Genomic DNA, 72,089 nt, shown 5'->3' on the forward strand with positions numbered 1-72,089 from the left:
TGACCCAGAGTCAACAGATAAATATCTAAGCATCCAAAGAGACAAATACAGAGTTTTTCAGTCTACCTGTAAATCAACTCTATCTACTACATGTAACCACTAGTGACATGTGGCTAATGGCTACAATACTGGGCAACACAGATCTAATTATTTACAATATAATGGTCATGTGAATATAAATCACTCCAGATAAAAATACAGTGAGTAAGCCTGTAGAACCCAAAATGTTTTACTGTCATTAAAACTTGGATATGAAGAAGAATGAGCAAATATCAATTCCTAATCGTCCCAGTTTAATTTGTTTTGTGTGTATATCATATTCTGTCATATAAGTGTTCTTATCTAAAACTAATAAATTTTTATTTTTTAATTTTGGAGATTTCACCTGTATAGCTTCATTTTTTCTTTTTCATATTTGGAACGGGTCATAAATTTGGTTACTCCTATTTGTTTAAAGATGTTCTTATTTCACAACATTAACAATTTCTCCGAGCACAGATTCAAAGATAAAAATCTATTCTCTCTCTATAGTCTATGTCTGACTTTGGTTCAGGATTTTTATTTATAAATAATTTGTAATCATCCTTTTGCACCTTATATAGAGCAGAAAAAGCAAAAGGATAAACAGTCCAAATACTAATAATCTGTACTGTCAAATGAGGTGTTTCTTTAAAGAATTTAATTTTACCAAACATTCTGGTACAAATGTATTCATAATCATGTTTAAGTTTGTGAACTCTTGTACTTCCTTCTACTATTGAAATTTGAATTTAATTAAAGGTATCAACAAATGGATTCAATATAAAAATTAATTTATTGTTAAATAACAATTTTCTACTCTGAGCAATTAGTTTTTATTGGATATATATCTTACAGAGGCTTCAAAAAATCTTCCAATCCATTTAATCATAAATATCATCATCAAAGGTTTCGTTGAGATCAGTCAAATCAGTCTTACCAATTATAGTAGTGTTAGACAAACTGCAGTTACATTCTCGATATATGTGTATTATTAAAAAAATAAGTCAGGTACAATTAACTATAATATAACAGCCTTCCTAACAAAAACAACTTTTGCTCATATACCAAATAATGGCATAGATTCAGTTGTAAATCTAGAGGGAAAAAGTCTCAGTTAATTCCAGATTCCAACTCTATGTGGACATAACTGTATGCCTTTTTTCAGTTTTTTTAGGATCATTCTGTATGGGTAGTAGTCAATCTCAAAATTCAGTTTAGGCATGCCTAAAAGCTTTGCATAGGCACTGCTGGTGGACAATGGAGCTATGTTTAACTAAAATTGACCCCCAAACTGACACTAGTTTCGGTTTGTCAGTTATTCTTTACACTAATGATTCATACACACACACACACACACACACACACACACACAGCCTATAGGTACTAAGGAACATAATACCATGACAAGTCAGGCATCCAGCAGATTTTCTATCATATCTGGCTATCTTTAACAAAAAAATCATCGCAAGGATAACAGTTACACAGAGAACTATGGGGCACCATCATTCAGCAAAATTCTTTGTGTACATCTAGGAGACAGTACTCATATATTGTCTCTTTTTTGTAATACATATAAATGGTAATATGGAAATCAAATACAAAGCAACATTAGAATTATTTTAGGTGTTTATCACATAATGTGTTTCATGTCATTGACGCACATTTGATAGATGACTTCAGATTGAATGCTTCTTTTTTTCAGGTTTTTATTTAAATTCCATTTAGTAAATGTACAGTGTAATATTAATTTCAGGTGTACAATTTAATGATTCAACACTTACATATAGTACTCAACACCGTAATTGTCCTCCTTAATACCCATCACCTATGTAACCCATCCCCCCTGCCCACCTACCCTCTGGAAACCATCAGTTTGTTCAAAATAGTTAAGAGTCTGTTTCTTGGTTTTCCCTTTTTTCTCTCCCTATGGTCCTTTGTTTTGTTACTTAAATTCCACATGAGTGAAATCATATGGTATTTGTCTCTCTGACTGACTTATTTTACTTAGCACAATACTCTCTAGCTCCATCTAGGTCATTGAAAATGGCAAGATTTCATTTTTTTGTTGTTGTTGTTCTTTTTTGGTGCCGGAGTTATATGTATATGGAATTTATCCATTTCTTCTCCTATCCATTCACTGTTCAGTAGCATGCTATTTAACCTCCATGTATTTGTGGTCTTTCCAAATTTTTTCTTGTGGTTGACTTCAACTTTCATAGTGTTGTGGTCAGAAAAGGTGCATGGTATGATCTCAGTCTTTTTGTACTTGTTGAGGCTTGATTTGTGACCTAGTATGTGATCTAGTCTGGACAATGTTTCATGTGTACAAGGAAAGAACGTATATTCTACTGCTTTAGAATGAAATATTCTGAATATATCTGTTAAGTCCATCTGGTCAAGTATGTCATTCAAAGCCATGGTTTCCTTGTTGATTTTCTGCTTAGATGATCTGCCCATTGATATAAGTTGGGTGCGAAAGTCCCCTATTATTATTGTATTATTATTATTGAGTTCCTTTATGTTTGTATTAATTGTTTTATATTTTTGGGTGCTCCCACGTTGAGAGCATAAATAATTACAACTGTTAGATTTCCTTGTTGAAGATCCCTTTATTATAATATAGTGCCCTTCTTCATCTCTTGTTGTAGTCTTTGGTTTAAAATCTAGTTTGATAAAAATATTTCTACTCTAGTTTTTTTTTTTTTTTTTTATGTCCATTTGCATCATAAAGTGTTCTCTATCTCCTTACTTTCAAACTGCAGGTGTCTTTACGTTTAAAGTAAGTCTCTTGCAGGCAGCATATAGATGGGTCTTGTGTTTTTATCCATTCTGACACCTTATGTTTTTTGACTGGAGTGTTTAGTCCATTTACATTCAGAGTAATTATCGATAAAAGTGTATTTAGTGCCATTTTATTACTTGTCATTGTTTCTGGAGATTTTCTATTCCCTTCTACTCTCTGTCACTTTTGGTCTTTCCTTTCCACTCACAGAGTCCCCTTTAATATTTCTTGTAGGGCTGGTTTAGTGGTCATGGACTCTTTTAATTTTTGTCTGTGAAACTCCATCTCTCCTTTTATTCTGAATGGTACCCTTACTGGATAAAGTATTTCTGGCTGCAGAATTTTCCCATTCAGCATGTTAAAAATATCATGCCACTGCCTTCTAGCTTGCCAAGTGTCTGTTGAGAGAGCTGCAGGTAGCCATATGGGTCTTCCCTTATAAGTTAGGGAGTTTTTTGCCTTGCTGATTTTAAGATTTTTCCTTTATCACTATACTTTTCAAATTTATTTATAGTATTTTGGTGTGGGACTCCGTTTTTTTTAAATTTTATGGTAGTTCTCTGTGCCTCCTGGACCTGGATGTCTCTTTCCTTTCCCAATAACGATGTTTCAGCTATTATTTCCTCAAATAAATTTTCTGCCCCCTTTTCTCTCTCTTCTTCTGGGACTCCTATAACACAAATGTTACTATGTTTGATGGAGTTAGTGAGTGCCCTAAGTCTATTCTTGTGTTCCATAATTCTTCTCTCTTTTGTTCAGCTTCATTATTTTCCATTATTTTATCTTCTGTATTACATAATCACCACCTACTTCTTCCATCGTTGTGTTTATTGCATCCAGTCAGTTATTGTATTTTTCCTTTCTGACCAATTGTTTTTTTTTTAACTTTTATCTCTGTAGTAAGGGCCTCCCTGAAGTCTTCCATTCTTTTCTCAAGCCCAGTATCCTTATGATTGTTGCTTTATATTCTCCATCAGGCATGTTACTTCTATCTGTTTTGATTAGATCTCTATGGCCTTATCTTGGTCTTCTATTTAGGATGAATTCCTCTGGGTTGGCATTTTGTTTAAGTCCCTATCTTCTTCTGTGTGTTAGAAAAGCCTGTTATGTTTCCTGCTCCTGAGCATAATGGCTTTATGAAGAAGAGGTCATGTAGTGTGGGCCTCTGGGCAACCCTGTGCACTAGGGTCCAGGGCCTGGTGCTTCAGGGAGTGTCTTTGGTGTGTGTTGTGTTGTTGTGTTTTGGTTACTCTATCCCTCAGGCCAGTCATTTGCAGAGGCTCTCCTTTCCAGTGGGCAGTGTTTGGTCCTTGGCCAGAATGTGGCAAGTTTCAACTAGGTGTGCTCTAGTCTGCTGGTTAAATGAAACCTGATACTACTTCTACTAGAACTGATGCCCTGCAGAACTCTTTGACCTGGAAACCCTATGTGGGCAGGAGTTTCTGCTGGTCTCCTGGGGAAGGGGCATGCCACCCTGGGACTAAGGCAAACTTGACCAAGAAGGGTAGTACCGGCAAAGCACAGGGGTGTGGGACCTGCTGTAATCAGGTTGGGCAGCCAATGTTGGGACTCTGCTGTTTACTGAAGGTGGGTCTGTGTTTATGCTGAGGGGCAAGGAAGGAAAATGGCACCAGCCATCAACTTTGTCCCTTTCAAGGCATCTCCTAAATGCTAACTCTCAGGGACGTGATCCAAAAAAGAGTGAACATTCTCCCTGTGTGCCTCAGGAGTTCTTCAGATACTGTTTCCAGGCTCTGTGCTGTTTCTACCTTCTCTCCAGGAATAGGGCAGCACCCTTGGGGTTCCATCCCAGCCAAGCCTGCTGACCTTTAAAACGCCAGTCTTCAACCCCCACTTGTTGCAAACTCATGAAAATCAGCCGGTTTTCTTGGCCAATGGCTTTGGGGAAGTGTTCTCCTTGTGCATTCCCCTGTGTGCTCCTCTCTCTCCCACCTTTCTTTGCAAACATGGCTTCCTTCCTTCTGCAGCACCTGCAATCTGTTTCTCCCCCAAACCCTGTCTCCACAGTTATTGAATGTAGCCTCTTCTCTCCCTCTAGTTGTGCAGTTTGTTTTGTCAGTCCTCAGGTCAATTTCTTGAGCATTCAGAAAGATTTGATAGTTATCCAGTGTGCTCCAAGGAGCCCAGAATCCTCCTATTACGTTGTCATCTTAGCACCTCTATCAGACTGAATGCTTCTTAAATCCATTGGCCCATCCAAGATCCTTAGCTTCAAGCAATGAGGAAGTTTCTGCAGCAAACAGTTTCACCCATTATCATCTCTAAATAGAGCTGAGAGATAATATTATTCTATTAAGCTAAAAGATAATATTACCCTATTTAGAGCCTATTTCAAGGCATGGACATAATATGAGATTTTTCTCTTTTGCATTATTCATTTATTTGTTCCCTTTTCATTAGAAATCACTTATCCTTTCCATTCACCATTAGTTTTCATGTAGACCTCTCTTATTTTGAGGGTAGGACCATCAAGTTCAGCTAGAGACTGACCTATAGATAGACCTGGCAATAATATTCTTTCCCCTTCATCCATTTGCAGTCATGTAGAGTACTGTTGGATAGATATGAGCTTATAGGATGCCATATTGCTTCTCACTTACTCTCTTGGCCAGGGTGTGAGGGCAGTTTCATGGGCTTCTATTTGGCCACCATCCATAATAGCTATTAGTTCCTAACTTAAATCTAATATGTGTTTTGGCAACCATTAGGTACACTTATTCCACACACACACTGAGGGATAGAAAACTGATAATAGAGTAGTTCTACAGATCCACTGCACACATAGACATGGTCTTCAGATGGAATTGTATAATAGCCCACTGCAATGGAAAGGGGAGTGTGCACGATACCATTTTAAGTCCCTTGGTATTAACGTAAGCTCAGACACTGTGTTCAGTAGCTCTTGTTGGGTCTGCATACAGGCATATCTTGGAGATATAGCTAGGTCAGAGCACTGCAAAAAAGTGAGTAAAATAAATTTTTTGGTTTCCCAGTTTATATAGAAGTTATGTTTACATAAAACTGTAGTCTATTAGGTGTGCAACAGCATCCTATTTAGGAAATGTGCATACCTTAATTAAAAACACTTTATTGCTAAAAATTGCTAACCATCATCTGAACTTTCAGTGAATCATCACTTTTTTGCTGGTGAAAGGTCTTGCCTCAATGTTAATGGCTGCTAACTGATCATGACAGTGGTTGCTGCAGGTTAGGATGGCTATGGCAACTTTTTAAAATAAGACAACAATAAAGTTTGCTGCATTGATTGATTCTTCCTTTCATGAATGATTTCTTTGTAGCATGTAATGCTTTTTGATAGCATTTTAGCCACAACAGAATTTCTTTTAAAATTGGAGTCAATCCTCTACTGTTTTATCAACTAAATTTATGTAATATTCTAAATCCTTTGTTACCATTTCAACAATCTTCACAATATCCTCACCAGGAACAGATTCCATCTTAAGAAACCACTCTGTTTGCTCATCAATAATCAATTCCTCATCCATTAAAGTTTTATCATGAGATTATAACAATTCAATCACATCTTCAGACACCACTTCTAGTTTCCTTGCTATTTCCACACCTGCAGTTTCTTCCTGCATTGAAGTCTTGAATCTCAATCCTTCAAAATCATCCATAAGGGTTTGGATCAACTTTTTTCAAACTTTTGTAAATGTGGATATTTTGACCTCTTCCCATGAATCAAAGATGCTCCTTAATGGCACATCTAGAATGATAAATCCTTTCCAGAAGGTTTTCAGTTGACGTTGCCCAGATTCATCACAGGAATCACTGTCTATGGCAGCCTAGAGCCTTACAAAATGTATTTTTTAAATTATAAGACTTGAAAGTTGAAATTACTCCTTGAAAGTTGGCCTCCAGAATGGATATCGTGTTAGCAGGCATGAAAAAACATTACTTTCAATGCACATCCCCATCAGAGCTCTTAGGTGACCCGGCATATTGTTAAGGAACAGTAATATTTCAAAAGGAATCTTTTTTTCTGAGCTGGAGGTCTCAATGGTGGGCTTAAAATAATGAGTAAAACAGTGTAAACAGATGGCTGTCATCAGGCTTTGTTGCTCCACTTATAGAGCACAAGCAGAGTAGATTCAGCATAATTCTTAAGGGCCTCAGGATTTTCAGGCTGATAAATAAACACTGGCTTCAGTTAAAGTCAACAGCAACATTAACCCCTGACAAAATAGTCAGTTTGTCCTTTGAAGCTTTGAAGCCAGGCATTGACCTCTCCTCTCTAGCTTCTACGAAAGTCCCAGATAGCTTCTTATTCCAGTAGGACGCCGTTTTGCCTACACTGAAAATTTGTTTAGTGCAATCACTTTCATTAATTATCTTAGCTAGATCTTCTGGATAACTTGCTGCAGCCTCTATATCAGCACTTGCTGATTCAACTTGCACTTCTACATTATGAACTTGGCTTCTTTTCTTTTTCTTTTTTTTTTTTTTTTAAAGATTTTATTTATTTATTCGACAGAGATAGAGACAGCCAGCGAGAGAGGGAACACAAGCATGGGGAGTGGGAGAGGAAGAGGCAGGCTCATAGCGGAGGAGCCTGATGTGGGGCTCGATCCCAGAATGCTGGGATCACGCCCTGAGCCCAAGGCAGACGCTTAAGCGCTGTGCCACCCAGGCGCCCCTTGGCTTCTTTTCTTTAACCTTATGAACTAACTTCTATTAGCTTCAGGCTTTTCTCCTGCAGCTTCCTCACCTCTCTCTGCCTTCACAGAATTGAAGAGTCAGGACCTTATTCTGGATTAGACTTTGGTTTCAGGCAAATGATCTTCCTGATTTTCTATCCAGACCAGTAAAACTTCTTCCATATCAGCAATAAGGCTGTTTTGCTTTCTTATCATCTATATGTTCAATGGAGTAGCACTTTTAATTTCCATCAAAAACTTTTCCTTTGTATTCACAGCCTTTTTGGTGCAAGAAACTTAGTTTTTGGCCTATCTCAACTTTCCAGATGGGTGTGGCTAATGATATCCCAAAGCAATTTCAATAGTAGCATCAAAGATTGCTGATCACAAATCACCATAACAAATGTAATAATAATAAAAATGTTTTCAATATTGTGAGAATTTAGTAAATATATTACAGAGACAAGAAGTAAGCAAATGCTGTTGGAAAAAATGGTGCCAATAGACTTGGCTCCGTGTAGGTTTATCACAAAACTTAATTTGTAAAAAACAGAGTATCTGCAAAACCCAATAAAGCGAAGTTCAATAAAATGAGGTATTCTTGTATATAGGAAAGCAAATGACTTTTGTATACTAACTTTGTATCCTGTATTACACTAAGCTTGCTATAATCACTTACTAGTTTCAGAAGTTTTGTTTATTATTATTGTTATTTTTGGTTGATTCTTTTGATTTCCTACAATAGACATTCATGTCATCTGTGAACAAACACATTATTATGACTTCCTTTCCAATCTGTGCCTTTTATTTCCTTTTTTTTTTTTTGGCCTCATTTCATTAGCAAGAACTTCTAGTAGAGCATTGAAAAGGAGTAGTTGGTGGAGACACCCTTGCCTTGTACCTGACCTTAGAAAGAAAGCTTCTCAAGTTTTTCAGCATTAAGTATGATGTTAGGTTTTTTGTAGATAGTCTTAACCAAGTTGAGAGAATTCTGCTGTATTTCCAGTTTACTTAAAGTTTTTAGCATGAACAGGTGCAGGATTTTTTCAAATTATTTTTCTACATCTATTGATAAGATCATATGGCTTTTCTTTTTTAGTCTGTTGATGTGATGGAGTATATCAATTGATGTTGTAGTGTTGGATTAGCTTTGCATATTGGGTAAATCTCAGTTGTGGTATATAATTCTTTTTGTACTCTTTTGGATTAAATTTGCTAACATTCTATTGAGGATTTTTACATTTATATCCATGATAGATTTGGTCTGCAGTTTTCTGGACGATCTTATACTTCTTTTTTTTAATATCATATTTTAAAATATAATTGGACTCATAATTTTCAATTGTTATAGCTTTACTTTCCAAAATGTATCTCTTCTCAAATTACTAAGGATAAGAATCATAGAAGTTATCATTATACAACAATTATGTATAATTATTTCTGTTTCTTTGAAGAACCCTCACTGACTAAATCATTCAGTTGCTACCAATGAATGTGTCATTGTTTCCAACTGACTTTAAAATACAATATCTCATTCTAAAGTACTGAATTCTAATACTACTTCTAGTACCAGTTGTTCTTAGATAGGGTTTTCCCCAAACTGGACATTGAAACAAGGACTTAAATACAAATAATTTTATGTGGAAGATGACCTCCAGAAACAGAAATGAAGGTCTGTGGAAATTGAGGCAGGGATGTAGTAAAATTTAAGGCAATAAACGTGTTAGTGTGTTGGCTATTTCTGGGGACAACTGTAACTCCAACCTGTTGGTGGTCCTCTGAGGAAGCATGTTGAAAATATGTAAGAATTATTCCCCCCTTAGATGAGGAAGCTAAATATTTATCCATCAATCTCCACCCATCACTGTTTCAGATTTGCTTCCCTCAATATTTAATTCTTGGCACGCTAGGTTGTGCTGCTTGTACTGAAAATGCCCCTGTAGTTCTAGATAAAGATCCTGGGAAAATAACTTAAATACACAGGTACTTGTGATAAAAATCTATAGATGTAAGTAGTATATCATCACTTTCAGTGAACCCACAGGTGGGCCAAAACATGAGGTTAGCATCAACAGTGTTTGCTACCACATGAATGAAAAATTGCATAGTTGCACTAAAAAAATAAACTAGAAACAAAAATTTCATCACTTGTGGGATGTGTTATATTCATACAATGAAACACTCTTCCATGAAACTGATCAAATGAAATTTGAACAAATTATTGTCAATCAAGTCACATGAATGAATCTCTAAAGCATAATGTTGAATGAAAGAATCTAGATACAAAAGAATGTTAACAGCACAATTTCACTTGCAATCAGACACTATATTAACATTTCACCCATAAACATAATAATAATTATTCATATTTATTATGGAATATTGAACCATTTTACTGGAGTCTATATTTCTCTTGCCATTTCATTACTTCAGAAGTATCCACAATTCATTTTGGATGATACTGATGCACATTTATATAATTACATATTTATCTATTTGCCAAAAGTATTCAAAGCCAAGAAAATCATTTCCCTCCACAAAATCCCATGCCATCATTTGACAAGAGAAAGCAAAATCTAAATCTATGGCTAAAATAAATTGCTTAAATTCTAAGAAAAATTCAGACTATGATAAAATGTGGAAAATGCAGTGTGATGTAGATGACATAAAGAATAAGTGAAGGGGGTGCCTGGGTGGCTCAGTCAGTTTAGCGTCTGCCTTCAGCTTAGGTCATGATCTCAGGATCCTGGGACTGAGTCCCGCATCAGGAGCCCTGCTCAGCCGGGGGAGCTTGCTTCTCCCTCTGCCTGTCGCTCGCCCTGCTTGTGCACTCACTTTCTCTCTCTCTCTGACAAATAAAAAAATAAAATCTTAAAAAAAAAAAAAATAAGGGCCAACTAGCACATAAAATTGCTTTTCTTTTAAGTGTGATAAATAAGTACATGTTGTGAGCAGACACTCTGCATTCTATTTTGATTTAATGAAAACGTAGATGGTACATTAAATTATCTGTCCCATTTTTTGAAATAATATAATAAATGATGCCAAAATATTAAGTACTTTCTTTGCAATAGACATTATATAAATTCTTAAAAATTTTTCAACAAAATTTACCTTTATAAAATATAAATATGTTTTTGTGAGTATTATTATGTTCAGGGAATGGGATCATTGAGAAACTCAGTTGACTAATCCAAGTTCACCCAGTTATAAGGTGCACACTTCAGATTCAGAATCAGATTATTTGCAATCCAAAGTTATGCTATGGTAAATGAACGCAGTTAATTATGACCTGATGTGAGTGTGTTTGTGTGTGCTGGATATGGGGCACTTTATGCAAGATCTCCAATTATATGATTATTATTTTTAATATTATGGATCCTGTTTCTCATTACTGAATGTAAATGGAAAATTAATTCCAAGGACTCTCAACACTAGTATTTTCTGATAATCTCCCAAATACACTTCATTATGACAGGTTATAGCAACTGTATTTTCGCTTAAAAGAAAAAGTAATAAATAAAAAACTTTAGAGGGAGTGCCTGGCATGATGATTTACATGAAACAGCACTCAAAAATAATGGAAAATGTGTGCACATCTTTACTTCAGAGAACATCTCTCAATGCTGCTTTTTAAGTATATATAAAAGATGAATCTCAAAGTTTCATCCTTTGAGCCAACCATGGTGTCATGAATTCCTCTACTGCTTTTTGGCTTATTCTAGTATCTCCTCCAACCTAATCTTGGGACAAGCATACAGAATCTAATAATGGGTGGACATAGTTTTTGCAGAAGACAGAATTATGAAAAATGGTGCATATGGCACTCAAATAATAGCTTGACAAATTAAGTGTAACTCATAAGGAAAATAAATACAAACATAGGAAAGAGTAGTATGGTTTATTATGTCTTACAAAAAATATAGGTCCTGTACTATGCAAAAAATGAATTTTATTTCCTTCTGAGGCACTTGCTTCTCTACTTTTAACACACACACACACACACACACACACACACAAACTTGCTTTTGCATATAAATTGTTTTCCAGAATCAAATGAATTTTTGGTAGGTCATCATTTACAAGCAGCTAAGTATTGATGATAGGGATGATAATTTTTGCATTCTGTAGCTGTGACTAAATGCAGCCCCGGATTTCAAAATTTTTAATAATGCTTTTATCGCTCTTATTTACATGGCTAAGTGCTTTTGAAGTTGTTTCGCATTTATCAGGTGTCAGAACACACTGAAAGAATAATGAGGAACAAGTTAGAAAAGTGCATTAAACACCGCTGACTACTGTCATCATCTTATCAATGCTAAATAACAAAAAACTATTGCTAACCATGTAAGTAATAAACGTCAAAGAAAATTGTTTTAAAAGCTAAAATAATGAGTTTTAAAATGATAGCATAATGAAAAGAAATGACAGTAATCAAGTAGTAGATAAACACAAATGAAAATAAAAATAAAAGTAACAATGTAACAGAGACATATTTGGTTTACTCAGCCAATTCAGAAAAAAAATATTAGTTATTAATGTTTTGCAATAGTTAAATCAATAGGTTTCATCAAAAATACTATTTAACATAATTATATCAATTAATAAATCCAGTTATTAGGGATAGGGCTCTTCTGATATTAAACTTTTAAATTTATCTCAAAATTATTTTCTCCATAAGATCAGGAAGTTTGAGTATCTTTTAAAAAATTTGGAAATGTATTAATTTGCATATGATAATTTACTTCCTAATTGTTTGATCAATCATATTCTAGATGTTTCTCTGAAAGTATTTTTTAGATTAGATCAACATTTAAATCAGTAAACTTTGAGGAAAGCAATTACCCTCCATATTGCAGGTGGGCCTCCCCAAACAGTTGAAAGCCTTAACAGGAAAATATTGGCCTCCCTGGAAGAAGAGCGAATTCTTCCAGCAGCCCACCTTTGGACTCAAACTGCAGCTCTTCTATGGGTCTCCAGCCTTGGAGAAAATATATATAAAAAATATATACACACACACACACACATACATATATATTTATATATATGTGTATATATGTATATATATTTATATATGTATATATGTGTATATATATAATGTAAAAGTGGCTTTGGAACTGGACAGGTGATGGAGGCCAGAAGAGTTCTGAGGTGCATGTTAGAAAAAGCTTAGATTTCCTTGAAGAGACTGTTAGTAGAAATATGGAAGTTCAAGGTGCTTCTGGAGGAAAGGTGATCTTATTTTAAAGTGGCAAAGAACTTGTATTCTTGTGTTTTGTGGGTGGAAGTTCCACATCTATTAACTTGGATTTTTAGCTGAGAAAACTTATATGCGAAGTGTCGAAGGCACTGCCTACTTTTTTCCTTGATGCTTACAGTAAAATATGAGAGGAGAAAGAGGAATTGAATAGGGAATTGTTGAATCATTATATTGTATACCTGAAACTAATATGGCACTATATGTTAATTATACTTGAATTTTTAAAAATCTAAAAAAATAAATAATACAATTTAAAAATAAAAAATAAAAGACCGGAAAACTAAATAAATAAATAAAAATAGGAATTGTTAAGCAAAAAGGAACCAAAGTTGAAGATTCAGAAAATTCTCAGCCTATCCATATTGCAAAAAAATAGAAAGCATGTTCTGCAAAGAACACCAAGAGCATGGCTAGACTAACACTTGCTATAAAAGTGATGAATCATCCCCCCTAAATTGGTGCCTGATACTCCCCCATTTTTGAAGCAAAGAATATGCTACATGAAGGTGGCAGAATATGCTACTCCAAAATATGCCCCTTGGCATAGGGCTTAATTTGAGCTCATTATTTTGAAATGCTGCAGACATAGGAGAAACTCTAAAAACAGAGTAGAAGTTACCCTTGCCAAGAGAAATTTACATTAGAAAGGGGACCTGCATCAGGAAGAGAGCTAGTATCAGGTATCACTTTTTCACCTGAGAGACTTAACTGCACTGGAGGGCAACTTTTGTTTCTCAAACATTTCCTCTTCTCACCTTCCTGTGAATTGTCCTCCCCCAGTTGAATCCCCAGGCCCTTATCCCTTTCCTTAGCTCAGAATGGTATATAAACCTCAGTTGTCTGGCCACTTTAAGGTCCCAGACCCTTATTCCTTTTCTAAGTACGCTACAACTATCTGACCACCTTTTAAGTCTAGTATCTTTTTAGGACTCTCGTGCATAGGAATGTATTACATAATTACATTTTTTCTCCTTTTTAATCTGTCATTTATTACAAGGTCGAGTCTCAGCCAAGAACCTAGAAGAATAGAGGGAAAATTATTTTTCTTACCCTACAATTAAATCATAATTCTTTCACAAATAACTCAATGTCCTCTTTGATAGACAATCCTTTGGACTTCTGTTACTGCATTTATCACTGATATGTAATACATAATATATCTTTGTGTTTGTGTTATACATTTTCATATACCTCTCTCCCTCCCTTCCTCTTCTACCTTGTATAAAGATTATAAATCCTTAAGAGACAGAAAGCCTACCTACATCCTTGTAGATTTAGTGCCAATCTATCTATTGGAATTTATCTTTTACATCCTCTCATTTCATAAAACATTACTTTTAACTCCTCAGCATTCAATTAAGATCATAGCAAATTCTTTATCCTTTAAAGCCTATAAAGTTGACCTATAAACAATTAACTTCACATAAAATTTCTCAAAGTTCTAACCCACAAACAGAAGCATGAGGAGATCAGGGAGTCCTTCACAGATGACAACTTATTTGATCTAAGTCTTGAAAGATGAATAGTTGAGGAAGAAAAGGGATTCAACCAAAGTGAAATTCAGGTATGGGTGAAAATGATTATGCCATGTTCGTACAACTTGCCATACTTTAGTATGAATGGAACTGAGTGGACATGAGTTTGGTGAGGGTAAGTATGAGAAGTGATGAAGAGAAAAGGTAGGCAAGTGTGATATTAATAGTCTTTTACATTTTGCTAATATGTTTAGACTTTAGCCCCAAGAAAATGAAAAAAATACCAATATATTTTAAGAAAAGGATTGATATTATACAATTTGCATAATGACTTGATCTCAGTAGGCTCTCAATAAACAAAGAAGATAAGCAGTGAATTAGTTAATTTTCTGTTTGAATTTGAAATAACTTTCTCTTTAAAAATGTATATCTATTTTCTGAAAAAGGAAACTTTATGAAAAGACCTTGAATAGTTCCTTTCAGACATACACAGAAATATTAGCCAAAGAGATTTGGTGAAGATAATTTGATATTGATTCAACATAAATAGCTTGCTTTATTCCCACTCTTGAAAGATTCTGTGATAACAATGCCTCTCATTTATTGAGACATTTCTCTTCACAGGTATTTGGTGTTACAAGTCCTAGTTGAAATATTAGAAAAGTTACAACATTGCTCTCACAGAATAAACTTTTATAAGTAAAGATAAGTTTGTAGACCTAGGATATTTAGTTAGTTATGTATATATGTATGTGTTTATTTACTAACTATTAAGATTTCTATGTCAAATTCCTAGCAGATGCTCCAAAAAGCCAACTATTTATTGTGACATAAGATTGTAGTACCTGAGAATGTTGTGATAAAAATTACTATATTTTTTCAAAGCAATTTTACTATAACTAGATTATATTGGTGTTGAAATAACTTTCTAGGCCTAAGATGAATTTGTTCCTGCCTGGAGTGCCAAATCAGAAAACCAAAAGATAACTTTCATGTCCCTTGACCAGAAACACAGTATATCCAGTCAGCTAATCCCAAAACACCAACTTTGGGCCTTATCATCCCAAACAAGGTTGATTATGTGGCCCCAGACAATCAGATATTTTCTATTTATATTTTCCTTTTTCTTTGTTCTTTATCCTATAAGAGCTTCCTGCCTTCTGCCCCTTTTTGCAGTTCTCTGAAAGGAGACTGTCCACTTCATGGAGCATTAAATAAAGTTTGTATCACCGAAGTTGTCTTCTTTAAACGTTTTTTTTTTTTTTTAAGATTTTATTTATTTATTCGACAGAGATAGAGACAGCCAGCGAGAGAGGGAACACAAGCAGGGGGAGTGGGAGAGGAAGAAGCAGGCTCATAGCGGAAGAGCCTGATGTGGGGCTCGATCCCAGATCGCCGGGATCACGCCCTGAGCTGAAGGCAGATGCTTAACTGCTGTGCCACCCAGGCGCCCCTCTTTAAATGTTTTTAAAATAATTGGTTATATTTTGATTATTATATGAGTTGAGTTTTCTTCATTCAACCAATAATTTTGAGCACTTCCCATTTCCAGGACACTGTTCTGGGCTTTAGAGCAGTGAATGAACAATATGAGTTTGCATATTGAACAATCAGAGTTTGCATCCAATCTTGGAAATGTATTATAAACAAATAGACAAATTAACTAAATATTTCAGATGGTTATATGTGAATAAAATAAAGCAAAGTAATATGATACAATTTTATGGATGGGATAGAGGTTAGGGAGGCTTCTGAGAGAGAACCAAACATTTGAATTAAAAGAGGACAAGCATTCAGGCAGAGAGAAGAGCAATACAAAGGCCTGACACAAAATGATACTGACATAGCCAAGAAAAAGTAAGAAAGCAGTGATGCAGCCCTTATTTAAATCAAGTGTTGTTCAAGTATAATTGTAGCCTTTATGGGTTCTTTTCTAAAAAGGCTTACCACAACAATGGGACGTGATATTGGATATTAGAGTGAAATCACATGCATCTGCACTTGGCAGACTCTAGGATGTGCTTGTTGGAGTATGAGAAGACAAGTTTCCTCACAGTCTTGTTTCTGAGTCAAATAAGTAAAAACTGAAATAAAGAGTCAGCTCAAGACCAAACTTGATCTTATCAAGACAGGAATCCTGCTAGGAACACATCTAAAAAAAGTACAAATATACTTTACTTTATGTATATTCCAGTTATTTTACTCAGTTATTTGTCTGCTCTCTATATCTACATGACTGCTTTTGTATATGGGTGGAATTTCTTTTCTGTCCTTGCTTACATTCTAAATCTCTCTATCCAATAAGAAATATATAATTAGTCTTCATAGTTCATACCTTGGTAGTTTATGAATATATCAAAATTCTTGTTGAAATCTTTTAAACATATGCTTGTATGTAACTCCGTTGGGAACTGAAGAGAATACATGTATAGACTGAACTAAACAGAGAACCATGAGACTAACTTCTCTGTTCTTGAAATTAAATTCAACTAATATATTGGCCTAAAATGTAACCAGATTTTATCTTTTAAGTTGTGGTGAATCATCTATGTTTTTAGTAAATTAAGAGGAGATATAAGAAAATTAACTGCTTTATCATATAATGTATCATTTAAAATCATAAAACAAATGAAAAAATTATCATAGCAAATATATTTAGACATGTCTCTCTCAACTCCATAACATGACTCTTTAGCCTCACTTCATATTTCATAGACATCTAACCTACAGCTCTCACCTTTTCCAACTGACTATGATAGAGCAGTCAGTTAGCAAATATGAGCAGGGAATGGAAATGACCAACCAGTGCAAAAGAAAAAAACACCAAACACCCAGCTCAATTAGCTAGGGAAAACCCAAGGGAACATGCTTGTGCTTTTCACTTAACCACTGCCCAAAAGTAACTTATAGCTTTATTATAATACATTTTCTTTGAACTGCCATGGTAGTTCCCACAAGGATTATATAGGGTCAAAAAACTCCCCCTCCCAAATGGTAGGAGGAATCTTTTAGATGATTGGAGCCAAACTCAGTCAGAGAGCACCCTAGCTATGACCCATAACCTACGCAAATACAAAAAATAAGACAACCCTGACCCCTGATGCAGTTGCCAACTCTGGGCCTTCCCACTGTCCACCCTGGAGAGTGTGCTTTCACTTTGATCACCATTAAATGCTTGTTTAAGAGCTTGGTTCTGAATTCCTTGTTTGCCAAACTCAAGAACTGAGGCCATGTTACAGGGCTGACTCACCACCAACAACCAGAAGCCCAGTATTTCCTACACCCTGCAAATAACAGCTCAGTCCATGGCACAAAGAGTCCATTTATCAAGTGGCCAGCAACAAGAGAAACACTCAGAAAAATGGAAGCCCCTAGCAAGTCTTGAGTGTAATTTTATGTTACTAGAGAACATACTGAATAGAATCCTTGCAAGGAAGGCATTAGATATGTTTTGTCTACCAAAAAGAATGATGGGTTTTCTCTGATTATCTTTAATTTTAACAACAAGAGTGAGAACTCTGTTCACTGTCCATGCAAATCACTCCACTAAACTAAGCTAAGGAGAAAGCTTTAAGGGAAAATTGGAGGTCTATCGAACCCACATCAGCCTGCCCTAATACTATTATTATTATTACTATTCTTAAGATTTCTATAATTTATCACATAAAATTTTTACACCCTCCACATTACATTTTTTACTTTCCTGTTGAAATGCGTAGAAGAAGAGTGACCACTTCGGGTCTTTTATGTTACAACAGTATCATGCAAATTCTTGACTAACACCAGCAGCGATAACAGGAAGCAGTCTGGAACACATGGGATGATGGGCCTACATGCAGGTATCTAATGTTCCCTTGATATCCTGTGGAGAAATATATTTTTTCCATGGGACAGCTAAAGCACTCTGGGTTTGCCATCAGTGGAGGAAACAAACACACAACATGCCCAATGACCATGTCATCTCCATAAAAGATATTATTAAAGTAAAGAAAATATAACATTTAGCACTTAATATAGACATGTGCCTTGAATTGATAAGTTAAAAATGGCCATGAAACAATATTTGGGAAAATAAATGCAGCTGGTTTTTAATTAAAAATACTCTTACTTTTCCAACTCCAAAAGTTCAAATAAATAGGAAAAAAATGAAGTTATTTTGTTATGTGTCAAATAGCCATTGCTACCTGGTGTTTCATTACACAGAAGAAGAGAGATTTTCTATCGAAGTTTTCTTAAAAACCAATTACTCCCACAAATCCAAACATTTATGAATTATATTGGGATAATTTCTGGTGACATTCATTTATTTTGCTCTTTAAAGTTAAAATATTCAGTTAAATCTATTTTCCATAAAATTTAAAAATATTCTGTATTTATAATTTCATTGATTTAATGCATAATTTGAAACTTCACAGACTGAAAATTAGTTTTAAAAGGTTTATTTAATAAAGCAGACAGCTTATATTCTATTATGAGAAACTACTTTACCAGTAGAAATTTCAAATTCAAATAACTTCTCTCAGTTCATTAAAATACATTCTATATTTTGACAATAAATTGAGGTTTTCATAGTACAAGGCAAGCATGGTTATTAATTCAGTTGGATTTTGCTAAGTAGTTGGCATTTCATAATCTCTCTTATAAATTACAATAAATATGAAAACTCTTGACTGTCCACTTACGAGTTTTGCTCTTGGTGAGTCAACATTTCATGATTAACGGGAAAAAAAAAAAAAAAAAACCCTGCAGAGATAAATTTATAACAGGAACAATTTTGCCACTTTTAGTATTCCACAGTTTTACCAATTTTGTAATATTAGGGGAAGTTCTGAGAAATTTAACTACCATACCACTGCAAAGTCTCACCAACCCCAACTCACTTGCTAAGTAGGATGCCCTTTTCTGATTAATCTGCTCAAAGAAGATGCTGGTTTTGTTTTTGTTTTTTACTATTTCATACATCCAGAAGTTGTTACTTTAGCTAACTCACCCAGAGGAATTCTATACACTAATATAGCATATGTATATATGTATACATGTTTTGTTAGTATAACACATTTTTTAAGTCTATATAATATACTATATATACTACAGTATTGGTGAGATTCACATATTGCTTGTCCTTTTCAGCATTTTCTTTTGAGTGTTGCATGAATATTGACTGCTCCTGACATGCATTGCCCAATATATCACAATGGTGTTTTATGCACTGGGGAGGCCTGAGAAATAATAGTGACAAAAGAAGCAAGACATCACTGTGGGGAATATAATTTGTATTAACATATTTCAAGCCTGATTTGTCCAGAGTCATATCAATATGTCAAGAATGGAACACCAATTGCTTCTGGATCCCATATAAATGGCTCCTAAATTTAGATGAGGCATGGCAACATAGAGTGATGAAATTTTATGGCCACATTCAATAATGCTGTTAACATATTAACAGCATTCCATTACTACTAAATGCCTTGTAGAACTTTGTTGAGCATTTATTTTGAAAAAAAAAATACCGTTTCAAAAACAATAGCACTGAGATCAGTGAAAAACTTCAGAAGTTTTACTATTTAAGTGAAAAGAAAATGTTGGATATATAGCAAGCAAAGAATCTGGAAAATTAAATTATCTTAGTGCATATGGTATGTTTCTGATCCAAGCAGAAATCTCCTTCTCCTTGTGCACAATGACAGCATTTTTCGTAAGTTCTTTATTACCAACTCTTGAACAACTATAACGTCATAGAAAAATATTACTTGATACAAAAACAAGTTCTATTCAGAATTAACACAGGGTAACTATACTTAGAGATGATTCTTGCCTTCTGTGGGGGAGTTCAAGGTGTCCTTCCTATTGCTTCCTAGATCTTTAACTATTGAGAAGAGCAGAGACCAAGATAAGGACAATTCATCCAAATTTCTGGCTGGTGATTTAAAATGTGCCAGGGCAATTGTTATCTTTTCTTTGAAGTCTCATTAATTTTTTTTTTTTGGTTCTTTTCTCTTTCTAATGCTAATTTTAGAGGAACGTTTACACTGTGGAATTGGAAAAAGAGTCCAAAAAAGTCATACAGCTATCTTGTCTTATAAGAAATAGACCAGAGTTGTTAGAGAAATCCTTGAGTCTTGCCTGTAGCAGCACATATCTGTTAGGACTAAGTATCCTGTAGAAGAGTTTTGGGCTAAGTTTTACAACCTCAGTCAATGTGCCTCAGTCTGCAAGTCTCTCTGCTGTGTATAACTTCCTTAGAAATATCCCAGTTTGGGTTGCAGCTTCTCAACAAATTCAGGATTCAATATCTGGAAAATATTTCTATAATGCAAAATAAAATTGCAAAAACCACACAAACATATACTCACACACACGATCTTTAATGTTTATCTCAAAACAGGATACGGTTTTACACACAATTGTTGAGTACCTGCTGTTTAATACTCTCAACACTCATCCTCTTCTTGACATGCCTAACAGCGTATAAAGCATTTCTGAATCAGCTTATAAAAATTATTCCATATGCCCACTAAGCAGCACATGGCACAATTGACTATGGTTTCCTCTCTGAACCACTCTTTTCTTGGGAGTCCTTCATACCATATTCTTCTAGTATAACCTACCCCCAACTTGCTGGTCCACAGCATAATTCATGAACTGCCACTGCTTTTGGTGCTTCTCCAATGTTTCCACTTAACAATGAATTTCAAGATCAGCCATCACATTCCATCAGCCCTAAAGAAAGAAAGCTTTCATTCTCTCATACAGACAATATGCAGGTCTGCCTTGTTGATTTTACCTTTTTACAATAACCAAGGCCATCATGTCATACCTGGGCAACTGCAATAATTTCACAACTAATCTTCCTGCATCCATACTTTATTTAATCCAATAAGTGTTAAAATTGGAGACGGTAAATTCATTTTACATAACAAATTTGATCATGTTGATCCCCTATTCATTATTCCTAAATAAACATAAACACAGCAAAACCCTATCCTTCCAAAACATTGCGTCCTTGTTTGTCATCATTCCATATGTTTTAGACACACAGGATTTGAACACCGCTAATATTCCATGCTCTTTGATGCCTGAGCCACTCTGCCCACACTGTCAGCACCAGATCTCAGCCTCTTTTCACATATGACTTTCTCTCTTCCTTTATCAGCTCACGATTTACTTACTCTGTTGTCTATGCCTCTTTGAAAACACTGTATTTCCCTGCTTATATGACTATATAAGATATTGACACTTACACTTTTTGGAAGAATTTTGGCTCATATGTGGTAACTGACTCGTAAAACACAGAGAACTCTATAATACAATGCTAAAATAACAAACAGCTAAATTTAAAAGCATGCAAAAGATCTGAACACACACCTCACCAAATAAGATAAACAGTTGGCAAGTAAGCATAAGAAAAGGTATTCATCATCATTTATGATTAGGACATTGTCAACTAAAACAGCTATGAGATGCAACTACACACATATTAGAATGGCTAAAATTTTAAACAAAACAAAACCTTTGAGAATATAACTGCTAGAGACTATGTTGAGCAATCATCTCATTAATTGCTAGTGGGAAGACAAAAAGTTCAAAAACTTTGGAAGACAGTTTGACTGTTTCTAACAAAGCTAAACATAGTCTTACCACGTGACCCGAGAATCACACTCCTACCGTGCCTAGTAGGCATCTTCCCTACACTCCCATTTGTGTGTTTTAATTTAATTGTTTTTTAAAGATTTAATTATTCCTCTAAATGATCCTAGGATCCCGTTTCCTGAAATAATTTTCAAGTCTTCAGTATATTCAAACTTTTTAAAAATTTACACAGACATTTAATAAAACAGCATATTATTTTATGCACATGCACATCAAAAAAATCACCATAAATATTAATAAACAGATTTTAACTTTGCTAAAATAAAATTATTTTCTTGAGTGTTTCAGTCTTAGAATGCAAGTAGCACCCATTATTAATGAACTCAATATGAATCAATATATTTAATAAATTTTAATAAATGATCAGAAAGCTTTGTGAAAAGAAGAAGGAGGAGGAGATGTAAGAGAAGCAAAAGCTGATAGGGCTAAAAGGAGAAATAAACAAATCTATAATAATAAATTGATTAACATGCATCTCTCAATGACTGCTAGAACAATTAATTATAATCAGTTCATCACATAAAATAATTAACAAGAACATATAAGAACTCAACAAAAGTATGAACCAATAGGATATAATTGACATGTATAGAATACTCCATCCAACAACAACAAAATATAAACTTTTTCAAGTCATCCCATAACACGTACCAAGATAGACGATGCCACAAACTATAAAACAAACCTGAACAAATAAATGTAAAGGAACCAAGAACACAAAATGTGTTCTCCAAGCAACACTGAATCAAACTAGAAATCAATAACAGATGATATGATAATCTCCAAATACTTGAAAACTAAATAGCACATTTATATATAATCCATGGATCAGAAAGGAAGTCTCAAGGGAAATTAAAAACACAACAGAGTAAATGAAAATAAGAACACAAGACACTAAAATTTGGGGAACATACTACATAATTAAAGCAATGATGATAAGGACATTTATAGCATTCAATACATACATTAAAACAAAGTAACAAAAAACCTCAAATAAATAATTTAAGCTTCCAAATCAAGAACCTAGAAAAGGAAGAGCAATATAAAAACAAAGTAAGCAGAAGGAAGAATATGATAAATTGTGGAGGAAGTGCAGAGGTTAGGAATGCCATAAATCATAAAAGAGAGAGAGGGTGCACGAGTAGGCTGGCAGAGCCTCTAAACCACAATATTGCACTGGTATCTGTGAAAAAAGAGTTAAGAGGATGGAGGACTGGACAGAGTCTCACACTGAAAGGCAGCTCTGAGAAAATCCCAGCTGGGACTATGAGAAGCCAAGAGAAAACAGCCTGTTAGAAGATTCCCATATCATGGGATATACTGAGTCATTGATTGGGGCAGTCTGGGGAGATTGTGGCCAAAGCACAAACACTGCAGTAAAATGCTGAGAGTGCAGATACTGGATATTGTAAGCTAACTGCAGTCCTCTCAGCAGATTCTCTCCTTAAGAGACATAAGGTCAGTACATTTCCATGGCTCTCATGTATGTGTGTGCGTGTGCGTGTGCGTGTGTGTGTGTTGTATACATATATACACAAATGCATGCACATTTGGGATTATTGTCATTTTTTATTTAAAAGTAAGTTGTATTTTATACATTTCTCTATATTTTGAATCAGTTTCTTAAAAATACACCATGGGAAAATAAGGGTGCGCAAAATATACATAGTGTATTGCAAATCAGCAAATGACTGATTTTTAATTTCAGCAGAGGCTGAGGCATAAGTCAGAGAATAAATGGCTGAAGCAGATGACTAAATCTGAATTTTATTAAACATATTAATTATTGCTTTTATTTTTAAAATTTTAAAATTTGGAGCATAATGTCACAGGAATATTAATTTCTTAGCACCTTTAGCTCCTACACTGATGCAGAATTTATCAGTACTTGGTAGACAAATATCAGTTTATGGTAGATTGGAAAGATATTTTTGGCTAATTTTGCTATGAGGGGATAACTGCAGCTGCTGTTGATAGTACTGTAAGTAAAGACACATTTCATACAACTTCTGAATTAAAAATTATGTTGACAAATTTCAGATAATTTTGATCATGAAATTTAAAAAGTGAAGCTTATTTTAATGTGTACATTATTAAAAAGATTTAAAATTTTTACCCTCCTGTATATTTATGTTTCTAATATTATTAGGATGAGAAATTCTTCAGACTTTCACTTGAGTGAAAATTTCCCTTTAAACCTGAGACTTAGAAATGTAACAATATCAAAATAATTGGATTTCAGAATAAAATAATTTATTTTGTAGTCTCAGGTTTGCAAATTAATGTTCGAGTTGGAATTGTGTTGACTCTTCCATTTTTAAAATAGTGAAAATACTTCTTACCTTGAGTTGAAAAATCCTCCATTTTCCTTAACTTTGAGTTCTTACCCATGATTCCTTAAGACCTAGTAACTGATTTGATTTAGCACTATGGCCTTTTTCTTATTATTGGGGCCATTTCTGCATGTAATATTAAATACTTTTAATATCGCCACTGAACAGCTGCACACCAGTTACAGCATTCTGTCCAGAGTAGAATGATGTGAGGACCACATAGCAAATAGAACTCAGAAATTATTCTATTTTCAAGGCAATGTGCTTGGTTAATTTTCTGCAGTTAGCAAACAACAAACTCTTGTTGAAAGTGACCGTTGGTTGTTAATAAGTCTTATTATATTGGTATTGTTAATCAAATAGCTCATTATTAAAGTTTCTCTTGTTCTTGAAGAAGACTTTTGAAATGTATACTCTTACCTCTTTGGAACATCTTGTAAAATCATTATGTGGTTTGAAAATGTGTTTGTATCTTATATATTAATTATGGCTGAAGAAAATTACAAAAATCAATTTCTTTATTCTTAATACCAATAATTCTACTACAATCCTTTGTAGTAAAATTATTTTCTAAAACTAAATAAGTAAATAAAGTAATTGAGTAAATAATCGTACGTTCACATTCCTAAATCACACTTATCTTTGTGTTCCTGGAATTGTCAAAGACAACTGCATGAAATTGTTGTTCACTAATTTTGCATTCTATAAATATTTCTTTTAGGTAGATTCACTATACTGTGTCACAGATTAAAACCACATAGTAACAAATAAAGAGTCTCGTTTTAATAGATTATTTTGTCTACTATGATATAAACATTTAAATGTTTGGATGTCTGAATATCAGAATTACTTTATTTAGAGGTAGCAATTTATTAATATCTCTAGTTATTATGATATAGAAAATTATCTTGGAAAATAATTTTTCTGTAGGGTCTTTTATTCCCAATATTCATGACTTGGACAAATTATAAACATCTTCTATAACTGGTAAAATATTGGCAGTTTATACTATTTCTTTTGGCAAGCTTTTTGTGTAAGTTTTTAGTTTTACTTAATAAAAAATATATTATGGGCTATATTTTAAATAATTCTTTTTTGGCTTTGGAATTTTTTTGCCTTGAAGTTTAGTTTGATTTAAAGGACAAAATGTCTTTTGGGCAGGTTAACTTTTCCAACATTTTTTTGTTTCTTCACACTCTAAAATAATAATTTAGGTTAAAGATGTCATAATGGATGCTGTAACACATGATTTTAGTTTTTCTCCTTATGAAATTTTAACATGACAAATTTGAAAATTTCATTTTAAATCATCCTCAGAGAATGTGAAGAATTCCAAAACATCCTGTCTTCTTTAAACATGCATGTGCTATCTGTAGTCAAATAAGTGATATTTAATGAGATTAAGCTAAATTGATATAATGAGAGTTTATACTAAATATACTTATATACAAATGTTTTTATAACTAAGAAATAAAATACAAGACAAAGATGCCAAATTATATGTTTTAATTAGTCATTTCCAGATGGCTTTCTAAAAAGCTTGTTACTATTCTTATTTCTAGTAGGAGTCTATGAGAATACATTTCCCACTTCATCTCCATATTCATTAGCATTAGAAACTGCCTGAAAATTGGCTGGATGGAGAGACAAGCAGATAAGAGAAAAAGAGAGAGGGAGAGTTTTTTTTTTTTTTAATTGCTAATTATCATACGATCTCACTGATATGCGGAATTTAAGAAACAAAACAGAAGAACATAGGGGAAGAGAGGAAAAAATAAAACAAAACGAAACCAGACAGGGAGACAAACCATGAGACTCCTAATCATAGGAAACAAACTGAGGGTTGCTGGAGGGAAGGGGTGGAGGGATGGGGTAACTGGGTGATGGACATTAAGGAGGGTATGTGATATAATCAGCACTGGGTATTATAGAAAACTGATGAATCACAGATTTGTACCTCTGAAACCAATAATAATTATATGTTAATTAACTGAATTAAAATTTTTAAAAAGTGGGTGAAGGGGGCCAAAAGTTATAAACTTCCAGTTAGAAAATAAATAAGTCCTGTGAGTATATTAAAAAAAATTGCCAATACCTTAACTTATGAAAAATGTGTTATATTCACTACTAATGAGAACAACTTTTCACATATGTATTGATCATTTTTTCATATCACTCATTTTTCTATTAGTTTGTCTTTTTCTTAGTGATTATCATAGACTTTTTAAATATTATAGGCAGTATATTACAGATAATTTAGTTAACACATGCACAAAAATTATTCTGTAAGCTTAATTGTTTATGGTATGGCCTTCCAATATATTTTAAATATTTATATAAGTAACCTTAATAATGGTATCTGTATATGTTAGTGTTTTCTCATACATACGTGTTTTATTAATGGCTAGTTTTTAGCCTGTTTTATGTTATCAATCATAAAATAATACTGAAAACCGTCTATTAAAAATTGAGGATTTTTAATACTATTGAGAGCTGTTAAAAATCATGCAGATCCACTCTATTTTTTTTAAAGATCTATTTTGAGCATATTTAATTTTTTTCTCACTTTGTTTTGTTCTTGTATTAAAATGCATGAATTAACTTTACCCTGTTTGGCTTTTCTTAGAAATACTTTCTTGGGGGATATATGTGACTCAGCTATTCTTCAAAATTATGAAGCAGTTCTAACTACATCAAGCACAGTGGAGAATTATTCAACTTTTTATTTTCTTTAAAATGACCCTCTTCATTCAAATCAAAAAAGTAAGTTAAAATGTGTGTGGTTTGGGAACAGGGTATCTCTCTTTTATTGAGTATTTCTCTAAGTTAAGAAAGTCATGCTTTCATATGTCAGATTATAAACTCAAAGTGAATACCATGTTATTTACTTAATAATGGACTATAATACAAACCATTTAAACGATATTAATCATCTGTATGAGTCAATTTTAGTTTTTCATTGAATTTCATTAAATACATTTTTAGAATCAGTTTTTCTTAAATCTAGTAGTTTTTGGTGTATGATTGTATATTTTATAAAACTTTTCAAGGTGACCAATGTTTTTCAAAAGCTCAATTTTAGTCTGTCACTATAGATAACAGATAGTAGATTCTACTGAGAAAAGGAAATATTTCTTTCAAAAAAACTTCCTCAAAATTTTTAGCAGTAAGGATAGCAGAAGTAATGGCTTATCTTTTTAAAACTTTGACCACAGTTGGTTTTTACTATATTATTAATAGTGATAGAAAGAATATTGATTCAAATGAGAACCTAGAATAACCAGTTATTGATTGTTTCCATCATTTCAAGATCCAGATTTGAGAATATTCACCATGAAAACAATTAACTATTCTGCAATGTGAACTTCTAAGTTACAGGATTAAGGAAGTCAAATTTGAGGTCCAAATCCTAGGTCCTAGTGAAAGAGTTAAAAGCCACTGAATTATAATAAACGTCCTCATTCTGCCTTGTTTCTTCTACTTGATTAAAAATTATTAGCTTTATTTATCTGAAGTTTATTTTTCCTACTGACAGAGCCCAGGTTGATGTAATTTTATTACTAGCCCTCCTTATGTAAACAGCATTTGCATTGAATATATATACATATATATATGTGTATATATATATATATATATATATATTTTATACTTATATGTATATTTTTTAAAGATTTTATTTATTTATTTGACAGAGAGACAGCCAGTGAGAGAGGGAACACACCAGGGGGGAGTGTGAGAGGAAGAAGCAGGCTCCTAGTGGAGGAGCCTGATGTGGGGCTCGATCCCAGAATGCTGGGATCACGCCCTGAGCCGAAGGCAGATGCTCAACGACTGCGCCACCCAGGCACCCCTGAATATATTTTCTAAAATACGTAATAGCTATATTACATCTTCTATCCCCAAATCCCAATTCTTTTTTTTTTTTTTTGAAGATTTTATTTATTTTAGAGAGAGAGAGCATGAGCTAGGGGAGGGACAGAGGGAGAGGGAGAGACAGAATCCCAAGCAGACTCCACACTGAGTGCAGAGCCCGACAAGGGGCTTGATCCCAGGACACTGAGATCATGACCTGAGCGGAAATCAAGAGTCAGACACTTAACCAACTGAGCCACCCAGGTGCCCTCCAAATTCAAATTCTTTAGAGAATTTGGGGTAAGTTAATTTCATTTTAATTATATTAAATATAAATTTTAACTTAGTATTTTGTATAACTCATAGCTGATGCTAAGCAAATAAATAAAATATTTATAATAAAATAATATCTCTTCTATTAACATATGTAAAATTGCTGTTACCTATAGCAATAAACGACCTTTCTGGCAAGGATATTTACTTTCAGTTATGTTATTTGTTTTTTGTTTTTTTATAAGCCACTCTTTAAAATTCTCTTTGAAATCACTATTAACATTTTTCAACATATCAGCTCTTCTATTTACATTATTTTTAGACAAGAAATTGGGCAAAGAAATTATGAAATCATAGTCATTATTTTAATATAACTTCATAAAAATAGAATTCATCACTCATGATTTGTTGGCTACTAGCTTGCAATATTTCCTCTGGTAGTTTAGAGACTACGGATGGTTCTTTTCCCAGTGATACCGTAAACTAATAAAAGATCATGTGCTATTCATACAGGTACAGCAAACACAGATATTTATTTAAGCATAGCAATTAATTATTGGAATAATTCTAACTATGATGAAAAATTTTGTTAGGAAAATGGTAGCATAAAAATGAAAGCAGGTTTAAAGTTATCTGACAGTACCATAAGTCAAGGAAGGTCTATAAATAAGTGCACTGAAACTGCAAAAGTATTGACTAAGTATGTTTTAAAGAAAAGGATTATTGAGATATGATCAGTCTATATAAAATCTAAAAAAAAGCCATCCATAAAAGGCTAATGCTTTCCTGAGATAATTTTTTTTATAACTTAAAAAAAATAAACATTAAGTAACATATTTTAATAAAGGAATGTATTACTGAGTATTGCCAATACTATTTTCAGATAAACTTTCTGATGAGACTTTTAGCAATGCAGAGACTCTTCTCTGTCTTATTTGGTAAGTCCTCTAACTTGAGTGAAGATGAAATAATTAAAAACTTGGAATGTCATTTTTTGTTTTGTTTTGTTTTTTCTTTACTTGTTAGATGTTCTGCTGAAGAATAAGTGTATGTTATATTAGTTATCAGCTTGTGCATTACAATGGTGGGAAGTGGGGTATTTATGAAGATAGGTTAGTGATTATTTCCATGGTCTTCAATAGAAATATAAACTAGTTTCCACATGCTGCTAGCCATCCACCTCATCCTCACCCAAGGGCATCAGCCCTTGAATGGTCTCCAGAATGTCCTCATCTGTCATCTATAGCTGTCAAACAAGAACACCAATATGCGTCATACTGAAAGCATAATGAATTCATAGATGTAAGTGACCAGGATATTGGAATAGAAAGCGTAATGAGGAAAAAATTTATGGTCAAAACCTTTTGCTTAGGGAACCGTAAATTTTGAATGCTATGGGTGAAGATTTCATTCTCAGTCTCCACTAAGGACATGCACACACAAAAAAATAAGTAGAAGAAGAATTAAATTCCACAAGGTGAAAATAGTTCATGTCAGCAATCCTTCCACTATATTCAGCATTAAGCATTAGTCAAGCTTTTATGAAGTATGGCTACTGGCAGCATATTTGTTCTTCCTATCTCAAATTTGTTCAAATTGAAAGCATTGCTCATGCATGATGACAGGATGACAGGCTTCTTAGATAAGAGGAAAGAAAAAAATCTAACAAATCTGTATTTTACTAAGACCTTTTGGCACCATCTCACATGGTATTCTCATCAACATGCTTAATAAACTGTAGAATGTGTAGAGAAGGGTCACACCCAAATCGTAGTAATCAAGTGACCCAGTCAACCTCAAGAAATATATTTAAAGGTATCAAAATAGTTAGACTGAGAAATGTTTTTTATATATTTTACCAGAAGTCTGATGGAAAAACAATAATATTAGCTTGTTCATTAATTAAATTAGCAAATTATATTAAGCCAAGGGAAGTGGCTACTACCTAGGAAACCAACAGACTTTTTGATGATTATAATGAATTGGATCAATTCAATTATAACTTCATGGAAATATGCTTTAACTTAGTACATAGTGCAGTCATACAACTGAACTCACCATGGTAGAAAATGTTCAGTTTAAATACTTCAAACAAATAGAAGACAATTAGTAGCTTACTCATGCATTTCTTCCTTGCTTGCTTTCTAGTATACACTAGGCCTATCTAACACAGAATTTGGCTAGCCATCACTAATGTAAACTCTACTTACTTCTCTATAAAATACCAATAAGCATACATAATATATATGAAATTAAGTCATTTTGCAACTGCAAGCCTTCACAACATCAAATTATTTGATGGATTTCTTTATCCTATATTTGCTGTATTCTGGAACTGATAAATAATTACTGGCATAGTTTTACTTGATTAACTAAAAAAAGAATAAATTTGTTTTATATAAATAATATCTAAACAAATACTGTTTCTCTTTCACTGACTCCTGATATAAAGAGTATCTGTATGATCTGAAATTTCTTTTTTTTTTTTTTAAGAATTTATTTTTATTTAAGAGAGAGACAGCCAGCAAGAGAGGGAACACAAGCAGGATGAGTGGGAGACAGAGAGGCAGGCTCCCAGCGGAGGAGCCCGATGTGGGACTCGATCCCAGAACGCCGGGATCACGCCTTGAGCCGAAGGCAGACGCTTAACGACTGCGCTACCCAGGTGCGCCCTGAAATTTCTTTTTGTCAAAGCAGCTTCTAAAATAGCCCCCAGTGATTTCTATTGACTGGTATTCACAACTTCATTTAATCCTGTCCCCTTGAGTACTGACTGGACTTAGTGACTTGCTTCTAATGAATATAATATGACAGAAGTAATGGGGTGTTACTACCAAGATTAGGTTATAAAAGGCTGCAGTTTTATCTTGACTGTGCTCACTCTCTCAGTCTCTTTTCAATTACTCACCCTAAGGAATACTGTGTTGTGAACTAGCACTTTGGAGAGAACCATGTGGCAAAGGAACAAGGCCTGTCATTGACTATGTGAATGAGCTTGTTGATCCCTCAGCAATCACACTTTCAGATAGACCTGCAGTTGACAGCTTGACTTCTACTTCTGGTTGCTCTTGAGTCAGAGACACCCAACTAAGTCACTTCTGTAGCCCTGACCCAAAGAAAATGTGAGATAATAAATATTTGTTGTTAAAAGCCCTGTGGATCAATAGACAACAATGCAGATTTTATTACCATGAAACAGGTTGCTGCCTAATATATGAGTGGCTTTGGGACAAGGCAGTGAGTGGAGGCTGGAAGAACTTTAAGAAGGGAAACAGTAGTAAAGTTGTACATTGCCTTAAACAGACTGTCAATAGAACTGTAGACATTAGAACAATGCAGTTGAGAGCTTACATGAAAGTGAAGAAAATACATAGTAAATGGGAATATGGGAAATGCTAGTTATGTACTGGCATAAATTTTAGGAATGCTGCTACTTGCAAATATGTGGAAATTAGAAAATCTGCACCATGAACTAGATGTTCAACCTAGAGAGACATATGAAATGACAGAGAGGCGATAATACTCACATCCAAATATGAATTATATATTGCATTAAGGTAGACTAGGAAGTAAGTGGTATTGACACAGAATTCTATGATAAAAGAAAATCTAAAAATAATCAACTCAAAAATCAATGAAAATTAATGTAAAATAAAGCATATTGTAAAAGAAATGACTTTTAAATGACGAGATCTAATTCCTAAAAATTCGATACCAATTATCAAAATGATTTATGAAGAAATAAAAATAATTTTTGCCTCAAAACTTACTAAAAAAAGAAAGCAATACAATAAGGAGCTTTTGACATAAAAAGTTGTTGGGCCCTAAATTTATATTGAACCCAGTTGTTATTCATGTTAAAAGCAATCAAAATACATGCTCAAATATTCAGTCGCAAACTTTAAATATATATACAAAGATACATGTAAATATAAGTGCATATACATGAGGAAACAATGTACAATTACATTAAATGTAGCTCTTGAGTAAATACTTAACCAATACTGTCAAAAATAAGGATCTAGTGGCGCCTGAGTGGCGCAGTCGTTAAGCGTCTGCCTTCGGCTCAGGGCGTGATCCTGGCATTCCGGGATCGAGCCCCACATTGGGCTCCTCCACTAGGAGCCTGCTTCTTCCTCTCCCACTCCCCCTGCTTGTGTTCCCTCTCTCACTGGCTGTCTCTCTCTGTCTAATAAATAAATAAATAAATAAAAATAAGATCTCTTCTTTTAGTTATAGTACCATAAGGTTCTTAGGAGTTAACATAAATAACAATAAATTAAGCTTCCAAATATATTTTAGAATATACACACACAGATATATAACTAGTCTTTAAAGTGGTATTAAAGACTGTATGAGAATGTTTTTGTTTATTTTTTCTAAAGATTTTATTTATTTAATGAGAGAGAGAGAGGGAAAGTGAGAGAGAGAATCTCAAGCAGACTCCATGCTGAGCACCAAGCCTGACATGGGGCTCGATCTTATGGCCCTGAGATCATGACCTGAGCCAAAATAGTTGGATGCTTAACTGACTGAACCATCTTGGTGCCCCAAGAGATAGTTTTTATAAATAAGATTGAATTTACTACCAAAAGTATATTCTTCATCTTCTACACATCAAGTCAAAACAAACGGATTCAGTTATGATACTGATAATCATGAGAATATAAGAAATGTAAAATATAAGAATAAATCAATAACTAAAGATAAACTATAATTTTAAAATCATTGCAAAGGGTATAGGAAACCACTGAGCAATGCAAACTATAGATCATAAGTATTTCATAAAGCAAAGTAAAAAAAGTAGAAAGGAGAGAAAAAGATAAAATAAATGACAGTCATAAACTTAAACATAAATTACTGCAACAAAATCACCATTTTTCAAAAAAGTAGATTTTTTGAACTTATTTTCCTACTCTACTACTTCCTACTTGGGTAACTTGGGCAAAGAAATTCAAATTTCTATGTATTGTACAAAGAATATAGGAAAATATGCAATTATGAAAAAAATCAGTCAATAGTTTTTTTATGCATGTGTTTATATATATACACATATATAAACACATATAAGTTTACGTGCACAGAGGAATGTACACATTTGGGTGTACTTATATATATATATGTGTATGTAAATTTACACACATGTATGTGATATAAATATAAATGCACTTATACAAAGAAATATAATATAAATATACATATATATTAATTAGTGTCTAATATGGTTGATGTCAGAGAATGGAATTTCTCACCTTCTTTGTCTTATTCATTTTGCTTATTCCTTTGTCTCTAAAACTACTTTCTATAAGGTAACAAATGCTATGAAATTCAAGTGATATATTTAATTCTTACTTTTTTGACATTTTCAGCAAAACATGCTTTGCTGGCTGTTTCCACCTTTCTAAAATACTCTCTGTTCTCACCTCTAGATCATCAAAATATAATCTTTATCATCTTCTTATCGGATACCTTGTCTTTAAATATGGATTCTTAAATATTTGAAGATCCTGCCTCTTGTCTTTCTAAACTAATTAGGCAACATCCACTATACTCATGGTATTAAGTATCTTCCATATGCAGATGATTCTCTAATTTGTTTTCAACTCATGCCTCCATTCTAATCTTTGCACTCAGTTATCCAACTGCAAGTTAGGTATTTCCATAACTCAAAGTTAAAATGTTCAAATCTAAACTATTGACTTTTCCCCTTGACAAGTCAGCATAGATTAGGTTATGCTATTACACAGGGAGAAACATCCTTAATCTCAGTAGCTTAAAATGACAAACTCTGATTTCTTTCTCACAATACTTGTACATTGAGGGTCAAGAGACAGTACTGTAAATCATAGTTACTCGGGAATCTAGGTTCACAGAGCAGCCACAAACTTAAACTTGACCAATAGCAGTTCCAGTGAAAAGAGAGCTCTAGAGTGCTTCCCACCAGCAATTAAATACCTGGTCTGAAAATATCACCTATGTTGGCTTCAACCAAGGATTAGAAAAATAAAATTCTATCTTCTGTGTGGAAGCAATCAACCCAAAAATATTTGGTAAAAGAACTAATCATATCCTGTATCCCAAGACTAGTTCTCTAGTCTTACTATCTTTGCAAATACTACCAATTTAGACACAGAAAATCGAACTCTTTATCATCCCATTCTCCTTCATTCTCCATAGACAATCTACCAGAAAGGGTTTTTTAAATTATATTTCCAAAATACATCATATATCTCTTCAATATATACTTATTATTCCAAATACATTCTTTCCACTATTATTCCTTCCAAACCCCCAACATCTCTCAACCTGACCATTGCAATTGTCTTATATGTAAACTTTTGATATCTATAATTGACTCACTTATAAACCTTCACAAGCTGCACCTAGAGACATGTTTGAAAAACACAAACATCATCATGACACTAAGTTGATAAAAGATTCTTGGGAACCTCTCATTGGTTTTTTATGATAAAATCCTTAACTCTTCAATGAGTGAAAAATCTAACTTGTGGTTGTAACCTGGAGAACTGATAAGCTGGAAAGAAGTTTTTCTGATCCTAACAAGAAAAAGAAAAAAAAAGTAGGTTAATTAAAAAACCAATGATTTGCTTCACCCCATTAGAAAAAGATGATGCCACAGAAACTACCACTACCCTAGAATTTAGACACAGATACATGCAGGCAAAAATAGGGCCGAAGCATTTACTCAGAGTCATGCCCAACCAAAAGCCATGGAAGCCAGCAGGGAGATTAAACTAGATTTTTTTTTTAATGAATTGCTTATGGGTGATTATAAGTGTTAGCTATTGTGGACATGTGAAGCCCTGGGAGACAAGAGTCATAGGGCAGTTCTTGTCATCTCACAAACTTTTTCTGTAGAAACTCCAACAGGTTGTCGAGGGGAGGATCAAAAAGAATACAGCGAAAGCCACCCCTATGGTGATGGCTGGTAAAGGGGAAAAGAAATCACATATAAAATGTGTTTACAACAATTTCTCTCTCTCTCATTAAAGATTTAATATACAGGGGACATTCATCAAAGCCTGTATTGGAGGAAATTGGTTGAATCTCATCACAGCTGATGGAAGGGAAGGGAGACTGAATTTCTGCCCAGACCACATACCTCTAGCTCCTAGGTAACAAAGCCTTAATTATCTGGGTAAAGGGGAAGGCAGGCAAAACCTTAGCCTAAGGACACTGGTGAACACACACAGCAGCAAGGAGAAAAATCAGGAAGGGGACAAAGGAAGTCTACTACTGGAGTAGGGGAATTCTTATGAAAGTTAAATGCTGAAACAGGTTGTAGTACATGTCTCTGTGAAAAGTTAAAGGAGAAAATCAGAGAACTTTCCCCTCTGCTACTCCATTTTAATGATACTAACAAGCCTTGTATAAAAATAGCAGGGGATAGAGTAGGAAGTGCTCAAGAGACGGATTCTCACTACGAAGAAACACAAAGGGAAGACACAGAGTCAAGTGGGAGATGAAAACAAGGTTGTACCAGAGGAATTTAAATCCTTTGGTGTCCATTTTAACAATAAACTTTACCTCTGGTAACCACAGCAATAATATTTAAACACATCCAATCTTCTAAATACAGTAAGAAAATCCTAACACAGAAGCCAAGAAGAACACCCATGAAGAAAACTCGTGTTTTTCTCTTAGCAGTCCATATGTTGACCTCAGTATCTCCTGTGTCATAAACATTCACAGCTTTCCAAAAATAATAATAATAAAGTAAAATATCAGGCTTATCATAAGGCAAAGCAAAAAATGGAGTCAAAAGGCAAGAAATGATAATTAGAACCAGAATAAAAAATGACTCATATGTTGGAATTATCAGAAAAGAAGCTGAAAATAACGATGGATAATGTTAAAGGCTTTAATAGAAAAGAAATATGATATATAAGATCAGATGGATATCAGATGAAATTAGAAACTTTAAGAAAGGGGCACCTGGGTGGCTCAGTCAGTTAAGCATCTGCCTTTGGCTCAGGTCATGATCCCAACGTCTTGGTTTGAGCCCCACATCAGGCTCCATGCTCAGCTGGGAGCCTGCTTCTCACTCTGCCTGCTTCTCCCTCTGCCTGTTGCTCCCCCTGCCTGTGCTCTCTCTCTCTCTCTCAAATGAATAAATAAAATCTAAAAAAAAAAAAAAAGAAAGAAAGAAACTTTAAGAAAGAATCAAATGGGATATTACAAATCAAAAACAGTAACGAATGAAAATTGTTTTATGGATCTATTAGTAGACTAGACACAATCAAGAAAAAATCAGTGAACTTGATGATACATCATGAGAAATTACTCCTCTAAAACAGAAAACAAAGTAAACACACACACACACACACACACACACACACACACACACACACAAACACCATAAAAACAGAACAGAACAGTCAAAAGTTATGGGAAAATATCAAACACTGCAGCATACGTGAAGTTGAAATTCAAGACAGAGAAGACAGAAAGAATGGTGCAGAAGACTTTTGTGAAGTGTAACAATTGATAACATCCAATATTCATGTCAAAGACCAAGCCACAAATCCAAGAAAGCTCAAAAACACAAAGCATATAGTCCAACACCACCCCCCCCACACACACATGCACCCACACACGTAGGCATATCATATCCAAACTGCTGAATTCACAGTTAAAGCGAAAATCTCAAAGACAACAAGGGGAAAAAATTCTACCTATGGAGAAACAAAGGTTAGTCAACTTCTCATCAGAAATCACATGAACAAGAACAGAAGAAAGCAGCATCTTTCAAGTGTTAAAAGGAGAAACTATGCCAAGTTGGAATCCCATTGGCAGTGAAAATATTCTTCAAAAGTAAAGAAAAAATAAAGACTTTTTAGATGAACAAGATGGGAGGAATTAAATGTCTGAATACTTGCTCTGTAAATGCCAAAAAGTTCTCTAGACAACAGGGTTATTTTAAAGGTCAGAAACCGGATCTAAAGAAAGAAATGCATGGAGCTAGAACAAGCAACCCTAAAACTTGTATGGAACCACAAAAGACCTGAATAGCCAAAGCAACCTTGAAAAAGAAAAGCAAAGCTGGAGGCATCACAATTCCAGACTTCAAGTTATATTACAAAGCTGTAGTAGATCAAAACAGTTTGCTACTGGCACAAAAACAGACACATAGATCAACAGAACAGAAGAGAAAACCCAGAAATGAACCCACAACTATATGGTCAATTAATCTGTGACAAAACAGAAAGAATATTCAATGGGAAAAATAAACTTTCTTCAACAAATGGTGTTGGGAAAACTGGACAACAACATGCAGAAGAATGAAACTGAATCACTTTCTTACACCATACACAAAATAAATTCAAAATGTATGAAAGACCTAAATGTGAGATAGAAAACCATCTACATCCTAGATGAGAACACAGGCAGCAACCTCTTTGACACTGGCCATTCCTTTTACTTATGTCTCCTGAGGCAAGGGAAATGAGCAAAAATAAACTATTGGGATTCATCAAAACAAAAAGCTTCTATGTAGCAAAGGAAACAATCAACAAAACTGGAAGGCAGCCCTCAGAATGGGAGAAAATATTTGATAAAGGGCTAGTATCCAAAATCTAGAAACTTATAAAATGCAACACCCCCAAAATGAATAATCCAATAAAAAGTGGGCAGAAGATACAAACAGACATTTCTCCAAAGATATCCATATGGCCAACAGACACATGAAAAGATGCTTAACATCACTCATCTTCAGGGAAACACAAATCAAAACTACAATGAGATATCAACTCATACCAGTCACAATAGCTGAAATCAACAGTAGGTTATTGGCTAAATAAACAACAGGTGTTGGTGAGGACATGGAGAAAGGGGAACCCTTTTGCACTGTTGGTGGGAATGCAAACTGGTGTAGCCACTGTAGAAAACAGTATGGAGTTTCCTCAAAAAGTTAGAAATAGAACTATCCTATAATTCAGCAATTGCACTATTCAGTATTTACTCAAAGAATACAAAGATAATAATTCAAAGGGAAAGATGCACCCCAATGTTTATAGCAGCATTATCTACAATAGCCAGACTATGGAAACAGCCCAAGAGTCCACTGACTGATGAATGGATAAAGAAGTATTATGGACATTCATGGAGCTAGAGAGTATTACGCTAAATGAAATAAGTCAGTCAGAGAAAGACAAATAAGGTATGATTTCATTCATATGTGGAATTTAAGAAACAAAACAGATAAGCAAAGGGAAAAAAAGGAGAGAGAGAGGCAAACCAAGAAATACATTCTTAACTGTAGAGAACAAACTGATGGTTACCACAGGGGAAGTGGGTAGGGGGATGGGTTAAATGGGAATTAAGGAAAGCACTTGTTGTGAGAAGCCCCAGGTGTTGTATGGAAGTGTTGATTCACTGTATTGTATACCTGAAGCTTATATTACACTGTATGTTGCCTAACTGGAATTTAAATAAAAACTTTAAAAAAAGAATGGAACAAGCAATATCAGAAATGGCATAAAAGAAGAGGATATTCTTCTTACTTTTCTTGCTCTAATATCTAAAAGAAAACTGGATATTTAAAGCAATAGTAGTAAAAACATACTGGCTGTTTATAATGTATGTAAAAGCAAAAACGACCTGAGATTGTAGGAAAAAATAAGAATATCCTGTTATAAGGACCTTTCACACAAAGCAGAAAAAAATGAATTTATAGTGATTATTTTATATTCATTATTGTAAAATATAGTTTAAATAAGTTTTAAAAGGTAATAATGATAAAGATATAGACTAGAAAATGTAGAATCCTAAGAAAGTTTCAATTAAAATGAGGAAAGGCACAATAAGAAAAATGTAATAAAACATAAAAGGAAAAGAAAACTGATAACAAGATGTCAGATTATAATCTAACCATACCTGTACCCACTTTAAATATAAGCAATTTAAAAAACACCATTTAAAAGACAATAATAGTCCCATTGGATAAAAATGCAGGATCTTCCTTAAAGATACCCATTTAAATAGCAGGACATAAAATGAGTTTATAATAAAGATATGAAAAAGGTGGTATAATTCAAATTCTAAAAGCTAGGATGGCTATACTAATTTGAGACAAAATAGACCTCAGAACAAAGACAATTATCAGGACTAAAGAGGGACATCACATTGTGAGAAAGCAGTCAGCTCTATAAGAAGGAAAAGTAATCCCAAGGAATACAAATTTTGCAATATAGCTTCAAAACACATGAGGCAGAAACTGATACCTGAAAGGAAACTTAAACACAATTTTAGTTGGGAATTCTAATACTCCTTCTCAATTTACTTTTCAATAATATTACAAGACAATCAGTGAGGCCTAACAGCATTACCAGCCAACCTGCCCTAACTGACCTCTAAGGAACACTCTACTACTGACATCATAAAAGCATTCTTTCCAGGTGTACATGGGACATTCAACAAGATACACCACATTCTTGGCCAAACACCTTAGTATCTAAACAAATTTAAAAGAATACAAATCATACAAAGTATGTCTCAGACATAATGGAATGAAACTAGACATCAATTACAGAATATCTCAAAAATACCCAAATATTAGAAATTAAACAATACACTAGTACATAATTCATGTGTCAAACAGTAAGGTACAAGAAAATTTGAAAAATGTGTTTTAGTTAAAAAAAGAAACATAAAACATCAAAATTTGTGCATTGTTACTAAAGCATTACTGAGAAGAAATTTAGAGCACTAAACACATATTTTAGCAGAAAAATTTACCATCAACAGCCTAAGCATCAAATTCTTCAAATAACTGGAACAAACAGATTTAAAGCAAGAAGAATAAAACAAAACATAATAATGGAGTAGATATAAATTAAGTTGAAAATAGGAAAACAAAATATATGTTTATATATATGCTTATTTTAAAAATTTTTAAAAATTTTGGTTTTCAGGTTTTTATTTAATTCTAGTTAGTTAACAAATAGGGTAATAGTGGTTTCAGGTGCAGAATTTAGTGATTCAACAGTCACATATTACACCCGCCGCTCATCACAAATGCCCAGTAAGGGAGAGAAGCAGACTCCCTGCTGAGCCACACCAGGCTGTGTCAAGACCCTGATATCATGACCTGAGTTAAAATCAAGTCGGACACTTAACTGCCTGAGTCACGCAGGTGCCCCAAATTTGATTTATTTCTAAATATTTTACAGGCATTATTTTTAAGATTATATTACCTCATTTTATTGCATTTTGCTTTACTAAGCTTCACAGATACTACATTTTTTACAAATTGAAGGTTTGTCCCAGCCTTGCGCCAAGCAAGTCTATCAGCACCATTTTTCCAACAGCATTTGCTCACTTTGTGTTTCTATGTCATATTTTAGTAGTTTTTGCAATATCTCCATCTTTTTCATTGTTATATTTTTTATGGTAATCTATGACCAGAGATTATGAGTCACTGAAAGCTTAGATGGTGGTTAGCACTTTTTAGCAATAAAGTATTTTAAGGTATGCATTTGTTTTTTGACAGAGTGCTGTTGTACACTTAATAGACTACAGTATTGTGTAAGCATAAACTTTTATATGCACTTGGAAACCAAAAAATTTATATTACTCTTTCTTGCAATATGGGCTTTATTACAGTGGTTTGGAACCAAACACACAAAATCTCCAAATTATGCTATGTCTTTGGGGAAATAATCAAAAGTGGAAAAGGAATCTAGAAAATGATTACATTTGTTTAGAGAAAAGACCATATCTATACATGTTGACACAGTGATATTCCAGCTGAAATATTCAAGGTAGTGCCTACTATCTTGATATTTTCTTCATGATGCTATTCAGACTGTGAAAAGGAGTAAAAAAAAAAAAAAAAAAAATTCCTCAAATGCTCCCAATAACACTCTGTATACTTACTTCCTTAGAAAATTCTTTTTATTGCATCAAATTTGTGAGTTCCTTATTTCTGAATGGCAAAATTTTTTTTCTTTCTGTCTTTTAGTCTCTATGAATCCAGTTTCATATGTCATTCCTTCAGTGTTCTGATGGACCTGGGTGATTTAACTTCCCTTCTCTTGCACTAGCATCCAGCAGTGCCAGGTTGCTTCTCTGGCACTCAAAGAATCTTACTCTCCATCTAATAATACTAATAGCTGGACCAGTTTAAAATGTATAGATGTGCTGAAAACCAACAAACACACTTGCTTTCAAATTTATAACTCTCTGAGGCTATTTTTTCATTGCTAATAGGATAGATCTTCTTATCTCCAGCGTTATTCATCCTATATGAGCAGTGCTTTCAAGGTGAATTGATTTCAGCCTGTGAAAACAAATACATTGCTCCACGACATGCTTTATTAATGCTGCCTAGTGTGCTGCCACAGTCTTAAGAGCCTGGTTATAAATAAAATGACACATAATGAATGAAAACACTTCTATGCTATTAAATTGACCCAATCAGAAGACACAACATGTACAAGGAATTTTAAGACTAAAAACTTAAAAAATTTTTAAAAATGGTTAAGATTGACATCTAACTGTATAAACTTAATAATTTATTTTCAAGCTAAAAACATACATTTAACAAACAAAAGTGATGCTATATACACAGTTTTGAACAGTCTTAAGAAAATCAGATAATAGAGTCTAAAGCAATTAAAATCAGTAATGAAATAACACAAGCTCAGCTATTTATCAGGTAGTATATATAAATACATGCATTAAAATTAAAAACAATATTTCAGTAACATTTGATCAAATGTATCATTTTTGAGGAACAAAAAATTCATTTATCAATTCAGTATTTAGTAACAAAATATTTTAAGGACAGAATTTTGGAAAACAGGAACTCTGAATTAATTCTCATCAATTTTTAGGGGAACATAAATTGATATTTCAAAAACACTATCTACACAAATATTTCCCAAGTCAAATTACTGGCATATCACACATGCATGTGTTTTATTTCCTTTAGATATTTTTTTATGGATATCAAATATTAGGAATGAAAAAGGGAAACTGCACTGGTCAAAGTGACCTATGAAAGATATTACAAATAGGCCTAATCAAATAAATTTGAAAATTTAGATAAATGGACATTTTCTTAGAAAGATATAACATGATAATGTAAGAAAAAAAACTCAGCTATATATGTACCAATTTAAAACAATCCTAATCCTTGGTCTTCTTATTTAATGAAGGTACATCTCACTTTCATAATGACTTTTTCTTTCTATTTTGAAAACTTCAGTCAATAACCAAAGCTTCTCAGTTTTTTTTCTGCCATCAGTCAAATGCCAATGCTTTCTGTTCCACAAATCCAAAAGACACATCTTTGTGCATTTTTTTCCTACAAATCATAGTTCTTCACACATAGTTGTAATGCATTAGTCAAATCAGTGCTTTATAGCACTCTGACAATTATCTCCAGAGAAATTCTCTAGTGACTTCTTCAAACTCAGCACTATTATTCCCTTCATGTGGATTCTAAGCTAAGGTTCAAGTGGCAGAGACATGTACCATTCATATGTGTATTCGTTCCTCTGCATTTCTCCTTATCTTGAAATTAGTTACCTATACAACTAATCGTGCCCATAGAACTCTTGTAAATGGAATGTATGATTTCCTGCAGATGCATTTCAGAACTGGTTCCAGAAACAACAGCTATTTTGCTCAATTGTCATAGGGACTACAGAGAAATTACTTTCTACATTATTAGATATATCTACATAATTTTAGAGGCCCTGTCAGCCAGGGTACTTCAGCAACTCTGTAGACAAAAGGCTGCTGAACTTTGCAGCACATAAGAAGTGAGTTAAAAAATAAATCTTTATTGTGGTGAATCACTGAGAGTTTAGTCCCCAAATTCTCTAACAGATCCTAAATAATGCAGATAGATATCACTGGTGAGTGCTTTTATAAGAAATACTTAAAATACTGGCCTCACAGGTGACAAATAGGGAAATAATGAATACTTTTTTTTTTAAATGAATACTTTAAGCTGGAAAGTACGTATTTAATTTTATGCACTGGCAAAACTCTTGGTAAACCATCAAATGTAATGCTTTTGGAGACAGATCACACATACTGAGCAATTCTAGGAGAAAAAACTTATAGTGGATATTGGTTTGTAATGGTTGTGTTTAGCAAAGTGCTAAAAAGGAACCAAGTTAAAAAAAATCAGCATGCTTTCAAGCAAATATGAAAAAAGAAGACTTTGGAAATTAGGTAACTTGGAAAATTGTAAAAGCTGATTCCTGATAGAATCCAAACACCAAGTATGCAGGATAATGCACACCCAATTATCTCATTCTCTAATCAGATTACTAACATATTTGTTTGTATCATCCAAAACTCCATACAGGAGAAATAATTAATTCTGCCATATTGACCAAAATCTTCCCTAGCAACAGAAAAAACTAGTGAATGTACGCTATAGTTTCATGACCAATAAGAGAGAGGGTAAAATGGCAGTGAACAGGAATAATGGGTGTTTTATTTAGTACTTATTAAAAATTTCATGTTCCCAAGGCCATCATAAGATAATAAATTTAAAAAATGCACAAATCATATCCTGCACGAGATTATATATATATGTACACCTATATACCATATACATATATATGTATGTGTTTCCTTATTTAGCAAGTGATAGGCATTGTTTCATTTCATATGAATAGCCTTCATTGATGTTCCATTTCTAGGCATTTTTTTCAAAAGTATTTACAACTTCAAATAGTGCATTCACACTTATATGGAAACCATACAACAAATCTGAATTGTGATTTTCACCTTTAATTGATTGTATGTATAAGTTAAAATTCTAGAAACTTTCTAGAAACATGATTACCAGATATTTTAAAGCAATTTATAATTCCTTCTGATGCTTGGCATATTAAATGCTAAAGAAAATGTAAATCTTGGGGCGCCTGGGTGGCACAGCGGTTAAGCGTCTGCCTTCGGCTCAGGGCGTGATCCCGGCGATCTGGGATCGAGCCCCACATCAGGCTCTTCTGCTATGAGCCTGCTTCTTCCTCTCCCACTCCCCCTGCTTGTGTTCCCTCTCTCGCTGCCTGTCTCTATCTCTGTCAAATAAATAAATAAAATCTTTAAAAAAAAAAAAGAAAATAATAATATGAAAAAAAAAAAAGAAAATGTAAATCTTAATGAGAGAGCAAAACTAGTCTTCTTTTTTTAAAGATTTATTTATTTATTTATTTATTTATTTATTTATTTGAGAGAGAGAGAGAGAGTAGGGGAAGGGTCTGAGGGAGAGGGAGAGAGAATTCTCAAATGACTCCCTGCAAAGAGCAGAGACCAATGTGGGGCTGGATCCCACAACCTGAGATCACCACTTGAGCTGAAATCAAGAGTCAGAGGCTTATGAGATGCCCTTCAACAGATGAATGGATTAAGAAGCTGTGGTCCATATATACAATGGAATATTACTCAGCTATCAGAAAGAACGAATTGTCAACATTTGCTGCAACATGGACGGCACTGGAGGAGATAATGCTAAGTGAAATAAGTCAAGCAGAGAAAGACAATTATCATATGATTTCTCTCATCTATGGAACATAAGAACTAGGATGATCAGTAGGGGAAGAAAGGGATAAAGAAGGGGGGGTAATCAGAAGGGGGAATGAAACATGAGAGACTATGGACTATGAGAAACAAACTGAGGGCCTCAGAGGGGAGGAGGGTGGGGGAATGGGATAGGCTGGTGATGGGTAGTAAGGAGGGCACGTATTGCATGGTGCACTGGGTGTTATACACAACTAATGAATCATCGAGCTTTACATCGGAATCCGGGGATGTACTGTATGGTGACTAACACAATATAATAAAAAATCATTAAAAAAAAAAAAGAGTCAGAGGCTTAACCAACTGAGCCACCCAGGCACACCTAATTTGCTTTATAAATGACACAGAATAACAGCTTCATGCATTATGAGCTCCCTTGCATTTAGTGAATGCAGTATTTAGTGATTTAATTATTTTTTTAATTAACAGATTTAAACCAAGTCTTTAACATGAAATAACATTATATGGATGTCTGTTGCTATTCTTATTAAAAAAATACAAAATACTATTTGTCCTGCACAGTTGTTTCAACAAAAGAAAGAGAAGTTAAGCAGCGATTCTTTTTAAGTATACTGAAGTTGGTTGAGGAAAGCAGTTGTTCTCTGCATTTTTATTGTTGTAATTGTACACAATTATGCTAACTGCTGATTTAGGTTTTCAGTTTCAATATTCATTAAATTTTAACTAATTTAATGAATATGACCTTTTAATCTAGAGTGTCTTAAACTTGGTAGTTTACTATTAATTTAATATTGATAATAGAACGAATTGCTAATAAAACTGGTGACTTTAGGAAAAAACTTTATTTTCACTCGTCACTGCATATTTAAATATTTTGAAATATTATTTAAAAAGGTTATATTATGCAAATGAAAGCTAAAAATTATACAATGTAATGTATAATTTTAAAATTTAATTGGAAATTTCTCAATTTAAAAATTGGCATCTTTACATTCAAATACGTAGGTGGTTGAAAGACACAGATAAATTAGATACACTTTTTCAGAAAAATATTCCTTAGAATTTCTGAAAGTGTTGTTTCCATGTCGATGGTGGTGATGCATTTTTGTATGTCTAAGTATATAAGAAAGGGAATCTTGTTAATAATATTTGAAAATTGCCAAAATTAAAAATAAAATGCAGGGGTGCCTAGGTGCTTCAGTCAGTTAAGCATCTGACTCTTGATTTTGGCTCAGGTCCTGATCTCAGAGTTGTGGGATAGAGCCCGGTGGGTCTCTGCACTCAGTGGGGAGTCTGCTTGGAATTCTCTCTCTCCCTCTCCCTCTGTCCTTCCCCTCACTCTTTCTTGCCCTCTTTCTAAAATAAATAAATAAATAAATAAATAAATAAATAAATAAATAAATAAATAAATCTTAACAAATGTTTTATAAACGCAATTGTTCATTCCTCACCACTCCTGCTCTACTCTTCAAAGACATATTTTTTGAAATTCTTAATGTAATTTGCTAGAAAATATTACAAGTGTTCTTCTACCTTCTATTCTGTATCTTAGTTGTAGCTTAGTAATTGAGCCCACAGATCTTCTTTATCTTACACATAAATCTACCTGTGTCTTTTTCAACACTATTTTATTTATGACACACACTGTATTTATTCCATTCCTTCTTAAAAACTACTTTAGGATACTTCCAATGAATATAGGGCTATATTAAATTATTTGTGCATTTTTATTTTGAAAGTTATCATGAAGAGTTTATACCAAATAGGTACTACTTATTCATCTATCAATACCATATTTGTGTCCTTAACTTCACATTTTACCCAAGTCATATATACAAATATTTTATTTAATATATTTTTATTATAGTCCTTTAACTATCAGTGATGTTGAAGCAACTTTCACTTATTTAATTGCCAACGGTGTCTTTTTATAACTCCTTGCTTATACATTGTACATAATATTTTATTGTGTTGTCATCCCTTTCTTTGTCATATTTTTGTAATCATATACATATTTTTCTCTTTTGACTTTGGATTTTGTTTAATTTTCTACATGATGATAATGTGCTCTGCTGACAAAGAAAGTTTCACTGATTCCTTTGTAATCTGTATAACTTAGTTTCTTTCCTTATTGTACTAGAAAGGTGTTTTGTTTTTTTTTTTAAAGATTTTATTTATTTATTTGACAGAGAGAGAGACAGCGAGAGAGGGAACACAGGCAGGGGGAGTGGGAGAGGAAGAAGCAGGCTCCCAGCTGAGGAGCCTGATGTGGGGCTCAATCCCAGGACCCTGGGATCACGCCCTGAGCCGAAGGCAGAAGCTTAACGACTGAGCCACCCAGGCACCCCTAGAAAGGGTTTCTAATACAATGCTGAAACATAGTGATGAGACGGTACATCTCTTTCTTTCTTCCTTTCTTCCTTTCTTTCTTTCTTTCTTTCTTTCTTTCTTTCTTTCTTTCTTTCTTCCTTCCTTCCTTCCTTCCTTCCTTCCTTCCTCCTTCCTTCCTTCCTTCCTTCCTTCCTTCCTTCCTTCCTTCCTTTCTTCCTTTCTTTCTTTCTTTCTTTCTTTCCTTCTTTCCTTCTTTCTTTCTTTCTTTTTACCTGATCTTACCCAGAAAGAAAAGTTTTTCAGCACTACATATAAAGTTTATTGGAGGTTTTTGTAGATGTTCTTTATAAAGTTGAATTAGTTCCCCCCATATTCCTATATTTTCTGAGTCTTTAATCATGAGTGGGTATTGGATTTTTATTTTTTACCATTTCTTATAAATTCTTATAAGGAAATTCCTTTATATGGAAAGGCAAAAGAAACAGAATAACCATTTACTATGGAAGGAGAAGAAGAAAGTTTTAAGACTGACTATCTGACTTCAAGCTTAGAGAACTAAATAGAAATGAGCTATCAAGCTATGAAAAGACAGGGAAGAAACGTATTAGTGTATTAATTAATATTAAAAGCCTTCAACTAGAATAGCATATTTTTTCTATTAATTGTTGCAGAACTATCAGGTTGATCTCATGTATATCAATGCTTTGTGGTTAGGCATATACATATTAAAGATCATTACGTCTTCCTAATGAATTGACTCCTTTGTTGTTAGCAATGATCCTTTATATTGCTGATTAAGTTTCTTGTTTTGAAGTCTGTTTTGTCTGAAATTAATATAGCCATTCCAGCTTTCTCCTAATTAGTATAAACTTGTATACCTTCCTACATCCTGTTATTTTTAATCTATCTGTGACTTTACATTTAAAGTGGACTCACTTTAGACAATATATAGTAGGGCCTTTTCATTTTTTTCCATACTGCTAATCTCTCTCTTTTATTTCATGTAGTTATACCATTCACATTTAATACAATTATTAATATGTTTAGATGAGTATTTACTATATTTAGTCATATAGTAATTTAGCTTTCTATTCTTTGTGCTTTTTTCTTTGCTTATCCTCTTTTTCTTCAAATATTTTAATTGACTTCAGCTACTTAATTTCTATGATTACATTATTTCTACTTTTTCATGTAGCGGTTATACTTATTCCACAAATGTTTAGTGGTTGCCAGAGATTTTGCAATATGCAATTATGATTAATATATATCCATTTTCAAATAAAACTATACCACTTTACAGGTAATACAGGTAGGTTTTCTTTAATTTAAGTTCATTCAGCCAACATATAGTACATTATTAGTTTCAGATGTAGAGTTCAATTAACCATCAGTTGCATATAACACACAGTGCTCATCATATCACATACCCTCCTTACTGCCCATCACCCAATTATCCTATCCCCTCACCCACTTCCCCTCCAACAACCCTGTTTACTTCATATAGTTAAGAGTCTCTCATGGTTTGTCTCCCTCTCTGATTTCTTCCCATTCAGTTTTCCCTCCCTTCCCCTCGCCTATGATCCTGTGTGCTGTTTTTCATATTCCACATATAAGTGAAACCATATGATCACTGTCTTTCTCTGATTGACTTATTTCACTCAGCATAATACCCTCCAGTTCCATCCACATTGATATAAATGACAAGTATTCATCTTTTCTGATGGCTGAGTAATATTCCATTGTATGTATAAACCATGTCTTCTTTATCCATTCATCTGTTGATGGACATCTCAGCTCTCTCCACATTTTGGCTATTGTGGACATTGCTTCTATGAACATTGGGATGCAGGTGTCCCTTCTTTTCACTCTATTTGTACCTTTGGGGTAAATACCTAGTAGTGCAATAGTAGGTCATAGAGTAGCTCTATTTTTAACTTCTTGAGGAACCTCCATATTATTTTCCAGAGTGGCTGTACCAGCTTGCATTTCCACCAAGAGTGTAAGAGGGTTCTCCTTTCTTTGCATTCTTGCCAACATTTGTTGTTTCCTGTCTTGTTAATTTTAGCCATTCTGACTGGTGTAAGGTGGTATCTCATTGTGGTTTGGATTTGTATTTCCCTAATGCCAAGTGATATGAGAGCATTTTTTCATGTGTCTGTTGGCCATTTGGATGTCTTCTTTGGAGAAATGTCTGTTCATGTCTTCTGCCAATTTCTTGACTGGATTATTTGCTTTTTGGGTGTTGAGTTTGAAAAAATCTTTATAGATCTTGGATACTAGCCCTTTATATGATATGTCATTTGCAAATGTCTTCGCCCATTCCACAGGCTGCCTCTTAGTTTTGCTGACTGTTTCCTTTGCTGTGCAGAAGCTTTTTATCTTGATGAAGTCCCAACAGTTGATTTTTACTTTTGTTTCCCTTGCCTTTGGAGATGTGTCTAGAAAGAATTGCTGCAGCCGAGGTCGAAGAGGTTGCTGCCTGTGTTCTCACCAAGATAGTAGTCAATAGGATCCAACAGTACATTAAAAGGATTATTCACCACAACCAAGTGTGATTTATTCCTGGGCTTTAAGGTGGTTCAATATCCACAAATTAATCTATGTGATACATCATATTAATAAAATAAAGGACAAGAACCATACGATCCTCTCAACTGATACAGAAAAAGCATCTGACAAAATACAGCATCCTTTCTTGATTAAAACTCTCCACCATGTAGGGACAGAGGATACATACCTTGATATCATAAAAGCCATATATGAAAAGCCCACAGTGAATATCATTCTCAATGGGAATAACTGAAAGCATTTCCCCTAAGGTCAGGAACATGACAGGGATATCCACTCTCACCACTGTTGTTCAACATAGTACTAGAAGCTCGAACCTCAGTAATCAGACAATAAAAAGAAATAAAAAACATTCAAATTGGCAAAGAACAATTCAAACTCTCACTCTTCACCAATGACATGATACTCTATGTGGAAAACTCAAAAGACTCAACCCCAAAATTGCTAGAACTCATATAGAAATTCAGCCACGTGGCAGGATATAAAGTCAATGCACAGATATCAGTTGCATTTTTATACACTAACAATGAGAAAAAAGAAAGAAAAATTAAGGAATGAATTACAGTTGCACCAAAAATCATAAGATACCTAGGAATAAACCTAACCAAAGAGGTAAAGGATCTGTCCTCTAAAAACTATAGAACACTTATGAAAGAAATTGAAGAAGACACAAAGAATGGTAAACATCCCATGCTCATGGACTGGAAGAACAATTATTGTGAAAATGTCTATGCTACTCAGAGCAATCTACACGTTCAATGCAAAATACCATCGACATTTTTCACAGAGCTGGAACAAATAATCCTTAAATTTGTATGGAGCCAGAAAAGACCCCAACTACTCAAAGGAATGTTGAAAAGAAAAACAAAACTGGTAGCATCACAATGCTGGACTTCAAGCTCTATTCCAAAGATGTAATCATCAAGACAGTATGGTGCTGGCACAAAAACAGACACAGAAATCAGTGAAACAGAATAGAAAACCCAGAAATGGACCCTTGACTTAATGGTCAACTAATCTTCAACAAAGCAGTAAAGAATATCCAGTAGAACAAAGACGATCTCTTCAAGAAATGGTGTTGGGAAAATTGGATGGCCACATGTAGAAGAATATAGATAGCTTATAAAAGAGTATTCCCACCTCCTCTTTATCATACTTGTAACATTTTATTATTTATTTCATTTATCCATATGCTGTAGTTACCAAATATGTTACTATTATTACTTAGAACAATTACCTATTAGATCAATTAAGAATAAGAAAACAAATGATTTATTTTGCTTTCATTTATTTGTTAAAACTTTCTTATACTATGTAGATCCAAATTTCTGACCTATACTATTTTCCTTCTCCTTGTAGAAGTTATTTTAGCATTTCCTCAGGGTAGGGGTGCTAGCAATAAATTTCCTCAGTTTTTGTTTGACTGAGGGCGTCTTTATATTTCCTTTACTATCGAAGAATAATTTAAGTGGATATAGAATTCTAGATTGTTTATTTTTCCTTTATTCCTTGAAATATTTTATTCCACTTCTTGATTACATGGTTTCTGATAAGAATTCTGATGTAACTATCATTATGTATATTTTATGCTAATTTTTCCCTCTGAATTTTTTCAAGATTTTCTACATCCGTTCATGATTAAAATTCTCTAGAAAATATGTATATAAAGAATTTTTTGCAACACAACTAAGGCCATTTATACCTACTCCGACCACTTTTATTTAACATAGTAGTGGAAATCCTAGCCAGAGCAACTAGGCAAGTAAAATAAATAAAAGTTATCCAAATTGGAAAGAAAAAAGTGAAATTATGTCTATCTGCAGATGCTATGATAATATAAATGTATAAAACCCTCAAGATTTAACAACAAAAAACTACTAGAACTAATAAAATAAATCAGTACAGTTTCAGGATACAAAATCTACATAAGAAAAATCAATGGCATTCTTATACATTAACAGTTTATTATACAAAAAGGAAATCAGAAAGACAATCTCATTTATAATAGCATCACGAAAAGAAAATAGGGATAAACTTAACCAAAGTTAAAAGCTTGTACACCAAAAACCGTAAAACATTGATAAAAGAAATTTAAAAAGACACAGGTTAATGGAAAGATAACCCACGTTCATGGAGTGAAAGAATTAATATTGTTAAAATGTCCATTGTACTTCAAGTGGTCTACAGGTTTAATGAAATCCCCATCAAAATCTCAATGGCATTCTTTAGAGAAATAAAAAAAAAAATATCCGAAAATTCATATGGAACAAAAGATCACAAAAGATCACAAAGAATCAAAACAATCTTGAGAAGAATAAAGCTGGAGGCATCACACTTCATTGTGGGGATTCACAGTGCCTGGATAGATAAAATCTGACTTGCATATGCCTCCCTGGAGGAGACTAACTGAAAAGCAAAGGAGAAGTGCCCGGAACACTGGGTGTCCTTTTAAGTTTCTTGGATGAAAGTGGCCAGATTCTTACTGCAGCTCAAGGTTCTCATCTAGGAAGTAAATGTTTAAATTCTGAAGAAAAACAGGCACCTGTGGTGGTCCTGTACTTCATGAACTCCTTGCCTTGCATGAAGGTCACAAGCACTGCTTGCTCCCATCACACTCTGCCCCATATATTACTGTCCTGATCATTAAAGCTACACACTCCTTCTCGTTTTGGTCTTGCGTTTGGTGTACTGATAAAACTCACAATAAAAATGGAGACAAAGCTTGGCTCAGGGCCTTTCGCCACTAGAGCGTCTGGTTCCCAGGCCCTTTCCTTTCTCCTAGGTGTCTGTTGTAAATTTTCATTTGCCATCTCCGGGTTTGCTGGCCAAACCCCACACTTCATGATTTCAAAATTTATTATGAAGTTATAGTAATTAAAACAGTGTAGTACTAGCATAAGGACAGACACATAGACCAATAAAACAGAATAGTGAGCCCAGAAGTAAACCCATATATATAAAGTCATTGATCTTCGACAGAGTGTCAAGAATGCACAATAAAGAAAAGACAGTCTCTTCGAAAAATGGCATAGGGTAAGCTGGAGATACACATGCAAAAGAATGAAACTGAATGCTTATCTTAAACTCTATAGAAAAAAAAAAAACTAAAAATGGAGTGCAGACTTAAACATAAGACCTAAAACCATAAAACTACTGAAAGAGAACATAAGAAAAATCTTGATATTGTTTCGGCAATGATATCTTGGATGACACCAAAACACAAGAAACAAAAATGTAAATATGTAATTGGGACTATATCAAACTAAAAAGCTTCTGCAGAGCAAAGGAAACAATCAAGAAAGTGATAAGACAACCTAGAGAACAGGAGAAAATATTTGCAAACCATCTGTTTGATAAGGGGTAAATATCTAAAATATATAAGGAACCCATACAACTCAGCTGTCAAAAAACAAATAACTTGATTTAAAAATGGGCAGAGGTCCTGAATAGACATTTCTCCAAAGAATGCACACATTGTACAATGTGTATATGTAAAGGTATTCAATATCAGTAATCATCAGGAAACTGCAAATCATAATAATAACACTACTTCATACCTCTTAGGATGCCTATTATAAAAAGAGAAGATAACAAGTGTTTGTGAGAATATGAAGAAAAGGGAACCTTGGTGAACTGTTGATGGGGATGCAAATTGGTGCAATGCTTGGAAAACAGTATGGAGGGTCTTCAAAAAATTAGAAATAGAACCACCATATGATCTAGCAATCCCACTCTTGGGTATTTATCCAAAGGAAATGAAATCAGAATTTTTTTTTAAGATTTTATTTGTTTATTTGAGAGAGAGAGACAGAGAGAGAGAGCACGCACAAGCAGGGGGAGGGGTGGAGGGAGAGGGAGAGGCAGACTCCCCACTGAGCAGGGAGCCCACCAAGGCTCTGAAATCAGATCTTGAAGGCATATCTGGACTTTCATTTTTATTGCTGCATTATTCACATTAGCCATGATATGGTAAAAATTTAAATGTTCATCACCAGAAAAAATGTATAAAGAAAATGTGGTGTCTGTGTGGAATATTATTCAGCCATAAAAATGGAGAAAATCCTGTACTTTGCTACAATGTAGATGAACCTAGAGGACATTATGCTGAGTGAAATAAGCCAGACATGGAAAGACAAATACTGCATGATCTCACTTCATGTGTAATCTAAAATAGTCTCAGAGAATCAGAGAGTAAAATGCTATTTGTCAGGGGCTGTAAGATGGAAAAATGGTAAGACATTGGTCAAAGCAGACAAAGTTTGGGTTATACATGATGAATAAATTCTGGAGATCTAACGTACTGCACTGACATTTGATAAGAGGGTAGATTTTGAGCATTCTCACCAAGAAAAAAGGGAAGAGAAGGGGAGGGGAGAGGGGAAAGGAGGGGGAAGGAAGGTGAAGGGAGGGGAACAAGAGGGACGGAAAGGAAAGGACAGGAAAGGACAGGACAGGAAAAAAAGGAAAAGAAAAGGGAAAAGAAAAGAAAGAGGGAGGGAGGGAAGGAGGAAAGAAGAAGGAGAGAGCAAAGGAAAAAAAAGAAAAAGTAACGTAAGGTGATGGATATGTAAATTAACTTGATTTTGGTGGTCATTTCATAATGTATACATATGTGAAAACATCAAGTTGTACACTTTAAAATACATACAATATTTTGGTCAATTTTTCTTCAATAAATTCACACCACCTCCTAAATCTAAATATGAAAAAGGCATAGAAAATTATAGAGTATCTCTATAGCTGTAAAGTTAAATAAAAATTATTTATAAATAGGGTATCATATCTCTCCTATAAAATAAGGACTGATAAATTGGATCTGTTCAAATTTAAAATATCTTTACTTTTAAGAAAATGAGATCATAAACTGCATCTTAACATTATTTCACATAGTAGTAAATTAATTTAAGATTTTCCTGAAGAAGAGAGTAAGCTCAATATATTCAGAGATTAACTAATACATCTGTTTATGGACTGTGACAGTGAAAAAAATAGCTATGTAAAAATAACTACAGTTTTTTTTTTGGCATTTAGTAATTTTTTAATCTATTTATTTATTCACTTATTTTTACAATTATCAAAAGTAACTGATTTGATCTAGAATCAGGAGTCTTAATAATAATACCAGGTAGTTTTCAAATCTTTTGACTGTGAAATTTGTTCCTGTATACTAATGTGAATTTCTAAAACTATGGCATTCTGAAGGAATTTCTATATAAACCATTCCAGATAAGTAATCTTTACCCAAATCCATAAGCAAAATTCAAATTTGTACTTAGATTTTGAGTAAAACTATATTCCCATTCACAAAAAATCATCATATTAACAGTGGTCTAACTTTTCCTTTTAGACCACCTCCAAAAATTCCTTTAGATTTTCTAAAGAAAAATAAACTATATTTTCAAGATGGAGAAAATCACCGTTTGGTTAGCGTATTTACATTTTCTAAGTATTTATAGTACACTCCGCTATTGTTTTTTGATTCTTCTGTGGTTTGGCACTCATTCCAAAAATTATTATATACCTATATGTATACCAAACAATATCAAATATGTGGATTTCTACAATACATAGACCCAAGTTGTTTCCCTGTATTTTTTCCCCCTACACCCTTCCTATTAACTTTTTTGTTGATCTGACCTTCCAGACCCTTTTTATGTTTGAGCTCTTCCCACTCAGGACAGTGTCCCATCTTTGCGAGGAAGAACTCTTATTGAAATTTTATAGCTTATTCCCAATGCTGTGAAACCCCTGCAATCTCTGTTCATCCATTTAACTTTTGCTGCACTCTGAGTTTAGAATGGAGTACATATAACTTGTGATTTTTAGTGCGTCAATTATACTTAAATTAAAAAAAAATAAAATTGTGATTTTTAGTTTTCTTTGACATCTATTTATGCTTTTGTTGTCCCCATGTCTCTCTGTCTTGTTAGGAAGAGAAGAGATTTGGATCTAGGAACCCATTATGCTCTAGAATTGATTTCACACATGAAGTCTGGATTGGATCCATTCCTGTACAAGTCAAATGGTGTAAGAGAGGTTGTGACAACCTGCGCTGGGACGTTGATGACAAATAGAATAGAGGACTCTACTGAAAATAAGTTTTGCCCCCCCTGTGAAGGTGGAGACCTGTGACTAACTCTAAGTGAGCAGAAGTGAACATACATGAACATTTTAGGAAACAATAAGAAGTAGAAGTGAGCATTTAAGAGGAAATGGTAATTAAATAACAAAAAACATTTTTAAAAAAATCTTTTATCCATATATTCATAGTTCAATTCTTAATTACTGTAACTATAATACAGGTCTTCATAAATGGTGGAATATGTTTTGTCTATCAATGGGATTTATCCCCCAAATGCAAGGACTGGTTAATACTGGAAATTATATTTATTATACAGCTGAACTTTGAATAACACAGGGTTGAACTGCATGTTCCATTTTTTCTTCTTTTCAATAAATGTAGTACAGTACTATAAAGGTATTTTCTCTGCTTTATGACTTTATTAATACTGTTTTGTTTTCTCTAGCTTACTTTATTGTAAGACTATAGTATATAATACATATTACATACAAAATATGTATTAATTGACTATGTTATCAGTAAAGCTTCCCATTAACAGTAGGCTATTAGTAGTTAAATTTTGAGGGAGTCAAAATATGTGGATATTTGAATGCACAGGGTTGAGTGACCCTAACCCTTGTTGTTGTTTAAGGGTCAACTGTATTAATGGAGCCAAAGAAGAAAAGGCATATTCCTATTAATAAATCCTGAAAGAGTCTTTGGTCACAATTCAAATCCATTTCAGAGGAAACTTTTCAATGAATTAAAATTGAATGATTATTTAATATTCCTTAAAGCAGAATCACATTAAATGGGATGATACTTTCTCTACTGTGTTTAAAAAAACACAAACAAACAAAAAAAAAAACAAAAGAAAAACCCCATAAATTATGGTTCCTATTATTAAACATTATATTGGAAGCATTAGCCAATGCAATGAGATAAAATCAGCTGCTAGAGGCATAAATATTAAAAAAGGAAGCAAAGCTATCTGCATTTGTAGATGACAAAATAATTTAAAGAATCACTTGAAGAGTAAATATGAAGTCAATAAAACTTTATCCCTTTGAGGAAGGCTTAGGAAGTAGGGTAGAAGGGACAGGACCACTAGAAAAATCTTCTAACGTATATGTTCTTATGTGAATTTCAATGTAGATTATGTAAATTGCTTTCCCATTTTCATTTAAAAATGTTAACTACAAAAGAAATGATAACGTAAATTTCAAATAAACTGAAACAAATGACATTAACTGTGCATTACTTTGGTTCCATAACCATAATGAGGAATGAATAATTTCAAATGGCTTAATACACTAAATTTTGATTACATGTCAAAAGTGGAAAATGTGAAAATGTAAAGAAGTATAGACCTCTGACCCAGCAGTTTGATCTTGTTGGTCATACCCTTCCAGAAGCTGTTTTAGAGCAGCAGAGCTCTCACTTCCTTGGATCCCTGGTGTGCTAGACTTCTCCTTATCACAGCTTTTTGGATCCATGTAGTCATTTCTGTGTAGGTGAACCAAGACTTGAGCAACTTTCTTATAACCAGCTGAATAATTCAATGCTATATATATATATATATATATTATTTCTTTTTTCTTTTTTTTTTTTCTTTCTGAGTTGAGAAGAAAAAGTGGGAAACATCTGAAACACTCCAACCTCCTTGGAGAAATGACAGAATCTAGATTTGGGGCAGAAAATGAATCAAGTGAGTTTGGGAAAACTTGTTCCAGGAAGCAAAACTAATGAGGGCTTGTCAATATCATAAAAGGAGCACGTTTAAAGGTCTCACACTGTTTAATTAGTGCAAATTTTATATTAAAAATGATGCAACTGAATGAAATACATTGAATATTCAAAAAAGTCCATGAGTATACGTATAATAATACTACAAAAGAAAGTTGTAAATCTAATTTTCCAATATTGAAGTAGTGTTTACATCAACTTCTTACTCTGAAAGTTGGGAAATAATAAGAATATGGTAAGTCTTTATCTTGCCTTTTACAAAAAATTTTACTAGATGGCAATCAAATAGCCCCAGATAATGAATCAAAAGTATTTTTCACAGAGGAATGACATCTACAGATGTAGAAAAAGAGTATAAGATTTAAGCATAGTTTCACCATAATAACTTTTGTGAAAAGGGAAAGCAGACTTAAAAACAAACAAGCAAATAAAAAACTATGCTGATATATTATTTGTAGAAACCATTTTTTTGTTGTATGTATTTTGAAAAATATATTTTCCAATTTATTTTCATCTACCTCAAATTTGTAATACAGAAATGATTTGCTAAATATGTTCAGTGTTTATTTTTTAATCATTCATCTGTGGCTCTCAAATGGATTTAATCTGGGATAAGGATGTAAGCCAAAACAAGCAAAGCACCACTTGACTCACAGAGATAAACAAATGAATCTGTGGTTATCAGAATATGCATGTGTTTTAATAAACTCGCAGAAAATGAAAGTTTAAAATTTAATATGGTTTATGTATGTTACAAAAACAAAGCTGAACATAATGCAAATATTTTCCAGCTTGCTACGTTAAAATAGAAATAATATATATATTAATACTCATTTCTATTTAACTGAAATCATGCTGACTAAAAAGTATACTCATGCTAAAATAAATAACAGTGTTAATCTAATCATTCATTTAATCTTCATCTAATTTAGATTTGAAACATTTAAACTAAAAGCTTATAAATATCAAGGGAAGCCATGCTCACATTTTGTCATACTTTGGAAAAGATTCTTGGTAGTTTAGGAAGGCTATAAAAAGTAAGAGTTATCACAAGTTATCAGAGTAGAATGGATGCCATTAAAGATAAATGGGCTTGTATGCCTTTTCCTAGATGAGACACTAGGGCTAAGCATATTGGTTTAAATACTAAATATGCTGGGGGATGTTTTCCTTGTTAGAAAATACACCCAACATGATCATATAGTAAATATCTTATTACATTTAATAGGCTTATGTCAACTTCTACATTACTATTACTTAATTATATTTGCAAATCACAATAAAATGTTCTTTCATTTGTATTAAATCCATTTGTAACATCAATGCTATTTTATTTTTAGAAGTTACTACTGATTCTAAAAATCTCACCAAATATTCAGACAACAAAAAAGTTGGTGAAATTTCCTATGAACTTTCAGGAGGGATTCTACATCAATAATTAAGCAACACCTGCAAGGTACTGTGTTGCCAGGAAAAGATGGTTGTAAAATCAGAGTAAAAGATGTAGATAAATAAAAGACTTATTTTTTAAATGAAAATATGATTGAAAGATAGTTAATCTTAAGCTCCTTTAGCTACTTAAGATCATTATACACTGATACCAAAATAAATTTAATTAAAAGGTGTTTGCTTTTGAATAAAAATTAAGAAAGAAAAAAGAAACAAAACAAAACAAAAAACAGCTTTATTTACCAGTCTGGTACAAAAAATAACAAAGCTTCACATGAAATTTCACAATGAAACTAAGTTGCCAAAGGCATCTGGTGCAAAATTTCTCCCACAACTTCACCAGCTGCCTAACAGTATATAATTATTTTAGGGCATTTGATACATCTGCCATTTCATGTTACTACAACCGAAGGCAGCAATACATAGCCCAAGCAGATGCATTTCATAGGAACTGTATAACAGCAAAGGGGAGCAACAATGTATACAAGATATGCCAAATATGTTTTGTTAAGGAAAAGAATAATGTGGTCTTAAAGTAAAATGACTGGCTGACCTAGAATAACAAAGAGTAATACGGAGGAGAAAATATAAATAGATATGAAAAGCTGCAGAAGGTTTGTGAAATAGGAATTTTTTTCTTATGGTCAAAACTAGCAGTTTGGGGGTAAAATTCATATTCATTTATTTTGTATGATTTAAAAAGGATTTTTAAAAAGAAACTTCAGAAATGATAGCATACTGATATAAAACTATAATACGATTTTCTGTATGTTAAAATGGCCTATTTTTCTTGGATTATTGGTCTTCTCTTAATACATGGTTTAAGTGGCTTTTCTTTACCTTTTGAGTTAATGTCCTTAAAGTCAAAGGTTGTGTGTCTTAACAGAAAAATTTTCTGTGCTTCATGTTGGCTTATCCAGTCTTGATTATTTAAGAGAAGCAAGTCTCACTTTTAAAAGAGCTAAGGGTTTTTTTTTAATACCATGTCCTCCTATATCTAGTTTTTTATTTTTTATTTTTTATTTTTTTATTTTTTTTGATTTTTTATTATATTATGTTAGTCACCATACAGTATATCCCCGGTTTCTGATTATATCTAGTTTTTTAAATACTTTTATTTTAAATAGTCTAGTATTGTTTCTCAACCACCCATAATTCAATTTAGCCAAGTGTTCAAATCTGCTGACAACTTTTGACATTTTGCCTTCTCCAAAGAAAACTGGCCTTACACAAAAGAAAACTTTTTTTTTTTAAACATATAGTGTTATACTAGTTTCAGGTGTATAATACAGTGATTCAACAATTCTATACATTACTCAGTGCTCATTATTAGTGTACTTTTTATTCCCCATCACCTATATCACCCCCCACCCCGACCTCCCCTCTGGTAACCATCAGTTTGTTCTCTACAGTTACGAGTCTGTTTCTTGGTCTCTCTCTCTCTCTCTTTTTTTTTTTTTTCTTTTCCTTTGCTTGTTTATTTTGTTTCTTAAATTCCACATGAGTGACATAATATGGTATTTGTCTTTCTCTGACTGACTTATTTTGCTTAGAGTTATATTCTTTAGCTCCATTCATGTCCTTGCAAATGACTTACATCATTCTTTTTACAGTTGAATAATATTCCACTGCATTTATTTATCATTTCTTTGTCCATTCATCTAATGATGGGCACTTGGGGTGCTTCCATAATTTGGCTATTGTAAATGCTGCTATAAACATAAGAGGGAATGTATCCTATATCCCTTTGAATTAGTGCTTTTTATGTTTTTTGGTAAATACCCAGTAGTGTGATTACTGCATCATAGGGTAGTTTTATTTTTAACTTTTTTGAGGAATCTTCATAATGTTTTCCAGAGTGGCTGCACCAGTTTGAATTCCCACCAACAGTGCAAGAGGGTTCTTTGTCCTGTTCCACCAGCACTTGTTTTTTCTTGTGTTTTTTATTTTAGCGATTCTGACTGGTGTGAGGTTCTAACTCATGGTAGTTTTGATCTGCATTTCCCTGATGATGAGTGATATTGATCATCTTTTCATGTGTCTGTTGGCCATCTTTATGTCTTTGTAGAAATGTCTGTTCATGTTTTCAGCCAATTTTTCATTTGGATTATTTGTCCTTTGGGTGTTGAGGTTTATAAGTTGTTAATATATTTTGGATATTAATTCTTTATCAATATGTCCTTTGCAAATATCTTCTCCAATTTAGTGGTTTCCTTTCAATTTTGTTGATAGTTTGCTTTGCTTTGTAGAAGTTTTTTTTTTTTTTTTAATTTTGAAATAGTTCCAATAGTTTATTTTTGCTTTTATTTTCTTTGCCTCAGACGACATATCTAGAAAAATGCTGCTACAGCCAAGTCAGAGAAATTACTGCCTGTGCTCTCTTCTAGGATTTTTGTGATTTCAGTTCTCACATTTAGGTCTGTAATTCATCCTGAGTTCACTTTTGTGTATGGTGAAAAAAGTAGTGCAGAATTATTCTTTTGAATGTTGCTATCCAATTTTCCCAACATCATTTGCTGAAGAGACTCTCTTTTTCCTATTGGATGTTCTTTCCTGCTTTGTCAAAGATTAATTGACCACTTAATCATGGGTTTATTTCTGGGTTTTCTATTCTGTTCTGTTGATCTATCTATTTTTATGCCAGTACCATACTGTTTAGATTACTACAGCTCTATAATATAACTGAAGTCTGGATTTGGGATACATACAGTTTTGTTTTTCTTTTTCAAGGTTGCTTTGATTATTCATGGTCTTTCGTGGTTCCATACTAATTTTAGGATTGTTTGTTCTAGTTCTGTGAAAAAGGTTTTGGTATTTTGATAGCAGTTGCATTAAATGTGTAGATTGCTTTGGGCAGTATAGACATTTTAACAATATTTGTTCTTTTGACCCACGGAATGTCTTTGCATTTCTTTGCATCATCTTCAATTTCTTTTACCAATGTTTTATAGTTTTTAGAGTATAGTCTTTCACCTCTTTGGTTAAATTTCTTCCTAGATATTTTATTGAAAAGTAAAGTTTCTTGGATCTTCACTATAGGAGATAATTTTATAATTTGGAGCAAGTCTCTACCTAAATTAGATTCTTACCCATCCAGAGAGATGGGGGAGATTGAGGCTCCCAGGTCCTTGAGAAAGACAGTGCAGATTTTCATGAACTCTTGGAACAAGAGGTTAGGCAGCTGGAAAGAAACCTAAAGGTTCGACTGCTTCAGCAGATCACATAGGGTAAGTTTCATGCCTGGAGCTGCTGCTATATGGGCCACTCAAGCAGTTTGCCAAAACTTTTGCATGTTACATACTCTGCTTCCCAAATAATCAGGATTGTGGACAGTCTTAACCAAAACCACCAACATCAGTGTCAGAGAACTATAGAAAATGAAGCAAGAGGTTCTCTACAATCATCTGGCATTAGTCATGATTATTGCTTCTGAAAGTGGTACTTATGCAGTCTATGGAAGCAACTACTGTACATGTACTGTTCTACAAAATCTCCTTAGTTTCTATGCCAACACCAAAAATATTTAGAGTACGGCCTGGGAAATTCATCATATTGCCACTGTCATGCTCACTCTACCATTCAGAGACATTTAGCACAATATCTTGGAATTGTCTCAACTGGCTCCCTCCACAAACCACAATTCTTGGTTTTATTCCTTTAGTCAAACTTTAGTAATTATTCTCTTTTTATATTCCTAGATACACCTCTCATTAAATATACCTGTTTTCTAAGGCCTTACAACAGCTCTCAGTTCAACAGCATCCTCAAAAGATAATACAACCAGTCTTTCAGAACCTACAAAAGTGTGAAGGGCAGCGCATCACTGAAAAAGACTGGACCAATCTTAATCTTGAAATGACTTATGTCATCTCCATAATATTTCAGGACAGATATTTTCTGTCTTTAAATAACAGGGGAACTGACCAAATGTTCAGTTACCCATTTCTTATCCTTTGCTTTGTCTTGACCAAACTTTAACCAGGCTTCTAGTCTCTCTAAGTATCAACTTGCCCCCAAGCTTGAACAAGCACTAAAAAGTAGTACCATTATCAGCTTATCCTGAGAATGGGCTGACTGCAGTGAGACAGTCTTACTGTCAGACTCCACTGATCATTTCCTCTTGCTTACCCAACTTACCTTAAAAGTTTCTGCTAAAACTTTTGCTTGCCTCTCCCTACCTTATAAAAGGAAAGCTGTATCTCTTTTCTGAGATTCCTGCAGATTTCTGAGATGGGAGCATTCTCCTGATTGAAGTAGTCTTTGTAATTAAAATCTCCTTTTTATCTTGGTTCGTACTTGTTAGTTAAAAAATTCTTGATGATTTTATTGAGGTATAACTGATAAATAAAAACTGCACATATTTAACATATACAACTTGATGAGTTTGGACATATGCAGACACTAATGATAGCATCATCACAATCAGGGTTAGAGAGGTATTCATCACTTCTAAAATCTTCCTTGAATCCCTTTGTTTTATTTTATTTTATTGGTTTTTTTTTGTTTTTTTGTGTTTTTTTTTTTTTTGTAAGAACAGAATATGAAATCTACCCTCTTAACAAAATATTAGGTGTACTATACAGTACTGTTAACTGTAGACACTATGTCCTACAGCAGGTCTCTAGAGCTTATTCATCTAGGATAACTGAAACTTCACACCCATTGAACAAGAATTTCTCATTTTCTCCCTCCACTCCCAACCTTAGTCACTGACAAGTGTCAATGAGGATGTGGAGAAATTGGAAGACTTGTACACTGTTGGCGGGAATATAAAATGGTGCAGCTGCTTTGAAAATCATTGTGGAGATTTCTCGAAAAGATTAAAAATAGAACTACCATATGACCTAGCAATCCCGCTTCTGGGAATCCAAAATTATTGGAATTTTGAAAAAGAAATCTTGAAAAGATACCTGCAACCCTATGTTAATTGTAGCATTATTCACAATTGCCAAAATATGGAAACAACCCAAATTTCCATCTATAGATAAATGGATAAAGAAAATGTGATATACACATACAATGAAATACTTAGTCTTAAAAAAAAAAAAAAAGGCAGGAAACCTATATGTCCATGAACCTGAAGAACAGTATGATAAATGAGATCCTGTCACAAAAGCACAAATACTGCATGATTCCACTGACATGCTGTATCTAAAATAATCAAACTCATGGAAGCAAACAATATAATAGTGGTTGCCAATATGTTTTTATTTGACAAAAGTTATAGACTGCTTTTGTTTTTCAGTATGGACAATTAGTAAAGGACATAACCACTATAAGAAGGATTTGAAAAAATTTACTCTTTTCTCATATTTATTTCACTGAAACAGCCTTTATAAAAACAGAATTGACTAGCTGTTTAAAAAACAGAACTTATCTGGAGGGACGTTTAGTGACCATCAGACACAACTGTCTTTGTTCAACAATTTAAAAATACTGTGCAAATGTAAATCTCCCTCATTACGTGTCCTACTTCCCCCATTAAAATCTAGATCTCATTTTACCTTCGTGCTAAGGCACAGAGATGTGGCTAAGCTCCCACAGGTAGTATCACTCAAAAGATAATTAAATCAGGAGGACAGGAGACTAAGAGGTAGTTGCTTAGGGCATTCTTTCTTAATAACTGTCATTTCTCTTTGTAGGCATCAGTGGCATAGGGTCTTATGAGTCACCTGAGTTAGCGGACTTTTCACGTTACAGTGTTGGCCCTGGGTAGTGGTGACAGAGTCACTTGTCTGGAAGACTCCTTCCTCAGTTTAATCAGAAAATATTCTGAGCTTTTAAGCCTGGAGCTATTCTCCTGGAAATTTTGTGAACTAACATCTTTTAATAAATTTAATTTTCTGTTATAACCAGGCAAAGGATCTTCTGCTAATTGCAACTAAAACTCTAATTACATAGGGTTATATTTCTGCATCACGTGGTTAGGAAAAAAAGGGAGTCGATCTTCAAAAATGTAGCTAAACAAACTTCATAAAGAAGTAGTAGAATTTAATGGCTTTGACACAATACAAGTTTAAATAGTTTCTCTATTCTTAATAGTTTCTCTATTCTCTAACAGAGAATACAAGTTTCGCTATTCTTAAATAGAGAAATAGGAAAACTCCAGGAGAGGGAAGACCAAAGATACATTTCTATGCCAGTGGGTAAAAGAGGTAGACATTGACCAGCAAAATGAGGCTAAGTACTCTGAGTTGAAAAATAAAGGAGTGGAAAATATTCCCTACAGGAGAAAGGGAAAATATTCCTTGCTAAAAAGAGGTACATAAAGGAAGAATGGGAATGAACTGAAAGGCTCATTTTGGTGCTATGTCAGATTAGGCACTGAGGTGCTGCTTTCTGATATCATTTAAATCTGTTTTGCTTATAGTATTAATGGTGTTATGTGAATAAATAAAAATGTTTAAAATGGGTATGATCATTTTTCTTTTAAAAATAACCAATTGGTTCAAAATTACATATGTATAGATACATGAATGTAAACTCATTAAAATGTTTTAGTTTTGTTATATGGAGTAAGGATAGGATGTATCCCCCCACAAAAAAAAAAATTGTTTTATGTTTTCATTTTTAAATAAATAGAAAAGTTAAAGTAGTATTCTAAATTATTATGTATTAGCTTAATGTTATTATTTTACTTCCTTTCCTTTTTACACTTTCTTTCTTGACTTATTTTATGTGCAAATACCTCCTTGGGCTATTTTTGCTAATCTTAAGAGCACTAATTATTCAGAATTCTTATCTGACAAATGCACACTCACATACCATTTGTCTCTAGGCTTAGTAACATTTTAATGGTGATAAACAGAAATACTTCCAAGAGTAATTGACTGCTATTTTCTATTTATGTTTTATTCTATTTCTTTGCTGAAAAGATTTTACTGATGCATGAAAAATATTCCAAAAGCAGAAGGCAAGTTTTTAATTATTTTATTGTTTTCTGTCAGAGGTTTGGTTTTTACTTGGATATATTGGTATTTGAGCATACACAGCTTTTGTTTCTTAGTAGTTGTAAAGTTGATTAACACATATTTTTAAAAAAAATTATAAAGAATGATTGTGATAGTGAAGTTTATCTAAGATGACTATTTTAAAACCCTACTTTAATATGTACACAGATGTTTTATGATGTTTATTATTCATGGCAAGTATAAAGAATCTAAGAAAGTTTCTAAGTAATGCAAAATAAATTTAAGTGTTTGAAAACATGTGTTTTTTAAGAGTATAACCAAAATAAATTGAAAGATGAAATATTTAATGCTATAATGGTGTTTGGGGTTGCTTCAATTAAAATAGAGTGATTATTTGTTTTTTCATGAGAATAAAATTAAACTAGTTGGGGAAACTTTCTCTCCTGATATACACTTTGAATTTGAAGCAAATTTAACATAAATGAATGGATCATATGGATATTTATTAACCTTAATTTTGACTATACAAAATAATTTCTCTCTTCAAATACATATTCTGGTCTAAGTAAAGATGTTATTATTAAATTTTCTAATAATTTGTGGCATAAATATGTATCATACTTACTTATGTAAAAATAACTTTGATCCTATCTTAAGAATTTATAATGAATATCAACATATTAGAATTTATAGACATTATTAATACTGAATTCCTACTTTAATGTTAACCTTGGTCTTCCTTTTGTAAGTTTTTTTTTCTCGTTATTTAGAACACGTCTTATTATAGAAAATACCGCATGCTGATTTACAAATGAATTATGGAAAGTATTGTCAAGTGTCCAAATAACTGGGGCATATTAGTATATCTTCAGGCAGTGCAAAGGAATTGTCTGACTCCTAGTTTGTGCATTTCCGCTAAAACAGAATGTACCAAACTGCAGGAGAAACTAAGGGGAGGCAACAGACACAGAAAACATGATTACTGCTTTCTTGTGAGTTCTTTCAACATACAAAAATGCTTATTTAATATCAGTTGTGTTTCATGCAATGAGAATATTATGGAGAACAGGAGAGAAAAAACTGCCTTTCAGTTTATTTTAACATGGTCAGAGACAGACAGATATGGAAAAAAATAAATAAGACCAGAAAAAAATTACTTCAGTTAGTGATAAATTTTATGAGGAAAATAAAAGAGTGATGTGGTAGCAGTAAGAAATAAATACTATTGCCTCAGTGATATGATAAGTTATTTCTAAAGAGGTAGCATTGGAGCTGAGACTGAATGAAGATGTATTCACAATTAGAAGAGGGTCCCAAGTGGAGGCAATAATCAAATGCAAATAACCTTAGAAAAAATACAGAGATCCTGGGAAAAAGGTAAACACAATAAGGTGACTCAACATTGATTATTATTCTTTTCCTTTTGGGCATTTAGTAATTGGGAGACATAAAGCTCAGATGTCAAGTAGAAAATAAGATGCTAGAGCTTGTGGCAGTTTCACTGGCTATGGCAGATAGAATTTGGATTTCAAAGGTAACAAAGTAACCATGACTTGAGAGTAAGATCCTAGAAAAAAAGGGAACTACCAAAAAGTGAGTCCAACATACCCCCAAGTCATCTTTAAGGCATTTTCCCCTTGCTAAACCATGGATATGTACATAAACCAAGCAGAAAGAAGCTTCTAGGAAGTTTAAAGAAATACAGAGATTTTGGCAGGAAATGTAAGCAAACACTTAATATGGGAGTTTCAGGTTTTATGAAAAACTTGGATTCTAGAAAATAATTCAGACCTACAGTTGACATCTATAAACATTATATTCTAAATGTAAGGGTAAACAAGAAATAGGTAAACCTTAAGCCTATTCCAGATTAATGGAAATGGATAAACTTGAAAATAAGCCTTGTTTTCTCAAGTGCTCAATCTATATTTAGTCCAAAAAATTAAATCCTTTCTTAATAGGATAACATCATTCATATTAGCCAGAATTTTCAAAATGAAGTATTCAATAGCATTAAAAATTACTAGTAATGTTCAGAAACAGGATGGAATGACGAAAAAAAAAATCAGAAAAATACACAGACCATGAAAACAGAATCACAAGTGGTACTGTTTCTAATGTGGGGGAAAAAAGACTTTAATAACTTTTAATAATATAGTCAATATAAAGATAGAAATTTTCTACCAAAATTTTCTAACTCAAAATTAATTTGAGAATTGTATTCTATCTTTATATATAGTATTTTATTCTTAAGTTTGAGAATAAAACCAGTTAAAAATTAACTAGAAATTCCAAAAGTAAAAAATACATTAACAGAAACGAAGTATTCTATAGATGACCTAAAAAAGCTAGAATCTTTAAAGATAAGAAAAAAAACAGAATGATACTGACTACAGATATGAAAGTATTTTTGAAGTATTATAGTGAAAAGAGTGTTTATTGGTGTAAGAATATTGTACACAAAAATAAACGGAACAGAAGAGAGATCAGAAACAAACAAGCAAATCATGTCTGCTTATCTTTGACAAAGGAGACACTGAAATATAATAGAGCATATTAAATTGGATATTCATATGGGGGGGAATGAACCTGAAACCTTATCTCACACCACATTTTGAAAGCCCATTTCAAATATATCATGAGCAAAAACAAGGAGTAAAGCAGTGAAGTTTCTAAAATATACAATAGGAGACTATCCTCCAGGATGTTGGAATTTGACATAATTATTTTAAATAGGAGAAATAAGTTTAACAAAGAAGAATGCTTAATCATATGTCATTAAAAGTAACCACTTTGTTCACAAAAAAATAAACAAACAAAAAACAAAAGAAAACATACACTACCAAAAGAGTGAAAATGCAAACTTGGAGTGATAGGAGATACACAATAACTATATCAAATGAAATGTCTGTATTCAAAATATATAAGGTATTGTTATTATTACAATCAAAAAGTGAAGATAGATAACCTAGATTTAAAAAGGGACCTCACAATGAATTAGGCAATACACAAAAAAGATAACCACATGGAAAATAAACAATCAAAAAACTACTCAACAGAGAAATAGAAATTTTGACTACAGTGAGATTTCCTGTTTCAATTTGGAGATTAAAAAACCAGCAAAAAAGTGTTGCTCCTGCATTTACAAAATGCTAGAAAAGATTGTCATTGACTTTTCCTTAACCTGTCTGAGAACTGAGATGATAGGGTCAAGAAATTGTCCTTTAGGACTGCAGATATAAAGAAGTTTGCACCCTGTCTGGAGATGTTTCCTTCATGACATCAACCAAGTGCTCACACGAAGTACAAGGGAGAATCCCAAGTAAGCTTCCTTCCTAGTGCTGACTGGGCAAAGGGAGCAAGAGCTGCTGTTAGACTCACATCTAACTCTACGATGGAATAAACACCTTAATCTAAAAACAGAAGAGGGATGGGGAAAAAAAAGACAAAACAATACAAAACAGAAAAGACTCCTTAGGGTTCTGGTAGAAATCCATTTCAACTAGGGCAAGAAAAAGTTCAAAAAAGTTTTACTCTGGGAGAAGAGCAGGAATATATGCTAGCATTAACATTATGGCAAGTTGGGAGGCAGGAACACTTGAAAAGTCACATAATATAATACACAGTTTCCCTGTGCCTAATATAGACAGAAGCTTAATCAGCACAACAGAGAATACTTCCTTAACTCAGTTCCCACCACCATGTCAAATGGAGTTAAAATAACAGTGCAATATTTCTGGGAAAGTCGAAAGAGACAAATTCTCTCAGTGAGCAAACAATGGTAAAAAAACAAACAAACAACTCTGACAAACTAGCCTACAAACTGAACACTAGGTATCCCTAGAAGAATTTAAATTCTGAGGCACACTGAAGCTAAACCTGACAACAAACTTCAAACCTACCCCAAATTCTGACTAGAGTAACACAAATCCACCCAATGCCCAGCAGAAGGAATGATCTTCAAGCATTCAAAATACCTGCATCATTATCTATTCCCTATTAACACATCTAGCTTTCAACAAGATATTATGAGATGCACAAAAAGATAACACAAGACTCAGTCTAAAAGAGGGGAAAAATCAGAATCAGATTTCAATAAGATATAGATTTGGAACCAATGGAATTAGAAATAACTATGATTAACATGTTACAGACTCTAATAGAAAAAACAATGTGCAAGATGTGGTAAGTAGTTCAACTGAATGATGAAAATAATAAGAAAAATTGAAATGGAATACTAATCTCCAAAAAAGAAAAAAAATGTTATGGAGATGAAGAGTAGCTTTAATAAGCCCATCGGTACACTTGACATAGCTGAAGGAAAACAATGAGTGAATCTGAAGTTGGATTAATAGAAATTTCTATTTCTGCATTACTTCAAGTACAGGAATAGAAAAAGAATGGGGAAATATAAAACAGAATAGAGTATTCAAAAGTCGTGAGACAATATAAAACAAACTATAGAACAGACAATTTCAATGATAATCAATGCAAGGTAATAAGAGATAATATTGAGATATATACTTATAAAAAATTAGGAAACATTCATATCAAAATCTCATTAAATTAGCAATAGTACCAAAAGTAATTTTTAAAAACTTACACACAGTTCAATTTTGAATGCATAACTACTAAGTTATTACCATATTAACATTCCCTCACAATGGAAATCATTTCAAGAATAGCTTTCAGAATATTAATAAAATTTACTATATTAATATATAGTATTAATCAGCACATTAATATGTAAAAGTAACAAACTATACTATTGTCTTTCATAGATGATAAAAGGAATTGAATAGTTTTCAATACTGACTCTTGGTAAAACAATCACCTTAGAGTGAAATATGAATGGATTATTGCTTCCTTACTATGGTTGCATAAGTTTGGGTTATTTGGTTGCAGAAACCAGAATCTGCATCTAACTAAGTTAAATAAAAAATAAATAGGCTGAAGGTAAACCATAGTTAGTAAAAGTAGAGAGTGGAGATCAAGACTTGGAAGCAAAACAAGAACCACTGGAGGAGTGAAAGCAATTTAGGACAATGTAGGCTGTAATAACAATTTACACTTCATTTCCTATTCTATCACTCCAGCTGAGGTTCAGCACCTTATAAGAAATAGAGTGATTATCTTAGCTTGAGTCAGGGGCATCTGATTCGGAAAAGAAAAGCAGAGCATTTTGACTATACATTTAACAAGACTACACTCTGGTAAGAAGTAGTTTCTCAAATGGAAATTTGTATGGCCTTAGAAAGACTAAAAAAAAAAAAAAATAACTACAAATGTCCTCTATAGTCCCGATTTTTTTTCCCTTTCAACACACACAAACACACACATATATTTCTATCCAATTGCATTGCATCTTTAAATGATGCCTCCCAACCTAACTAGGCTGTCCCATAAAAAGTCCCAAAATATTAACCAACCCCCAAAAGAAGACACTGCAATGCCAGCTCCAGCATCAGGTAAGCCATCATCCAGTTTCATGTTTCAGGTAACTGGCTCTGATGTCCATTGCATTTTCCATATATATACTTTACAACCCTTGAAATAAGCTTAACTTTGCAGCCCTTTGTAACATTTTATGTGTAATAGCAGGAAACGAAAGAATCAAGGAAAAAATAAGTTATTTGAGATATGTAAATTTATACAGCAAAACAAAGAATGGAATATGGCCTAATATCTCAGTATTTTTATTTCTGAAACTAATCACAAGGGCATTACTGACATTTAAGATTGGTCTTTCTCTACCGTCCATTCTGTGTATTCTTTGCTATAAGTGAGTTGCCTCAAAAGTATGATTCAAAGCTTAGTCCCTAAAGAGACAGAGAAGTGTTTTGTTTGTTGTGATGTCTGTGCAGAACTCTAGTAAAGCTTTATTAATTTAAACCTTGTGAACAAATACAATATGTGCTGTGGAAAACCCTCTGTTTCCACATTTACTCTTGGTTTCCAAACACCTTTGTCCCACAGTGACCATATTTTCCCCTCAGTAGTCAAGATTAACCGCCCTAGTAACATAGTAACTTATCTTTGCCTTTGCTCAATTGCACAGGGGTCCTCAGATGAACACTCGTCATTCTAACTTGTAAACCAGTAGTGGTAGCTAAATCGTTCAATTTAGCAGAACCCAGACTAACAGGAAAGAAACATCCTCTCCCTCAAGTTGTC

General features: G+C 33.4%; 1 long non-coding RNA gene across 1 annotated transcript; it reads left to right on the forward strand.

Annotated features, from left to right (window-relative positions):
* The first annotated feature begins 23,243 nt into the window (after nucleotides 1-23,243).
* On the forward strand, nucleotides 23,244-57,055 carry LOC130542875 (uncharacterized). Its single transcript, XR_008957749.1, has 5 exons — nucleotides 23,244-23,325; nucleotides 26,827-26,963; nucleotides 29,209-29,263; nucleotides 30,819-30,990; nucleotides 55,679-57,055. It is a non-coding gene; the product is annotated as an uncharacterized LOC130542875 (long non-coding RNA).
* The last annotated feature ends 15,034 nt before the right edge of the window (nucleotides 57,056-72,089 follow it).

This window comes from Ursus arctos, unplaced genomic scaffold, assembly GCF_023065955.2.
Source record: "Ursus arctos isolate Adak ecotype North America unplaced genomic scaffold, UrsArc2.0 scaffold_10, whole genome shotgun sequence".
Taxonomy (NCBI): domain Eukaryota; kingdom Metazoa; phylum Chordata; class Mammalia; order Carnivora; family Ursidae; genus Ursus; species Ursus arctos.